Genomic DNA, 54,963 nt, shown 5'->3' with positions numbered 1-54,963 from the left:
TGAAGCTCCTCTTCTGTTGGCACTCCAAAAGGTCCCAATTACATCACAAATGGTCCTTTTGTTTAATAAAGTCCATTATATCCTTAACTCAGTTTAGCTGGCATGCTTCATTCAATAATCGACCGGTTTCCCTCCTTCAAAATGAATCCCAAACGTTACCAATAAACTTATCCAAGCAAATCAAAACAACGTTTATAATGAAACCTCAGGTACCCTAATATGTAAATAAACTATCAAATTTAAGACGGAGAATAGTATGTTCATTACTGGAGATAAATAAAAAAGAACACGCATGGAAACACAACAGCCAAAATGGGAGCCACTTAGAAAACTACAACTTCCAGCTCATTCTTCCAAAAACCAGCCTGAAACTCTTTCTGAAGACTGACATCTAGTGGAAGCCCTAGGAACTGCAATCTGGGAGGACTTCACCTCATAAAAAACATGAAAGACAGTGGAAGGCTGAATTATTTTTTATTTTTTTTAGAAGGTTTGTCCTCAGGGTTTCGCCTGCCATATCAGTTCTGTTATACTCAGACCTCATTTTAACAGTTTTAGAAACCTTTGAGTTTTCTATCCAAATCTACCAATTATATGCATATCCTAGCTTTTTTATCCGGATGTGAAAATACTGCCCCCTACCCAAGAGAGGTTAAATCAGACCATTGTAAGATCTCTGAGCCTGACCACATAGGCGAGTACCAAACCATTAGAAATTAGACCCTGTGGCACCACTTTTGCAAAGTTTCCTACAATACATGTACTGTGGATATATAAATAATTCAGATGAGGATGGGACTTCACTATCTGTATGGTTATCACATCCATTTGAGCAATCAACATTTGAAAATCATACAATGTTCAAATTAATAATGGTCAATTGATAGGGTCACATATAGACAGTACTGTGACACTATCACACTACGTCTACAATCACAACTGGTTAATCTGGTGAATAATTAAGTGATAATGCCAGAAAAGCCAATGTTTGGAGGATATATTGGGTCGGGTTTTATATCTTCCAAACACTGACTTCTCAAGCATTATCAAATGTATTTATAAAGCCCTCCTTACATCAGCTGATATCTCAAAGTGCTGTACAGAAACCCAGCCTAAAACCTCAAACAGCAAGCAATGCAGGTGTAGGAGCACAGTGGCTTGGAAAAACTGCCTAGAAAGGCCAGAACCTAGGAAGAAACCTAGAGAGGAACCAGGCTATGAGGGGTGACCAGTCCTCTTCTGGCTGTGCCGGGTGGAGATTATAACAGAACATGGCCAAGATGTTCAAATGTTCATAGATGACCAGCAGGGTCAAATAATAATAATCACAGTGGTTGTCGGGTGCAACAGGTCAGCACCTCAGTTGGCTTTTCATAGCTGATCATTCAGAGTATCTCTACCGCTCCTGCTGTCTCTCTAGAGTTGAAAACAGCAGGCCTGGGACAAGGTAGCACATACGGTGAACAGGTCAGGGTTCCATAGCCGCAGGCAGAACAGTTGAACCTGGAGCAGCAGCACGGTCAGTTGGACTGGGGACAGTAAGGAGTTATCAGGCCAGGTAGTCCTGAGGCATGGTCCTAGGGCTCAGGTCCTCCGAGAGAGAGAAAGAAAGAGAGAATTAGAGAGAGCATACTTAAATTCACACAGGACACCGGATAAGACAGGAGAAATACTCCAGATATAACCTTAGCCCCCCCGACACAAACTACTGCAGCATAAATACTGGAGGCTGAGACAGGAGGGGTCGGGAGACACTGTGGCCCCATTCGACGACAGGGCCAAACAAGCAGGATTTAACCCCACCCATTTTGCCAAATCACAGCCCCATACCACTAGAGGGATATCTTCAACCACCAACTTACCATCCTGAGACAAGGCCGAGTATAGCCCACAAAGATCTCCGCCACGGCACAACCCAAGGGGGGCGCCAACCCAGACAGGAAGATCACGTCAGTGACTCAACCCACTCAAGTGACGCACTCCTCATGGGACGGCATGGAAGAGCACCAGTAAGCCAGTGACTCTGGCCCCTGTAATAGGGTTAGAGGCAGAGAATCCCAGAGGAGATAGGGGAACCGGCCAGGCAGAGACGGCAAGGGCGGTTCGTTGCTGCAGTGCCTTTCCATTCACCATCACACTCCTGGGCCAGACTCCTGGGCCAGAAGTTTATTTAGTGCTTTTTCCGGGTAGCCGGAAAGTAGAGCATTGCAGTAATCTAACCTAGAAGTGACAAAAGCATGGATACATTTTTCGGCATCATTTTTGGACAAAGTTTCTGATTTCTGCAATGTTACGTAGATGGAAAAACCTGCCCTTGAAACAGTCTTGATATGTTCGTCAACAGAGAGATCAGGGTCCAGAGTAATGCGCAGGTCCTTCACAGTTTTATTTGAGACGACTGTATAACCATCAAGATTAATTGTGAGATTCAATAGAAGATCTCTTTGTTTCTTGGGACCTAGAACAAGCATCTTTGTTTTGTCTGAGTTTAACAGAAGAACATTTGCAGCCATCCACTTCCTTATGTCTGAAACACAGGCTTCCAGCGAGGGCAATTTTGGGGCTTCACCATGTTTCATCGAAATGTACAGCTGTGTGTCATCCCCATAGCAGTGAAAGTTAACATTATGTTTCCAAATGACATCACCAGGTGAAATATATAGTGAAAACAATATTGGTCCTGAAGCGGAACCTTGAGGAACACTAAAATGTACATTTGCTTTGTCAGAGGACAAACCATTCACAGAGACAAACTGATATCTTTCCGACAGATAACATCTAAACCAGGCCAGAACTTGTCCGTGTTGACCAATTTGGGTTTCCAATCTTTCCAAAAGAATATGGTAATTGATGGTATCAAAAGCAGCACTAAGGTCTAGGATCACGAGGACAAATGCAGAGCCTCGGTCTGACGCCATTAAAAGGTCCTTTACCACCTTTACAAGTGCAGTGTCAGTGCTGTGATTGGGTCTAAAACCAGACTGAAGCGTTTCGTATACATTGTTTGTCTTTAGGAAGGCAGTGAGTTGCTGCGCAACAGCTTTTTCTAAAAATTTTGAGAGGAATGGGAGATTTGATATAGGCCGATAGTTTTTAAAATATTTTCTGGGTCAAGGTTTGTCTTTTTCATGAGAGGCTTTATTACTGCCACTTTTAGTGAGTTTGGTACACATCCGGTGGATAGAGAGCCGTTTCTTATGTTCAACATAGGAGGGCCAAGAACAGGAAGCAGCTCTTTCAGTAGTTTAGTTGGAATAGGGTCCAGTATGCAGCTTGAAGGTTTAGAGGCCATGATTATTTTCATCATTGTGTCAAGAGATATAGTACTATAACACTTGTGTCTCCCTTGATCCTAGGTCCTGGCAGAGTTGTGCAGACTCAGGACAACTGAGCATTGGAGGAATATGCAGATTTAAAGAGGAGTCCGTGATTTGCTTTCTAAATGATCATGATCTTTTCCTCAAAGAAGTTAATGAATTTATCAATGCTGAAGTGAAAGCCATCCTCTCTTGGGGAATGCTGCTTTTTAGTTAGCTTTGCAACAGTATCAAAATTACATTTTTGATTGTTCTTATTTTCCTCACTTAAGTTGGAAAAATAGGATGATTGATTATCACTTTTATACGGTTTACTAACATGTTAAAATTATGATTGACATATTTTCATAAATGTTGTTTCTCATTAGTCATTCTTATTAATGTATTATTATTACCTTGTTAGTCTCATTTCAAACGTCGTAAAATTATTGGTTATCTGCATGAACCCTGGCATAAATTATGAATCAGCAATATACAAATTGGCTTAATTATTTATTTACTAACTAAATAATCACAGAAATACATAACAAACAAACAGTAGATATTGGCTACTAACAATGATAGAAAAGTCCCTAGTGGACTAAGCCGATATGACAGCTTGGTAGACAAAAGGAAAGTGGTGGGACTGAGAAAGAGAGCGAAAGACAAAATGGAGTCATTACACACAGTCTATAATTATATTAATTGAAATGCTAATCCTCTACACATGAACAGCTGCTCATTCGAGAATGATTGCAATGTATATATATTTACGCCCGTATGTCATTCATTTGTTAACTTTCATTGAAGTCACAAAGTCTTTTGTGATTGTAAATGGTTAGATGGATACTTTAGAGTACCATTTAGAAATGTTCCTATAGAATAGATGCTTTGGCGGTTGTCTATTCTCATTCTAGATTTATGTAATTTCTATCTGCAGACTAGTATTTATACGTCTAAGATTTGCTCTTATTCTGTAGGGATCGATAGTCTCAGAGTTGAATCATTTCCAGCCGTGTAGTCAATGCTACATGTGATATTGTCTTGTCTTTTGGTAGAGATTTCCTCCTCTTTGTCTGAAGATGAGTAAGGATCGGACCAAGATGCGGCGTGGTAAGTGTTCATGACGATTTTAATAAGAAAAGCACTGAACACTATGAAATACAAAAACCTAATACGTGAAATAACCAAACTGAAACAGTACCGTGTGGCGACAAACACCCACAAACCAACAGTGAAACCCAGGCTACCTAAATATGGTTCTCATTCAGGGACAACGATAAACAGCTGCCTCTGATTGAGAACCATATCAGGCCAAACACAGAAATAGAAAAAACATAGAAACACAAACATAGACTGCCCATCCCAACTCACGCCCTGACCATACTAAATAAAGACAAAACAAAGGAAATAAAGGTCAGAACGTGACAACCAGATAACTGCACTTTACCACCTGCACCACTTTGAAGGAATGGACTTCTAACATTAGGTCAGTAGCAAAAGCATTTAAAACATGTATACGCTTTTTCCATCAAGTCTAGTGTGACTTGAAGGTAACATGCTATCAATTTATTTGACAGTCTTTTAAAGTGAAATCTTGCAGGTAACTACTTCTGATTGTTTCTTCCAATGTCTAATAAAGGCACTTGCAATATGAAGCCTTGTAGGACTAAATTATATTCAATAACCTACAATTAATCTGGCTCAATTTAATGTTAACGTTCATAGACACTATTTTACCAACAACGACGAGACGGCCTACAGGGAGGAGGTGAGGGCCCTCGGAGTGTGGTGTCAGGAAAATAACCTCACACTCAACGTCAACAAAACTAAGGAGATGATTGTGGACTTCAGGAAACAGCAGAGGGAACACCCCCCGATCCACATCGATGGAACAGTAGTGGAGAGGGTAGTAAGTGAAGTTCCTCGGGGGAACACATCACAGACAAACTGAATTGGTCCACCCACACAGACAGCATCGTGAAGAAGGCGCAGCAGCGCCTCTTCAACCTCAGGAGGCTGAAGAAATGTGGCTTGTCACCAAAAGCACTCAAAAACTTCTACAGATGCACAATTGAGAGCATCCTGTCGGGCTGTATCACCGCCTGGTACGGCAACTGCTCCGCCCACAACCGTAAGGCTCTCCAGAGGGTAGTGAGGTCTGCACAACGCATCACCGGGGGCAAACTACCTACCCTCCAGGACACCTACACCACCCGATGTCACAGGAAGGCCATAAAGATCATCAAGGACAACAACCACCCGAGCCACTGCCTGTTCACCCCGCTATCATCCAGAAGGCGAGGTCAGTACAGGTGCATCAAAGCTGGGACCGAGAGACTGAAAAACAGCTTCTATCTCAAGGCCATCAGACTGTTAAACAGCCACCACTAACATTGAGTGGCTGCTGCCAACACACTGACTCAACTCCAGCCACTTTAATAATGGGAATTGATGTAAAATATATCACTAGCCACTTTAAACAATGCTATTCAATATAATGTTTACATACCCTACATTATTTATCTCATATGTATACGTATATACTGTACTCTATATCATCTACTGCATCTTTATGTAATACATGTATCACTAGCCACTTTAAACTATGCCACTTTGTTTACATACTCATCTCAAATGTATATACTGTACTCGATACCATCTACTGCATCTTGCCTATGCCGCTCTGTACCATCACTCATTCATATATCTTTATGTACATATTCTTTATCCCTTTACACTTGTGTGTATAAGGTAGTAGTTTTGGAATTGTTAGCTAGATTACTCGTTGGTTATTACTGCATTGTCGGAGCTAGAAGCACAAGCATTTCGCTACACTCGCATTAACATCTGCTAACCATGTGTATGTGACAAATAAAATTTGATGATTTGATTTGATTTTTAGCAAGAGGCTCAGTCGAGACTAACAGATTTAGGCTGAGAGCTAATCTGTCAGTCACACAATCAGTCCCCCCAAATGTAACTTGTATTAAGATGTACACTAAGTGTACAAAACATTAGGAACACCTTCCTATTATTGAGTTGCACACCCTTTTGCCCTCAGAACAGCATCAGTTCATCAGGGCATGGACTCTACAAGGTGTCAAAAGCATTTCACAGTGATGCTGGCCCATGTTGACTCCAATTGGTTGGAGTGGTGCACCATTCTTGAGACACATGGGAAACTGTTGAACGTGTGAAACCCAGCAGCGTTGCATTTCTTGACACACTGAAACCGGTGCGCATGGCACCTACTACCATACCCCATTCAATGGCACTTAAAATATTTTATCTTGCCTATTGCCCCTCTGAATTACACAAATACACAATCCATGTCTCAATTGTCACAAGGCTTAAAAATCCTTATTTAACCCGTCTCCTCCCCTTCATCTAAACTGATAGGAAGTGGATTTAACAGATGATATCAATAAGGGATTCACCTGGCCAGTCTGTCATGGAAAGAGCAGAAGTTCCTAATATTTTGTACACTCAGTGTAGTTTACAACTACCAACTAATATATTTATTAGGCACAAATGAATTAATACAAACAATAACCAAACACATGCAAGATATGGTACAGAATAAAGCAAAGTAAATTACTATCATGAAATTATCACGACTCAGGATATGACACAGGAGGCGGATAGTTTAATTCTCAGAATATTTAATATAACAATGGGGCAGGCAGAGGTTCGTAAACCAGGTCAGAGTCAGGCAGGTACAGGACGGCAGGCAGGCTCAGGGTCAGGACAGGCAGAAAGGTCAGAACTGGGAAGACTAGAAAATAAAAAATAAGAACAGGAGAAACGAGAAACACGCTGGTAAGACCTGACAAAACAAGACGAATTGGCAACAGACAAACAGAAAACGCAGATATAAATACACAGGGGATAATGGGGAAAAATGAGACACCTGGTGGGGGAAGGAGACAAGCACAAGGCAGCTGAAACAGATCAGGGTGTGACATAACATGGTTACACCTAAGGTGGTGGTGTCTCCATATGAAACATACTGTATGGTTTATAATGGTAAAATATAAAAAATACAGTCTAGATAAACAACACACAGCGTCCATATCGTACGGAACATAGACTAGGAGCTTGGAAACAAGAACCCGAAGTCACAACAAAATGCATTCTCCTTTTAAACCATCAGAAGCAGGGCTTAAAACTTCTTAGGGCTGCAATCCCGTTAACGGTATCAATATGACAACAGCCAGTGAAAGTGCAGGGCGCCAAATTCAAAACAACAGAAATCTCATAATTAAAATTCCTCAAACATACATGTATCTTATACCGTTTTAAAGGTAATCTTGTTGTTAATCCCATCAAAGTGTCCGATTTCAAATAGACTTTACAGCGAAAGCACCACAAACGATTTTGTTAGGTCAGAGCCAAGTCACAGAAAAATTCAGCCATTTTTCCAGCCAAAGAGAGGAGTCACAAAAAGCACAAATAGAGATAAAATGAATCACTAACCTTTTGATGATCTACATCAGATAACACTCATAGGACTTCATGTTACACAATACATATATGTTTTGTTCGATAAAGTGCATATTTATATTTAAAAAATCTCTGAATACATTGGCGCGTTACGCTCATTAGTTTCGAAAACATCCGGTGATATTGCAGAGAGCCACATCATTTTACAAAAATACTCATTATAAATGTCTATGAAAATACAATTGTTAGACATGGAAAATATAGATACACTTCTCCTTAATGCAACCGCTGTGTCAGATTTCAAAAAAACTTTACGGAAAAAGCAAACCATGCAATAATCTGAGTACAGCTTTCAGACAACAAAGCAGCCAAAAAGATATCCTCCATATTGGGTAGTCAAGAGAAGTCAGAAATAGCATTATAAATATTCACTTACATTTGATGATCTTCATCAGAATGCACTCCCAGGAATCCCAGTTCCACATTAAATGTTTGATTTAGTTTGATAATGTCCATAATTTATGTCCAAATAGCTACTTTTGTTAGCACATTTGGTAAACAAATCCAAAGTCATGAAGCGTGTTCCCTAGTTTCAGACGAAACGTCAAAGTGTTTCGTTACTGTCCATGGAAACATGTCAAACGATGTATGGAATCAATCTTTAGGATGTTTTTAACATAAAACGTCAATAATGTTCCAACCGGAGAATTCCTATGTCTGTAGAAAAGCAATGGAACGAGAGCTAACTCTCTCGTGACCGCGCCTCAGAGCCTGTGGCACTCTGCCAGACGCCTGGTTCAAAGAGCCCTTATGAACCCTCACTTCACAGCAGAATCCTCAAACAAGTTTCTAAAGACGGTTGACATCTAGTGGAAGCCTTAGGAAGTGCAACATTGAAAATCGACCAACCTTCAGATTTCCCACTTCCTGTTTGGATTTCTTCTCAGGTTTTTGCCTGCCATATGAGTTCTGTTATACTCAAAGACATCATTCAAACAGTTTTAGAAACTTTGGAGTGTTTCCTATCCAATACTATATATTAGCAACTGGGACTGAGGAGCAGGCCGTTTACCCAGGGCACCTGTGGGCATCTTTCATCCAAGCTACTCAATACTGCCCCTGCAGCCATAATAAGTTAAGACCCCCCCCCCCCCATTAATTAGCATCACTTTGCTGGCGAAAAAATCTAATGAAATATTATAGACTATTCCAATCAGATCACACAACTTAATTTAAATATTATGAACGAACACCAGGAATGCGCTCATCTGTGTCATAACTCTCCTGTGACGATCTGAAGGATCAGGTTAGTGGTTCCGCTCTACAGCGTGCTCTCTCTCATAGAGGGGGAGAGCGGGAAGTCGGCTGTTTAATGGTCGGTTATAAAATACGCTGCCCATATGCTCTGTAGTGTTCGAGATTGGAATGTAAACTGTGGAACACAGAGAGGCCCTTGGACAAAAATAATGAAACAATATTTCTATTGTTGAGAATGTCGGAGTGGTTCGTAGACACTTAAGGGAGAGTCATGACGAGTTTGTTTCATTTGATGATCTCATGAAGGACAGGAAACCCACATAACTGTATCTTAGTTTGTGTACACTTTTCAGTTATCAGATTTACATCTAGATGTTGGATAAAATATGATAGTTTCATAAGTTATTTGTGAAAAGATAAAATGTGATGTTAACCTCCTAAATTAGAGTAGGGATTTTCATATGAAGTTTAACTAGTCAGTGGCCACACCCTCGTGAGCCCAGACATCACATTAGGCATCATAGAACTGCCTGCCTTCATTCACAGAGTATAAAACCTACTTCCTACAAAATGCACATTAAGCCAGAGAACGCTGGGAAGGAGTCCCCGCGTTGGAATGGCTACAATTCTATAGGACATCAGAACAGATAATATGAAGCTGATGCTACATGTTGAAATGGTTCAGAACTTGTACTCCATAGGCCACGGAGACCATACAGGGTGCAGCGTTGGCTACACGGCTGGAAATGGTTCAACTCTAAGACTATCGATCACTACAGAATAAGAGCAAATCCTAGACGTAGAATTACTAGTCTGCAGATGGAAATTACGTAAGTCTAGTATGAGAATACCGACAACCGCGGAAGCATCTATGCAACGACCATCTGTACGCCTCACGTATACATTACAATAGACACTATCCAGAGCCGCTGAGAAAGCGACAACTACGAAAGACATTGTGACTTCTGGGGAAGTTAACCAGAGACTCTGATGAACTGACTTTCCAGCAGACGGACCGGCGATTCCAACAGAGAAGATAATGACATACAAGCGTAAATATATACATTGCAATTATTCTCGAATGAGCGGCCGTTCAAGTGCAAAGGATTAGCATTTCAAAGAATATAATTATCAACTGTGTGTAGTGAATCCATTTAGTCTTTCCCGCTCTTTTCCTGTCCCCAACCGTTTCCATTGTCAACCAAGATGTCATACCGGTTTAGCCCACTAGGGACTTATCAATGCATTGTGTTAGTAACCAATAACTACTGTTTGTTTGTTATGTATTTCTGTGATTATTTAGTTAGTTAGCAAATAATTAATTAAGCCAATTTGTATATCGCTGATTCATCATTTAGGCTCATGCAGATATCCAAGGGTTTGCGACGTTCAGTAATGAGAAGTGATGAGGTAATAATTATACATTAATAGAAGACTAATCGATAAGATATGAAAATATCTGAAGAGTTGATTCGGGAAATAGACTCTATAAACATTTTCCCGTGATGCCCCGACTTCCTCGTTAATTAAAGTGTACATGCTTTGTTTAAACACGTAATAACAAATACACCATGAGAATTGATTTGATAAAATAACAGTCTTCACATTTAATGATAGTTCAGACACGACATCTAATAATAAGCAAGCAAATGAATGAGACCTGGTCTCTCTGAAAATACATCAATCATAAAACGTAGAAGGCAAAAACTCATATCAAAATACTCTGCTCTTTATGATCTAAAAAATGAAACCAAGCCCCCTGAATTGAAGATACAATTCATGAAAATATATTCACAATATCAAGTCAGCAAGCTGCTGCTGATGTCTTCACACTGTCTTCCTCTCTCTCTTACTGTCTCAAATGGACAGTGTAACCAGACTGGACGTCCCACCAAGAAATTGCAGTTAGAATTGCTCCTCTCAATGTAAAGACTGATCTGATTGCATGTTGTTCTCGCTCTCCCTCCATGGAGGGGCTCATGTCAATGGCATGCGTGCTGCTCATGGTGGTCCTATTCCTCCACAGGCACCTTCCTCTCGAGGACCTTCCCGAGAGCCTGGAGGATCTTCTCCTTGTTGTTCTGGATGTTGTATGAGGTAAGGTCTGTCAGTGCCCGGAAGTCCTTTGCTGCGTAGGTCAGGTGTTTGGTGAGGTAGGGGGAGCTGCTTGTGCTAACGTCAACATCCCCTGCCATCATCTCCTCCTTACCCTTACGTGCCACACCTAAAGAATGAGAACATAACAATACCATCAGCTTTAAACATCAAACAACCTTAAAATCAAACTATAGTTTGATCAATAATATCAACAAAGTGCAATCCAATACAAAGTTTGAAGGCAATGATCTTTGGCCCTGATCCCTAAAACACATATGAACCATTTTCTATTGACAGAATATTGATTTGATTGACAGGCACAGAGCCAATGGCTTATTGACAGCTTGAACTATAAGCTAGCTACAGTAGCTCATTGACTACCCCTACACTCTGCTTCTTTTAAAATGACCATCATCTTGACAGTGCTTACCAGGGGCCTTGAACTCTTTGAATGAGATGTTGACGAAAGGGAAGTGAAGCACTGTGGGAGCCTTGGGGTTCTTTTCATCCTCAAAGATGTATAACTCTTTCAGGGGCTGTCCCTTCAGGCTGCTGAAGTCAATGCGGGGGAAGGGGATGCTGTGGTCTTTGCAGTAAACCTCAGTCCTCTTTAGGACCTGGTAGATCGATTAAAGAGATGTCAGTCAGAACAATCAAACTCAGTGTATGGCCATTAGGCAAGTCATATGCACCTTCTGGCCTTGTGTGTGTGTGCAGACCTCTGTGCAAAATGTGGATCTAGCAAATGATCAAGTACACTGCTCTGTTCATCTTTCAACACAAATTCACTCTTGTATTATTCATAAATTCAACCCATTTACTTCGAATTGGTCCTCGCACCACGAATAGTTGAGGGACATGATGACATCAACAGCCCTCTCTGGTCTCAAGACAGGGGGGCAGCCTGTGTTGATGGAGAACCCAGAGTCTGCCAGGTGGAGTGTGGAGTCAGCTGGAGTCAGTCTGTTGGGGAAGGCATCTGGATGCATATCTGCAGCAACATTGGGAGAAAAACTTCAGCAAACATAATCTTAATCTACATACAGTAATAATACAATACATAAATAGACTGTTGGTGCCACACACACACACACTGTACAACAGTATTTGAATAAATCCATGTTGAATTTGTTTTACCAGTAATAGTTAGGGGAAGTTCATGCATGGTACCTTTCCAGGCAGTAAAGTTGCTGTTGTCATTGTAGTTCCAGTGCAGGAAGAACCCCCGCATAAAGTTGTAAATCTGAGTGATGACTGGCCGGGTGGTAAAGAAGCTGGTCAGCGCTGAGGCAGTGTTAGTGACAGGCTTGAAGAGATAGGTGTCCAGGGTGGTTGGTTCATTGTCGGTTTCTTTGGAGGAAGAATTTGAGGGGTGTCAAATAACTGAAATATTGCCACAGAGTTTGGCTGTAGAACAGTATAGTATAGAGACCCTAGTCGCATCCTCCGAGCATGTGCAGACCAGCTGGCTGGTGTGTTTAAGGGCATATTCAATATCTCCCTAACCTCGTCTGCTGTCCCCACATGCTTCAAGAGGGCCACCTTTGTTCCTGTACCCAAGAAGGCAAAGGTAACTGAACTTAATGACTATCGCCCCATAGCACTCACCTCTGTCATCATGAAGTGCTTTGAGAGACTAGTCAAGGATCATAATCACCTCTACCTTACCTGACACCCTAGACCAACCGATCCACAGACGATGCAATCGCCATCACTCTGCCCTATCCTATCTGGACAAGAGGAATAACTATGTAAGAATGCTGATTATTGACTATCAACACCATAGTACCCTCCAAGCTCATCCTTAAGGTCGAGGCCCAGCGTCTGAACCCTGCCCTGTGCAACTGAGTCCTGGACTTCCTGACAGGCCACCCCCAGGTGAAGGTAGGAAACATCCCTAGACCAACCGATCCTCTCCGCTGATCCTCAACACTGGGGACCCACAAGGGTGTGTGCTCAGCCCCCTCCTGTACTCCCTGTTTACCCATGACTGCATAGCCAAGCACGCCTCCAACTCAATCATCAAGTTTGCAGATGACACAACAGTAGTAGGCTTGATTACCAACGATGACGAGTCAGCCTACTGAGGGGAGGTGAGGACTCTGGGAGTGTTATGCCTGGAAAACAACCTCTCACTCAACGTCAACAAAACAAAGGAGATGATCGTGGACTTCAGGAAACAGCATAGGGTGCACCTCCCCATCTACATCGACGGTACCGCAGTGGAGAAGGTAGAAAGCTTCAAGTTCTTTGCCGTACACATCACTGACAAACTGAAATGGACCACCCACACAGACAGTGTGGTGAAGAAGGCAAAACAGAGCCTCTTCAACCTCAGGAGGCTAAAGAAATGTGGCTTGTCACCTAAAACCCTCACATACTTTTACAGATGCACAATTGAAAGCATCTTGACGGGCTGTATCACCGCCTGGTACGGCAACTGCACCACCCGCAACCGCAGGGCTCTCCAGAGGGTGGTGCAGTCTGCCCAACGCATTACCAGGGGCAAACTACCTGTCCTCCAGGACACCTATAGCACCCGATGTCACCAGAAGGCCAAAAATATCATCATGGACATCAACCACCTGAGCCACTGCCTGTTCACCCCACTATCATCCAGAATGCGAGGTCAGTACAAGTGCATAAAAGCTGGGACCGAGAGACTGAAAACAGCTTCTATCTTAAGGCCATCAGACTGTTAAACAGCCATCCCTAGCACATTAGAGGCTGCTGCCTATAGACATAGACTAGAAATCACTGGCCACTTCAAGGAATGGAACACTAGTCACTCTAAGGTTTACACATCTGGCATTACTCATCTCATATGTATATACTGTATTCTATACTTTTCTACGGTATCTTAGTCACTTAATAATGTTTACGTATCTTGCATTACTCATCTCATATGTATATACTGTACTCTATACTATTCTACGGTATTTTAGTCCGTTCTGCTCTGACATTGCTCGTCCATATGTATATAGTTTTAATTCATTCCTACTTAGATTTGTGTGTATTGGGTATATGTTGTGTAATTTGTTACATGTTGCTTGTTAGATATTACTGCACTGTCAGAGCTAGAAGCACAAGCATTTCGCTACACCCGTGATAACATCTGCTAATCACGTGTATGTGACCAATAGAAGTTCATTTGATTTTACCTATTTTGTTGACATCTTCACCCAGCCATGGGCTCCAGGATGGCTGACCTCCAGTTGCAAATCTCCAAAGCTGGGTCAGGTTAAGAGAGAAGACACTGCTCCAAAGACCTGTCAACACAGAGGCAGAGGTGCCCACAACCGTTGTAAAAAGTATTGCATTTACATTGAAATTCATAGATACATTTTGCACACGCATGCACACACAAATAAGTGAAATCTCACCAAGCAGATAGGAGGTACGTATCGCTGGATGTTTTTTGACTAGGTGACCAAGGTAGAATTCACTCCCGAAGTCCTCCGCATGGATGTAGGCGCCATACTTTGGAATGCCCACCTCATATGGTGTGAACTCACACCACTCTAAAATGATAGGAACAGCCATTTCAACTCCAACTGCAATTTTTCAAATCGGTCGTATAGCATTTTTGATTTGACACGCGCAACATACGTTTGGTGTATTACCTGGATACATAAAGTTAACACCAACATTCTGTTATTCAACACGTGGACCACTGTTTGGGTTTCATTAAAATACATATTATCAAACATAAAATGCTAGAACAGCTTTACCAAGTTCTCTTGTGGTGTCTTTCACTCCATCTTTCAGGTTGACAGCAGTGCAGATGGGTAAAGGGTTCTGTCCCTCTGATACAGCCTTCTGCTGGTCAAACAGAGTACTGGTGTTCTTCTACAAATCACACATTGGAGAAATCATTCTGTCACAGGCTGTTCCAAACAACTTCGCAAAATGTTAAATATGTAAAGCATCATAACTCCGTGTGAAAGACATAAGACACTAATTGTGCCTGTGGGAAAAACATTCCATGGTTTCAATTAAATAAAAAGCACTATAATTACAGGCAACAACCATTTCCGTGAAACTCCTTCCCATTGCAGTGTGATTAGTACAGTGTGTATTGTAAAGTAGGAGTGTACAGTAGGCTGTTGTACCTTCCCATACAGGCAGTGCTCGATGACCAGACCCCACATGTCTATGAGTGACACCATATGACCCTCCTTCTCTTTCTCTGCCATCTGGTGTCTGTAGTACTGCAGCTTCTCAGGGGTGAAGGCACTGAGGAAACTCTTGGTGATCTCCCCCTCCATAGCTGAGATGGACTCATCCATATCACACTGTGACCAATCTGCTTCCTGATACAGCGTCGCTAAGGCCCTGTTGAACAGGAATCTGTTATGATGTCACATAAGTATGGGTCTCAGTAGTATAAACTGGCATGTGTTAGTTTGTTCATTCACTCCTTCATTAATTTTGCTTATTGGATATGGCATATTTAATTGCAATGGAGATAAATTCCATGCTCACCATGTGGAGCCTGACACACCAGTGATATAGCTCATAGCATCCAGTAGGCCCAGTCTCTGCAGCCCCTTCAGACTGCCATACAAGCCAGTCATTGCTCTGGTCCCTCCCCCTGAGCCAACCACAGCTATAACAGGCACCTGGGTGAAAAAGACAAACACCATCTCTGGTTGGATCTTCCATCTGTCAGTCAACCTGTTTGAGACTTGTTCCATAATTACAGTGAATGTCACCACAGTAGAAATAAACCAATTCCCCACAACAATGTCTTTCATGAGACTGGAAAAACACAAACATATTTGGTCAGCATCAATATTCAGTCTTCATTAGTCTTCATCAGTTTCTTGGCAATAGCTTTCATTTCTCAGAACAAGTATAGACTGATGAGTTTCAGAAGAAAGTTCTTTGTTTCTGGCCATTTTGAGCCTGTAATCGAACCCACAAATGCTGATGCTCCAGATACTCAACTAGTCTAGTCTAAAGGACAGTTTTATTGCTTCCTTAATCAGCACAACAGTTTTCAGCTGTGCTAACATAATTGCAAAATGGTTTTCTAGTGATCAATTAGCCTTTAAAAATAATCAACTTGGATTAGCTAACACAACGTGCCATTGGAACACAGGAGTGATGGTTGCTGATAATGGGCCTCTGTATGCCTATGTAGAAATTCCATTAAAAAAAAATCCAGCTACAATAGTCATTTACAACATTAACAATGTCTACACTGTATTTCCGATCAATTTTATGTTATTTTAAAATTGACCATTTTTGGGGATTTTCTTTCAAAAACGAGGACATTTCTAAGTGACCCCAAACTTTTGAACGGTTGTGCAAGTAAACTTAAAACCAAATACTTTCAGACTTTTACTCAAATAGTATTTTACTGGGTGACTTTCACTTTTACTTGAGACATTTTCTATTAAGTTATCTTTACTTTTATTCAAGTATGACAATTGGATACTTTTTCCACCACTGGAGTACAGTATTTGTTTCCTTATGTTTCCTGACAAAGTTATCAATGTTTAAGTCCTATTTTGTCATTGTGCAACCCTTTATGCACACATTTTTCTGCTAGCTAAGAAACTACTGTTATTTGGCTAAGTTGTATCCATTTGCATCTTGTTTTTGAGTAACTATTGTTATAGCAGATGAGAAATATTTCTTATTGCTAAATATAAGTATGTGCCTTATATTTTTAACCTTTATTTAACTAGGCGAGTCAGCCTTATTATAGGCAAGGCAAACACGTTTTCATTATTTCAGGTAGATCAAAATAAATAACTCAATTACATCACGTTATTTGTACTCATTCAGCAGTTTTGATCAAATTAAGAAGAATACTATTGGAAATGAATGTTGAATGTTCCATTTATATTCCTAAAACATAAGTTGAAAATGATGCTGTCGCTGCTTCCCCTTGACAATCATTTTTGATAAATAGCCTTATGTCATAACACTGTTTTGAAGTGTTCAAATCAATAAACATCAAATACAAAGTAATTTTACAGAACAAAAGTTATCAGCAGACTTTCAGCATGACTATAGGGAAGGGCCTCAACAGTATACACGTTGGCTGCAACAGTTAAATAAATAACTGATAACTTAACATAGAGCTCCAGTCAGTTCTAAAAAACGAAAAGCATATTTTTTTTGGACAAATCTCTCGCTCAATGCTAAACCTCATTCAGATCTATTATTGAATGATGTGGCTATTGAGCAAGTTGAGGAGACTAAACTGCTGGGTGTAAATGGCAAGCTGTCATGGTCTAAACATATAGACTCAAAGGTGGCTAAAATGTGATGATAGGGTGTTGCGCTGCCTTCTTGACAGCTCAGTCGACCAGACAGGTCCTACTGGCCCTAGTTTGGTCACACCTGGACTACTGTTTAGATGTGTGGTCATCTGCGACAACGAAGGACATAAGTAAATTGCAGTTGGTCCAGAACAAAGCAGTGCGTATCACACTCAAAGTTGAGGAGAGATTGACTGCATATTGGTCTTTGTGCAAGGTATTGATGTGTTGAAGGTACCGAACTGTCTGTTCAAGCAGTTTGCACACAGTTCAGACACACATAGGTACAACACAATACATGCAACCAGAGGTCTCTTTACAGTCCCCAGGTCCAGAACAGAGGATGGGAAACTCACAGTATTAAATAGAGTCATGGCTACATGGAACTCTGCCACCCCAGGTAACTCAAGCTAGCAATAAAAACAGATAAAAAAACACTTTAATGAACAAAGGACTGTGAAGAGACACAGCCATTTTATACATGTTGTAATTTGCACTATACCATGTATTAGACTTAGATATTGTGTGTAAGTACTGATATGTTGGCTATATGTGACGTTTTAAATTGAGGTATTTCCGTCCTTGACTAATAATGTTCTGTACTATGTATTATGTTATGTTTTATGTAGACCCCAGGAAGAGTAGCTGATGCTTTTGCAGCAGCTATTGGGGATAAACCAAAAACCCTGTTGTTTTGACAAGTAGCAATTAATCACTCATATTGACTAGGGGGAAATCAGGCTGTATGCGCTGTTGAAACTAACACAAATCAAAAACCAAATGGAAACTGGAAATATTGTTTGCGTCACTTGTTAGAGGACAACTTGTAGAAGACAGCCAGCCACATTTTGGATTGTTGCATTTTGTTTTGAGTGGGTCGCCAACGCAGAAAGCTAAACGCAACACTATTTTGTTAATCACATATCGATATCAATTTGACATCAATAGAGCGGGGTCAAACGTTTGATTTCAAAATAGCACTATTCAAAGGCCACACTGAATCTCAGAATCGTTCACACAGTATATCACTGGTTAGAAGAGAAGTTGCTGTGGAAACGGGGACGGAAACAAATCAGTTGCTTTATTATTTATCTTCAACGAATCACGACCCACCATAGTATATCAACAGTGACAAGAGTTGACTGTTATTGGAGTGAAAGTTTGACTCTCAAATCCATGTATTTGTGTGAAGCCAGCGACTTTAATACAGAGAGCGCCCCGAATTTCCTCTGCCATTTGAGTTTGAAAATTGATAGCAAATCTGATCTGTGGTAAAAAGGACGTGTAATTACCCTCAATTCGATTTGGTCAAAGCGTGAGGTTGTGCAATGTAGTAACACATACTCTCCACGTACAGGAAATTAGCGGAAATAATATCAAATAATCTACTGTAATATGTAGCTTTATTGGGCAATCTCACAGCTAAATATGGAACAGAAACTTGAACATTTATGTTCAACTGCAAACAGAGACAGTCTCTGTCCCGTATCGCTCCGGAGCACAATCTCCATCTCTTTGCCTACTCACACCAGTGATAATTGAAGAGGTTCTCAACCTCTTCAACACACCACCACAATACGGGAGTGATTAAAATTCAGAATTTGGAACCAGTCCTATTGGACTGCTATGGGATTCGATACTTTAGGATTGTATGTTATAGGATCCTATAGGATTCCAATACAAGAATCCAATAGAAAAATCCTATCAGATTTTAGAACCAGTCCTGTGCAGATCGATCCACCATAATAATTCCATTATACTTTATTTTGCTGATAAATTGTACTGGACCGTGTAGCCTACTGGCTTAGGCTACTTTTACCCCTAATTTAGATACGTTTTTGCTTACAATTTACGACATTTTGGTAGGGCATAGTATAATTTCCGACATGTGTTTGTCAACTATAGTTAGATACATGCAGCTTCGCTTCTGTCATAACTTGTTGCCCAGAAGACTAAATAAAGTAGTGCTCACCAGAATAACATCAATAGAATGAATTTATTAGTAATTTAGTTAACACCTGTAAAGCTGTCTGTTTTGTTTAGGGACCGGAGAGAAAACACAATACCTCCAAAACAGTGGAAAGATTGTTCCTGTGCAAAATGTCCAAATGTAATCAGCTTGACCTGTTAAGGAAATTAAAAGCTGAGAAAAAGTTTAAACATGTCTCTGATAAGACTTCAGTTCTTCTTGGGTGCATATTTTATGTGGTTGAAATGCTGTCTGCTTGCATAACAGTGTTAAAGATAACAAGTGACACGTGTATTTTCATTTTCTAAAGAGATAAAATAAATCATTTCTGTTTCCGAGACAAAATGACATTTGTTGTATCATTTTACTGAAAGAAGTGCATAATTCTGCAGAAGTTAATATTATGCTACATGTGAGAGGTTATAGACCTACAGTCAGTGTCCAGATTTCAGTTACTATTCCATTTAACCCATATGAACTTATCCAGAATAAAACCTTAAGCGGGATATGAGCTACTATCCAGAATACTGTGCGCATGTAAACGTGGTCACTCCTCTTGTCAGGACTATAGAGGGAAGCAACTGGGTTAGGAAGAATGCAAATACTAATAACAAAGTGAACACCCCTTAGGCCTGTCCTGACACTGAACAGGCAAAACTAACTCAAACCAGGAACTGATAATGACAATAATGCAACCAACTTTGCCCCAGGGATAGTCTTAAGACTGTAGATATATCCACGTCTTAAATCTTGCAAACAAGTTTAAACCTGTTTTATGGGTCAAGTAAATGGCAAACTATGTTCAACAGGCACCTGGAGAAAAATGCTCTTCAAACTAGCTTTTCAGGGGTTTGTGAAAGAAAAGCTGGGTAGAATGCATTATGTGTTACAATTCAATTTGTGTTCCAATAAAATGTGTGATTGTGTAATTATTGTTATTCCATTTCTGGTAGGGAAGGAACAGGTTTTCTGATTACATGTCTCTGCAGCTCAAAAGGTCACAATCTCACAATCTCAAGTTTCAATATGCAGACGGATTTATGGCGCAGTTGCTGACTGCAGGGCCGGCGCCAGAACGAATCAGTTACAGACATGACACAATAATACTCACTGGCAGTGGTCATCAGCTTTTCCACATTCACATCCACAGTAGAGAATGTGGAGGCCTAGGACAAAATATACTACAATGATCAGCCAATAGCCTTCTGTTTGTGGATGACAAGTTCTTTCCTTCATTTTGTACAGCATGTACATTGCATTCAGAAAGTATTCAGACCCCTTGACTTTTCCCACATTGTTACATTAGTCTTAATTTAAAATGGATTAAAAAAAATGGAAAACACCCCTCATCAATCTGCACACAATAACCCATAATGACAAATCAAAAACAGGTTTTGCAAAAAAAATTACATCAAGTATTCAGACCCTTTACTCAGTACTTTGTTGAAGCACCTTTGGCAGCGATTACAGCCAAGTATTCTTGGGTATGATGCTACACCTGTATTTGGAGAGTTTCTCCCATTCTTCTCTGCAGATCCTCTCAAGCTCTGTCAGGTTCAATGGGGAATGTACTTCTCTCAATTGATCTTTCCCTCGATCCTGACTAGTCTCCCAGTCCCAGTCGCTGAAAAACATCCCCAGAGTATGATGCTGCCACCACCATGCTTCACCGTAGGGATGGTGCCAGGTTTCCTTCAGACGTGACCCTTCATTCAATTTCGGTATTATCAGACCAAAGAATCTTGTTTCTCATTGTCTGAGAGCCTTTAGGTGCCATTTGGCAAACTCCAAGCGGGCTGTCATGTGCCTTTTACTGAGGAGTGGCTTCCGTCTGGCCACTCTACCGTAAAGGCCTGATTGGTGGAGTGCTGCAGAGATGGTTGTCCTTCTGGAAGGTTCTCCCATCTTCACAGATGAACTCTGGAGCTCTGTCACAGTGACCATTGGGTTCTTGGTCACCTCCCTGACCAAGGCCCTTCACCCCCGATTGCGCAGCTTGTCCGGGCGGGCAGCTCTAGGAAGAGTCTTGGTGGTTACAAACTTCTTCCATTTAAGAATGATGAAGGCCACTGTGTTCTTGGGGACCTTCAATGCTGCTGAATTTTTTTGGTACCCTTCCCCCCCCTTCCCCCCCACAAAATCCTGTCTCGGAGCTCTATGGACCATTCATTCGACCTCATGGCTTGGTTTTTGCTCTGACATGCACTGTCAACTGTGGGACCTTGTGGGACCTCAAGTTGTAGAAACACCTCAAGGATGATTAATGGAAAAAGGATGCACCTGAGCGCAATTTTATATATACAGTGCCTTGCGAAAGTATTCGGCCCCCTTGAACTTTGCGACCTTTTGCCACATTTCAGGCTTCAAACATAAAGATATAAAACTGTATTTTTTTGTGAAGAATCAACAACAAGTGGGACACAATCATGAAGTGGAACGACATTTATTGGATATTTCAAACTTTTTTAACAAATCAAAAACTGAAAAATTGGGTGTGCAAAATTATTCAGCCCCCTTAAGTTAATACTTTGTAGCGCCACCTTTTGCTGCGATTACAGCTGTAAGTCGCTTGGGGTATGTCTCTATCAGTTTTGCACATCGAGAGACTGACATTTTTTCCCATTCCTCCTTGCAAAACAGCTCGAGCTCAGTGAGGTTGGTTGGAGAGCATTTGTGAACAGCAGTTTTCAGTTCTTTCCACAGATTCTCGATTGGATTCAGGTCTGGACTTTGACTTGGCCATTCTAACACCTGGATATGTTTATTTTTGAACCATTCCATTGTAGATTTTGCTTTATGTTTTGGATCATTGTCTTGTTGGAAGACAAATCTCCGTCCCAGTCTCAGGTCTTTTGCAGACTCCATCAGGTTTTCTTCCAGAATGGTCCTGTATTTGGCTCCATCCATCTTCCCATCAATTTTAACCATATTCCCTGTCCCTGCTGAAGAAAAGCAGGCCCAAACCATGATGCTGCCACCACCATGTTTGACAGTGGGGATGGTGTGTTCAGCTGTGTTGCTTTTACGCCAAACATAACGTTTTGCATTGTTGCCAAAAAGTTCAATTTTGGTTTCATCTGACCAGAGCACCTTCTTCCACATGTTTGGTGTGTCTCCCAGGTGGCTTGTGGCAAACTTTAAACGACACTTTTTATGGATATCTTTAAGAAATGGCTTTCTTCTTGCCACTCTTCCATAAAGGCCAGATTTGTGCAATATACGACTGATTGTTGTCCTATGGACAGAGTCTCCCACCTCAGCTGTAGATCTATGCAGTTCATCCAGAGTGATCACGGGCCTCTTGGCTGCATCTCTGATCAGTCTTCTCCTTGTATGAGCTGAAAGTTTAGAGGGACGGCCAGGTCTTGGTAGATTTGCAGTGGTCTGATACTCCTTCCATTTCAATATTATCGCTTGCACAGTGCTCCTTGGGATGTTTAAAGCTTGGGAAATCTTTTTGTATCTAAATCCAGCTTTAAACTTCTTCACAGCAGTATCTCGGACCTGCCTGGTGTGTTCCTTGTTCTTCATGATGCTCTCTGAGCTTTTAACGGACCTCTGAGACTATCACAGTGCAGGTGCATTTATACGGAGACTTGATTACACACAGGTGGATTGTATTTATCATCATTAGTCATTTAGGTCAACATTGGATCATTCAGAGATCCTCACTGAACTTCTGGAGAGAGTTTGCTGCACTGAAAGTAAAGGGGCTGAATAATTTTGCACGCCCAATTTTTCAGTTTTTGATTTGTTAAAAAAGTTTGAAATATCCAATAAATGTCGTTCCACTTCATGATTGTGTCCCACTTGTTGTTGATTCTTCACAAAAAAATACAGTTTTATATCTTTATGTTTGAAGCCTGAAATGTGTCAAAAGGTCGCAAAGTTCAAGGGGGCCGAATACTTTCGCAAGGCACTGTATATATAAAATATAATAAAATATATATATATATATATATTATATATATATTTAAAAAAAATGTATGCATGTGTATGTGTGTGTGTGTGTGTGTGTGTGTGTGTGTGTGTATGTATGTATGTATGTATGTATGTATGTATGTATGTATGTATATATATATATACATACATACATACATACATACACACACACACACACACACACATACATACACACACACATACACATGCATACATTTTTATTTTGCTTTGTCATTAAGGGTTAATGTGTGTAGATTGATGAGGAATTTAATACATTTTAGAATAAGGCTGTAAAGTAACAAAATTTGGAAAAAGGGAAGGGGTCTGAATACTTTCCGAATGCACAGTATTAAATACAAATAATTGTCTGTTTCCATGTCCTTTCATTATTGACCTCATCATTATCCCTCTATGATCATCCTTTTTATGCTGACTTTGCCTTAGAATGATAAAACATATGATCATGTCCTTACCACTAGTACACCATTAGAGAGATAGTCACCAGCATGCTCTTTACTGCAAACAGGGAACACAAACTGTTGTCAATCATGGAATACCTTTTTACAACAACAAAAATGTGACTATTTCAGCTCCTTCTTTGAAAGTAGTCTGACAATGGTATGGATGTCAAAGTTGTCACTCACCTCTCCAGCAACTCAAACTCAACCCACAATTCATTTGTGGTCTGAAATAGAGAGATGGCATAGGAGACTAAACATAGGCTACATGGGATTCATTAATGACATATTCTGGCTCTAATCCTTAGTGCTATAATAGTCCTACCGGTTCACTGAGGAAGGTCTTGGTCTCCTTCTTCCCAGGTGTGAGGTTACTGATGTCAAACACTACAATGGAGCACAAGTCATCACTCATGATACTGTCCTCATCGTACATCGTCAACTCCACAATATTCTGAAAAGACAAGGCCATCTCTTACTCCATTTTACCACGTTTGGATGTATTTTGATTTACAATATATTACAACAAGACAATGCATGTCTGTTTTATACTATAAGGGGTAAACTAATGAGATACAATCTCTCATTCGCTCATTCCATGGCATGTGAAACAGCTTGATAACCTTTTTCCAATATATTAAGGAAATAAAAATGCACTCCAAACTAGCTTTTCAGGGGGTTGTGAAAGAAAAGCTGGGTAGAATGCATTTTTTTATGTGTTACAATTCAATTTGTGTTCCAATAAAATGTGTGATTGTGTAATTATTGTTATTCCATTTCTGGTAGGGAAGGAACAGGTTTTCTGATTACATGTCTCTGCAGCTCAAAAGGTCACCATCTCACAATCTCAAGTTTCAATATGCAGACGGATTTATGGCGCAGTTGCTGACTGCAGGCCCGGTGTCAGAACGAATCAGTTAGACAGATATTCGATTTCCATAGACCCAAACTGCAGGAATGTCAAAACGGATGATCAATGGAAACAGGATGCACCTGAGCTCAATTTCGAGTCTCACAGCAAAGGGTCAGAATACATATGTAAATAAGGTATTTCTGTTTTTTATTTGGAACACATTTGTAAAAATGTTTAAAAAACTGTTTTTGTTTTATCATTATGGGGTATTGTGTGTAGATTGCTGAGGAAAATGTTTTATGTAATCAATTTTAGAATAAGGCTGTAACGTAACAAAATGTGGAAAAAGTCAAGGGCTCTGAATACTTTGGATTAAATTGCCCAGCCAATTAAATAACTTTTAATTTACTCATCTGTCTTCTGTTCCATGGCGCAATTCATGCATCTCCACTGGCATCACCACTGGCCTCTCTCTCATCCATCCTCTCTCTATAGTAGCCTAGTTCAATGTGTGTCCCAGTAGTAGCTATATAGTTTGGTCCCTTATTCCGATCAATTAAAAAATGTATATATATATTTGAGGAAGAAAAACACCCTACCTACTTACAGTACCTTTAGAAAGTATTCATACCCCTTGACTTATTCCACATTTTGTTGTGTTGCAACCTGAATTCAAAATGGAATACATTATTCATTTTTTTCTCACCCATCTACACACAATACCCCATAATAACAAAGTGAAAACATGGTTTTAGAATTTCATTTTATTCCAAATGTATTCCGGATTTATTCAAAATGAAATGCAGAATTATTACATAAGTATTCACACATGTAGAAGCACCTTTGGCAGCGAATACAGCTGTGAGTCTTTCTCTAAGAGCATCTCTCAGAGCTTTCCACACCTGGATTGTGCAACATTTGCCCATTATTCTTTTCAAATATCTTCACGCTCTGTCACATTTATTTAGGCTTGCGATAACAAAGGGGTTGAATACTTATTGACTCCAGACATTTCATAATTCCACTTTGGCATTATGGGGTATTGTGTGTAGGCCAGTGACAAAACAAACTCAATTGAATCCATTTAAAAAATCAGGCTGTAACACAACATGTGAAAAAAGTAAAGAGTTACAAGTACTTTCTGAAGGCACTGCATGTGTAAATACATAGGTTTTAGGAACACTATGTCCCTATGGGTAACTCTGCCTAGTGATTGGCCTATTGTGTGAGGGGACGTACCTTGACATGACGGTGGACCCTGAAGTGGAAACTCTCATTCCACTCTGGGGTCTTGCTGTTGGGCACAGTCTTAGTACGGTGAGACCTGGCAGAAGCTGTGGGGAGGCGTACAATAACGTAACAGTCCGACTCAGACCCTGTAAAACAAAACAGGACTGTCACAAAATAGTTTTGCCAATAGCAGGTAGGTCTTTGTATGTATAAACAGATCAGAGACCTTAACTAAAAAGCTTAAAAGTGGTAGTTCAGTTTGTTTGTTTTTTTCACCCAAAAAAGTGTCTGCTCTGAAAATTAATTTAGAAATCTATGAAAAGTATGCACAAGGCGAAAACAATATGACTCACAATAATCATGAGATTGGTTGTTTTTTGCTCGGAGTACGGTAACAGTCAGGCTCTGGTAGGTCTTAACTCTTCTCTAACAGGGGAGGCAAAAACATACAGAGATAGTTACAGAAATACAACACACATACACCCTACATATTCTGGAAAAAAAAGTGCTGAAGGGTGTAGTGAGAAACAATATTTGTTTATATAGTAGATACATTAAGCACCTGCATAATTCTAATGGATACATTTCAAACATGAAAGCACCTGGACGAGATAAACAATGTTTTGTGCATGATCTATAGCATACACTTTAAAATATAGAGAAGTACTGTACCTTCATCATGGTTAGTGAATGTTCCTCCCAAAGAATTGAAGAGCCTGTCAGCTGCTGGGAATCCTTCTCCCTGAAGAGTGGAAGGTAAATACACTATGTAGGTGAGGCATAATAGGAGGACACACTGTTCTCAGGCTCAGGCATGTCCAACACAGGAAACCAGGGGTCTCAATGCCAGATGGGATGGCCTAACTTCTTGTTTTGTTTTGCACAAAAGGATCACTATCTGGCTAATAATGCTTGACAAAAAAAATGGTCCAGAGTGGTAGCCTCAAGGAAACAAATGGGCGGGTGTGCAATGTTCACAAAAAAAAAAAAAAATGTAAGCACTGATCAAATTTCAGGTTTGCTGAGCACAAACTTGAACTTTGTGAAAATTCTGTGCAACTTCTGGCACGCGTTTATTGTGAACACTGAGGCTGTACCCACTAAGTTACAGTTATAACAGTGGCCAAGTAGGCTACTGTGGCTTTCTGATCATAATATAGACCTATCAGAATGATAAAACAATGGAGAAAATGCATCCCATAACATTTTGACATGGAAAAATCTGTTTTATCATTCTGCCTACAGTAGGAGCCGATATGTGTTGTTCAATGTAGGCCTACATTGCAAGAGACTTTAGGAAAAATTATGCATGTCGGTTAAAACCTGCTTATCCACTTGTCCTTAAGATAAGGATGTGACTGAAAAAGTGTTGTTTGATGCAAGAAACCGCTTTTCAAAATAAAGTTCATTATTTCCATACCATTATTACAGAGAATGACAAATTATGCCACCTTCTGCCTATTGGCTACTTAGCTTACTGAAGCCTGTCTCAAAATACAACACTGCCCCTTTAAGACCAAAGAAAATGCTCTTGACCTGACTAGCTTTTCAAAGATGGATAGAAATGCTCACGTGTTGTGCTCTTGTAGGAAGCAACCACTTCCCCATTGCTGACTAGAAATGAGCTACAACTGGGCTAATAACTTACTAGCTAGCAAAGGATATGAAAATGGTGTGCACATGTGACTACATGCAGCTCTCGCTTTGATTACAAAACAAACGCATCTAATCGCAACCACTCATGCTGGTAACAGAGTCCAGTTCAAAAGAATGGCACAGATCCATATATGGACAGGAAAATGTGCAATGCTGGCTCACCATTCAAAATATGTATTTTTATAAACATTAATAAATTAATAAACATTAATAACATTAGATTGATGTTTCGGACTTCAATGGCATGCTTCAGAATAATCACAAAGGCAATGGACAAGTTCATGTAGGGCACGGGGAGCACAATTAGGGAGAGAACTCTTCAGCTGGTGGTGCTAATGAGAGACAGTGTGGTAGACCATACAGGTTAGTACTCAGGGTGTGGTGTGCTGTGGTCAAGGTCTCCACCTAATGTTGAAATACAGAAGTGAAACCAGCAAACAACAATTGGAAAACTAGACAAGCTTTTTTAATTTCCAGTACGGTAGATGTAATTGATATACAACCACTACTATATAATTCATGTTGAATATGTTGTGTGTTGAAAAATAAACAGGGATAAGCAAAACTAGGGATAGCAACAATAAACATCAAAAGCTTAGGCAAAGAGGTCTAACAACTGGTTTGGACTGCAGTTAGTGAGCGAGTGAGCAATAAAATGCTTATCATACATTGTGATTTTCTGGATTTTTGTTATAGATTTCGTCTCTCACAGTTGAAGTGTACCTATGATAAAAATTACAGACCTCTACATGCTTTGTAAGTAGGAAAACCTGCAAAATCGGCAGTGTATCAAATACTTGTTCTCCCCACTGTGTTTGAGCCATTGAATTGCGACTCCACTTTGCCTTGCGGAGGGAATAACTACACTGTTTATATTCGGCCATATTCCTAGTCAACTTTCCATGGTTGAATGCTGTGGTTCGCACTTTCAGTTTTGCGCACCATCTATCCACGGTAGTGATAGGTGAACGTTGGGAGCCGGCTCGAACATCAGAAGAGCCAAATCTTTAAAAAATATATTTAAAAAAATTAAGATATTAATATTCAAAAGATTTAAATAAATAGAATCAACTCATTCATAGAACAAAAAATAAATCAAATAATATGGCCTAAATGTTCAATCGCACACACATTCGTTCAGACTGTCTGCTCAGACTAACTGCCTCCCCTGTGGATCCTGTCAATCAGACACGCAGTGTCAACCAATGAACCAAAGATGCATGAGGGAGGGCAGAACCATCCCTCTCACAGTCACACACTTAGCAGCCGAGGAGCGAGAGGAAGGACAGCTGTGAAAACAGCTGGAAAATGAGTCAGAAGCACAGTAGCATTTGGATGCATTTTAATAATGTAGACAATGTTAGAGCACAGTGTAGAATTTGCCAAAACATTTCATATAACCTACACCCTATAACCTACAACCTACACCGGCATATGCGAACTGTGCACCCAACTGTGAAGCTAGCTGTAGCGAAGCTTCGAGAAACTAGCGGGCCTGCTAATGATAGTGGAGCCAGCACCTCCCCACGTGGAGATGTATCCACTCAGTCAAATAGGCCTAGACCATGACCCACAGCAACGCAGTCTTCTATGGACCAGTTTATGCCAAACGTCTACATCTGTAGCAAAACAAGGCCAAATTGATATTGCAATAATTGCCACCGATTTACAGCCATTTTTGAATGTGGAGGACAGAGGTTTCAGAAATTATAGCAATAGTCTAAATCCAATGTACACAATTCCACACAGGAAAACCATTTTAAAATAACTTATTCCACAACTGTACGAGAGCACACAGGCTTCAGTGCGGGAAAGAGTCCAAAAGGCTACTGCAGTTTGCCTTACCACTGACTGCTGGACATCAAGGGTAACCACTTCTTACATGTCGGTTACATGACACTTCACTGATGATTTTTCGATGTCTAGCTGTCTTCTGGACTGCTTAGAGTTCAGTGACAGACACCTCAGAGAACATGGCAGGAACTGTTGAGAGTGGCCAGAGAAAGGCAAGTAGATGGAAAAGTGGTCTGTTGTGTTAGCGACAATGCAGCTAACATAACCAAAGCCATGAACATTTTTAATCCATGTCTTGCACACACAATCAACCTGAGTGTAAGAGATGCTCTGAGGGTGATGAAGCCCATTGTGGACAAAGTGAAAACAGCTGGGGAATACTTGCACAGGAGCAAAGTAGGTGCTGAAAAACTAAAGTCTACACAACGCCAGATGGGGATGCTTCAGCTGAGGCCTAAACAAGACTGCACTACAAGGTGTAATTCAACATTTTATATGTTGTAGCGGTTTCTTGAGTCAAAGGATGCCATCATCTCTAACTTGGCCATTGTCAATGCACCTGTTGATGCTCTGACCCAAGAGGAATGGGAGGTGGTGGAGGAGATGTGCAGAGTCCTGGAACCCGTTGAGCAGGTCACTGTGGAGATCAGTGGAGAGAGGTACAGTAAGCAGTTATTACTACATCATTATTTAATCAAGTATTACACATGTATATGAGCAGTAGATGAGAATGTAGTATCAGTAGACAAAACATGAACTAATAACTTACTGTTCTCTCTTTTCAGCTATGTGACAGCCTCAAATTATACTCCTGTGTAAGGGTCTGCAGCGAGTCACAGCCAGCCGCCAGAGAGAAACAAATGTAAACACAGGACATGTGAGAGTTGATGGACACCCTATGTTCATGACCCCAGATTTAAGAAGTTAGCCTTCAGTGATGCCAGAGCGATTGATGAGGATCTTCAAAAAATAACCTCAGCAGCAGGGAGGGACAGCCCCAGCAGTCAGCTGGCTCAGGCACCAGGAAGAAGAGGGATCAGATGGAGCAGAAGCACCAGCAGTAGTGCCACAAATGTCTGCTGTTTGGATGCTGTTTGACGAGAGAGCAACTGGTGATGCAGCATGAAGGAATCCCTCAGCAGATGCCATAATGGAGGTCCGATCCTATTTGGAGCCCCTCCTCCAAAATGTGATCAGTATTGCTGTGTGCTGCTGGTTATAACATGGCAATAACAAAGAGAGAGAAAAGAGGGACCAGTTTAATGTTTTAGGTGGGATGCTGCAGTTTTGCACATTTCTATTTATTTTTCTTTGATATGGTGCAATATTCTATTATACTGTTTAGATTGTTTATTTACATTCAAAAGTTATACTTAAATGCAAATGTTTAATAGCATTATTTTTCATAACAAACCAATGCATTTTTAAATACATTGTGGTTAAGGTAGAGTATGATTTCATTTAATAATTTAATTAGAATTGTTTTAACAACAATCATAGTCAAACTATTTGACTTGAATATTTTTTTTTAAAAGACCCTGTCAGGACCCGTTTACGAACTCGGGTCTCCGGTGTGAGAAACAGTCCCTTAGCAAACTGAGCCACTAATAGTCAGCAGAACCCAGAAGATGAGGCAGACACAGCAGTACTTGAGACAGTGTTTTAATAAAGTAAAAAGGAAGGTTCTTCAGGCAAAAATATAAATCCACAACATCAAAAGTAATTCCAAGAGAAAAAGGTAATCCTCTAAGTCAAAAGGTAAATCCACAAGGTGGTAGGTACAATAGGGAAAAAGCCTCAAAAGATCAAAAATAAACAAGAACAAAAACAGAGTACCACAAGAGAGTCCAACTGGAGTAACAAATGTTCACAGCATCGCTGGGGCTGGGTGATAACATTAAAACACAGAGCAAAGAACTGAGGAAAACTAAGGGTTTAAATACATTCAAGGGAAATGAGGCACAGGTGCAAATAATAACTGGAAACAAGGGAAAACAAAATGGTCAAAAAAGCACAATAGTGGCATCTAGTGGCCAAAACCGGAACAATCCTGGCCAAATCCTGACAGACTAATCCACGGTTTCTGGTTGGGTAGGTTTAAAAGTCACAGTGGGTACAACATCTCAATGCACTTCCTTATGCATCTTCGTGTTAAAATTTTCTTATCGATGTCCTGGGTTCGGGCGGCTCGCCATCCTTGGTGGAACAGAATCCATACTCAAAAAACCTGACCTGTTTTACCAACAGGATCACACTATATATATATCTCATGAGTACCTTTCATATAAACATTAATACAGCTATTAGCTTTCATCTCTTACAGGAATAAGAAAATAAAACGTAGTCAAAATGCTTTAACTACAGCATAAGCCTTAACAATAAACTAGCCTGGGCAATGCAAAGGACTTTACACCATTAAAGCACCAGGATCACGTGGACTGAACAATAGACTAGCCTGGGCAAATGGAAAGTACTAGTGCTTACACCATTTCTAATAAAGTAATCTAAAACATATCTGTGTACCAAATGGGTTGTGATAATAGCTAACCACATTTTATAAAAGGTTAAAAACTAAAATATTGCCATGCATGACTAGCATGATCACTAACGATTGCGATTTCAATTGAGCAATAGCTGAGCTAGCCTAAATGTTAATGGCTTGTGCATATGCTTAGTTCAGTATGAACACGCAGAAAATGCTAGCAATAGCTTAGCTAGCCTAATCACTAACAGCTCGTTCTCCTTATGATAACTCCCCAAATCCTGGCGTCAAACTTTCCCTCAACTCCTTTACAGCATGTTCGGATAGATTAGTGAGTGTTAATATAAGGTTCTCTTTTTAGTAAGGGTTTTATACAACTTCTCATGATGATTTGAAACTTATTCTATGGAAGAAAGACTGGCGGTAGCTATTCACGTTCCGTTCTAGCTCCTTTTCAACATGTTAGCACCCACCGGTGTTGAACGTAAGGTTAGGAGAGGGACTAAGATAGAATATTGAGTTTCATCATGTTGCTGGTTACTATTATTTTTCTCCACATATACAGGGTCAACTGAAGTAGGTTCAACAGGGATATCATCCCTTGTGTTCTCTTCATCACTTTCAGACATGTCAGAGAAAACAGCTAACTCTTTGTCTATGATGAGAGAAGCTTATTTGTGAGGATTTGCAGAATGTTCAGGTAAGTTGTTTATCTCTCCGTCAGGGGTTTCAGGTTGTTGAGGTAAGTTGTCAGTCTGATGTACTGTTCCAACTTCTTCTGCAAGGACATCTTGGTCTGCCGTAACTTCATCATGCTTTTCCTCGATAGCAACCCTCCTTGATGTTCTCAACCTGTGAGTATCATAGACCTTGGTAAACCTAAGAGTCTCTTGTCTTTTCGTTTTTTCAACTTAGAAGTCATAAGAATCTGAATGTGTCTCATTCTCTTCGGTCACATCATCAATTTTAGAAAGAGAGGGTCCAGGTTATCTAGCCTAGCTGATGTGTATGGGTCCAGGTTTTGCAGCTCTTTCAGAACATCTGCTATCTGGATTTGGGTGAAGGAGAAACTGGGGAGGCTTGGGCAAGTAGCTGCAGGGGGTGCTGAGCTGTTGGCCGAGGTTGGGGTAGCCAGGAGGAAAGCATGGCCAGCCGTAGAGAAATGCTTGTTAAAATTCTCGATTATCGTGGATTTATCAGTGGTAACAGCATTACCTAACGTTGGTGCAGTGGACAGCTGGGAGGGGGTGCTCTTATTCTCCATGGACTTTACAGTGTCCCAAAACTTTTTGGAGTTAAAGCTACAGGATGCAAATTTCTGTTTGAAAAAGCTAGCCTTTGCTTTCCTGACTGACTGTGTGTATTGGTTCCTGACTTCCCTGAACAGTTGCATATTGCGGGGACTATTCGATGCTAGTGCAGTCCGCCACAGGATGTTTTTGTGCTGGTCGAGGGCAGTCAGGTCTGGAGTGAACCATATCTGTTCTTAGTTCACATTTTTTTGAAAGGGGCATGCTTATTTAAGATGGTGAGGAAATTACTTTTAAAGAGCAACCAGGCATCCTCAACTGACGGGATGAGGTCAATATCCTTCCAGGATACCCAGGCCAGGTCGATTAGAAAGGCCTGCTCGCAGAAGTGTTTTAAGGAGCGTTTGTCAGTGATGAGGGGTGGTCGTTTGACCCATTGCGGACCCATTACAGATGCAGGCAATGAGGCAGAGATTGCTGAGATCCTGATTGAAAACAGCAGAAGTGTATTTGGAGGGCAAGTTGGTCAGGATAATATCTATGAGTGTGCCCATGTTTACAGATTTAGGGTTGTACCTGGTGGGTTCCTTGATAATTTGTGTGAGATTGAGGGCATCTAGCTTAGATTGTAGGACTGCCGGGGTGTTAAGCATATCCCAGTTTAGGTCACCTAACAGAATGAACTCTGAAGATAGATGGGGGGCTATCAATTTACATATGGTGTCCAGGGCACAGTTTGGAGCTGGGGGGGGGGGGGGGGGGGGGGGGGGGGGGTGAAAACAGTGGGTCCTCCCATTTTGCCTCCCCTACATAGTGTTTATACCTTCCACTCTGCAAGAAGAAGGATTCACAACATCTGAATCCTTCAGTCTATGCTCAAACCCCGACCAGAGCACTCCGTTCTGTCACATTTGGACTCTTGCCCCCCCCCCCTCCTATGAGGGGCCAGTTTTCCCTCATCCCAGTCAAAACTCTTCTGTCCTGGCACCCAAATGGTGGAACAAGCATCCCCCTAACAGCTGAGTCCCTGCCCTTCTTGCACTAACACTTGACCCTGTCTTTTCTTACCAGCACTGACTTTGCTAGCTGTTTTATTGAGGAAAAATGTATTATGACTTCGATATGTAGTTGTCTCACCTAGCTACCTTAAGATGAATGCATTAACTGTAAGTCGCCCTGGATAAGAGCGTCTGATCTAAATGTAAAAATGTATTGTGAATGTATAGCTCCAGAATATGGTTGAAACTATGTCTTGGATGTCATGGACTGTCAGTCCTTGTCTCTAGAATGTTGTTTGAGGATATTTTAAGAGAGGTTACATTTCCTTACATGCTCCACCCCTCAGTTGTAAACCAAAATACAAATAAAAATGTTTTTACCAATAATCTGTAAATACTTTGTAAAAAGTCTATTACTCTTATCTTTGTTCACAGTTGTGATATTCTGTTTCAGAGACATCAATTATGAAGGACCCCCCTCATGTAAATTCATAATCATCACCACAGGGAATGGGGGATGGCCACAGGAGGGCGATAGAGCCTCACTAGTCACAGACCTCCAGATGCTACTGCAGCTATTACGCCATGATCATTGGAAACCATGGCCATATTTTATCGTCTGTCCTTGATCCCTTTCTGTCAGGTCTTTGTCATGGTTTGTTTGAGGCTCCTTACCTCTTAAAAAAAAAACATTACATTTGTGATGTATTGTATACCAAGGCAACAAATTCACCATCCAAATGTAAAATGAAATATTCTGATTGACATATAGCAACCATCATAGTTAGTGCTATTTACACATCAGCTCTTTGGGAATACGGGGCAGTGGAGAGCATTTTGGGTATTCTACCCAAAGAGTAGTCCAGCTTAGATGTCATTTTTCTCACTTGCATTCACAGTGGTCTATGTCAGAGCATTTTGATGGAGTTACATTAATCATACATTTTTCTAATGATTTATTGTTCTAAAGTAGACATGCCAGTTAAAAATGTAATCTAAAACTGTGAAATAGCCACATCCAGACTGCTTTAATTCCCAAATCAGTGTCTGAAAAAATTGAGGTAGTTCTTCCCCCTAATTTCCCCCATTAACTAATTTTAGAGCTAAAGTGTAAGTAGCTGCCAGACGAGTTTAAATACCTTGCAAACAAATTGGAGTCTTTAGGATATTCCTATAAGCAGAGCTTTGAGGATGATTTAACCTTATACCTAACGGTATATATTTTTGAACAACTCCAAAAACGCTGTGCAGGTGAGGTTGGAAACTCAAAGGGGCTTATATGAAAACCACACCACAAAACCAATATACAAATCTAAATACAATACAAATGTGTTCAATCAGATAAACAGAGCATATGAAATGTACATGATATACTCGGTATACAAGAAAGAACATTTGAGTATGTGTGTGTGAGTGTGAGAGTTACAGGCCACGTGGAGGAGACTACTGGGTAGTCACGCTGACCCCTAGTCTTCGCTTGAAGTTATTGAGGGTTGATGATGTTTTGGCAATGTGAAGGTTCATAGAGAATTGACTATGTGAGGTGCAGCAATGAGGAGGGTGAAGGGTGTCACTGTGTGTTGTATGCATTAGATTTGGGAATTAACCTGGAAGAATCAGTGGAAGGGTTTAGGTAGGCTGTCTGGGAGGTATGTGTATTTGCATAATTGGAGTATATTCATGTTGTAGATAGACAACATATTGAGTTTCTTAAACAGAGGGGAAGATGAAGCCAAGTAGTTAGAGGAGCTGGATAGTCTTGCACATTTCTTCTGTGTGATGAGTAATTTGTGTAAGTAGGAAGTATATGTACTGGCCCAGACAATATTGCATTCAATTATATATGGGTAAATTAAGCTGTAGTATAGTCTTGGGAAGCAAGCCTGATGAACCAAACCACTAATGTTTCTGATGATACCAACGGACTTCACCACTTTGCTGAAGACAAAGTGAATATCTTTCCAGGACAACCTTTCATCATCTAGAACACCTACCATAAAGGTTATGGTGGCTGAAATTGGATACAGTAGTGAGGCCCAACACCCAAAATCTCATGTAGCTAAGGTAATACATCTCTAGACACTGTTGACTATATTGTCAAACTAAAGATGAATGAAGTTGACAATGCAAGACTATCACATTTCATAATTGCTGCCGTTGAATAGCTACTGTATGTAAACACAAACACTAAATCATTCTTCAAAATACTGAATGTTTTCTCCTGTAAAGACATTTAAATGCCCAAAATGTTACAGTGAAGACCCTAGTTCCATTCATTGTTTAATGCTTCAGTATTTGAATAGGAAATAGATTCATTCAACTAAACATGAACATAAACTAATTTTATAATCTCGGACAGTGTTGTATGTATATGCTACTTTTCTTATTCCCTTAATGAAAGCAATCTGGACTTTATGTACATGTAAATGTGTTTTAGATGGTTTATTGAAAGTGTTTGCTCTTAAATGCTTTACAGGTCAAAGGATTTTAGCATTAAGCATTACCCTTAAACATACATTTTCGTTGATGCCATGTTGGGCAACGGTACCTGCAAAATTGAATTGATGTATTGTCTTACAAATATATGGTACTACAAACGTATACGTTTTATCAAGTTATTGATCACTCAGCACAATAATCCGTTTTCCCTTTCCTCTATCAACCATTGCCAATGTTGGGAAGATTCTGTTTCTCCTGACTGTTCCAAGCAGAATGTGTTTTCCCCCTCGATATTGGCTTCAGGAGCCTCCAATAAAGAGAGCACTTACAATCCTGTCTGACTAGGAAGATCAGGCCATACATACACTTGACAAGATTATCACCCCAATACAGAAAGACTAAACACAGAGTAATGGGAACATATTTTAAAAGAGCTGAATTTATCCAGCTATTCGTTGTTGTGCATACGTGGTTCACTGCACTGATTTGTTCAGTGAAGAAGTACTTATGAAGGTATTGATTTTCTTTGGAGACTGAATGATCACATATGGCTACAGATCCAGATAAAATGCTGTTTGATGATTGAGGAAATGCTTCAGCGTTTACAAATGGTTTGGAGGACGTTTGTAACAATTCTTCACTTAAAACTGCCAGGCATCACTATTATTATAGTTTTTTCCCTCCTAACCTTGAACGGAGTGTGTTCATTTTGTCTGGTGATAGTGATAGACGAGGACAAGGATACACATTAAATGAAAACAATACACGTCATGTACATTAAAGGGGCAATCTGCAGTTGCAAAGTCAATTTTTGGACAGTTAAACTAATGATATATAGCCATTGATTCTTGAAGAAAATATCTTAGAAATGCCTCATGAGCTTAGTTCAACTTTCGTACCCCATCAGAACCTCGAATATATTCTTGTTTTACTCCAATGTTTGTAAACAAAGTCAATGTAAACAAACACTGTATAGCTTCAAAACATGGTTAAATCTGTAGTTAAGGGGCTCTATTCAATCTGTATCACGGAAGTTCAGCATTGACTGAAATTCAAAGGCAATGCTACATTTCTTCAATTCTATCGCTTCAGTGATACAGATTGAATAGAGCCCTTGATCTCATGGATGTTCAGTCCTTGCATCCTTAGCTCTGTCTATGAATTCAAGAGTGGTTATATTTCTCAAGCCCCATCCCTAAGCTGTTTACCAAAACAGGTGGCAGGGTGCCCGCTTTGTTTTTGTTTCAACAGCTGATTGCAGCCTTAAATGCTGTAATGTGTAATTGTTTCTGTTTTCCAGCCTTTTCTATACTCTCTGGCATGTTCAGTTAGCTGGGATGTGAACCGTATCTGATTTGAGTATGTCCTCATAAGTCGAGAATGAAGTTCCTTTTAAAATCATAGCCTTGAGAGTTATAGTACAGTATATCGGCAAGCTCACTCTTCGTACCGCATCCCTGGCAATTTACTAGCGCTACTTACTCCTCATTACAAGACTACAGTGTTTCCTTTAGTCTTAATGAAATCAGATTTCTTATTCATTGTTTTTTTGCTGATGTTCTGGCTTGATGAAGGCATCTCAGGCCTCCATGTGACCACTCATGCTGTTGGCCACAAGATGGTGAGGGAAATTCAAATTGACACCTTGTTTTGACACTGTCTGCCTACCTCCCATTAATATCTTTGTGTTGAACCAATTGCGCTGTTGTCTTCCAAAGCATGGTGTTACATCACTCCACGTTAGTATGATTAGGCCCACAATCGAGTTAATCATAACTGTCCAGTGTTTCCAGATTTCTAGGAAATATGACCTATAGTTAATTACAAAGAAATACTTTTCCTTCCAAAAAAAATTGTAAATAATTATGTTAAAAATAAGATTTTCTGTGTTGGAATGGTGTGGGCGTATACCAGTCGTTAAAAATATTCACGCAGGTAGACCGCTGATTGGCCAACTCAGACAACGAGACAGGGCGACATCATTCTCCATGAGTAAATTGCAATAATTTGTTTAATGGTCTGTTTGAGATACAAGTTTGAGAAGGGGTTTTTAAAGTGAGATTTTCACTGGACAGTTACTTTAAATAAGGGGTGTCAAACTCATTCCATGGTGGGCCCAGTGTCTGCAGGTTTTTGATTTTTCCTTTCAGTTAATAAGACTTAGACAACCAGGTGAGGGAAGTTCCTTACTAATCAGTGACCTTAATTCACCAATCAAATACAAGGGAAGAGCAAAAACCGGCAGACACTCGACCCTCTGTGGAATGAGTTTGACATGTGATTTAAATGAATAAAACCATAATTTTTGGGAAAATATGAATATTTCACATTGACCGCTGTATTTTTCAATATCTGGATTTTCTGAATAGTCATGATGCTGGTATATAAAAAGAAAGAAAACATCAAAGTGTTCATTCACTAATCTACTATTGAAAAGCTGTGATGAAGCCAGTATGGTCCTTAGATTTTTCTACAGTATTCCTGAGTAGTTTTAGATAGCACTCTTTGTCCTATATAATTCATCATTGTAGTAATTGCTACAGGTGTAATTTGAGCAGTTTCTTTGTATCTCTGGAACAGTTATGTGCCAATGTCAGTCACTGTGTACCTTTAGACTAAGGATAACAGTCGTGATGAAAAGACCCATAAAGGCTTTCAAAATAGATCATTTTCCCACCCAACAATGAATGTCATTCAGGCGCGCAGATGGATTTTTGGGGTAAATCTTTGTGATTGTTTGGAAACATGGGAGACCGAGTGGGGATGGCTGTAGTGCTCTACGTTTAACATCATCTTAACTGTATTGCATGATCGAGAATTACAAAGGATAACTCTGCTGTGAGTTGTACCGAATATACAGTGTACAGTTTTAGAGCAGTCACTACATAGAGACAGGTCCGATATGTGATGAGGGCCTACCTATTGAAAAAATCCCCTCACTCTGCCTCTCTCTGGCTTTTGTTCCTCGTCCTCTCCCTCCCCCTCACTGAGCCCACTGAGGGAGAACAGGTCTCACGGTAATGTTTTTGGTGGAATATGATTATGTTGCCTCATTTCTGATTCATGACATGAAGCATCATTTATTTAGGCCTTGTTAATTGAAACATCAGTACAACAAGGCGTTATGAAATATCAAGACATTAAGTCATTTTTTCTCTCCTTATTTTCATTTATAGGCTACATTTCAGCGATGGTGTAATATGTACAGTGCCTTCATAAAGTATTCAGACCCTTTGACTTTTTCCACATTTTGTTTTACGTTACAGCCTTATTCTAAAATTGATTAAATCGTTTTTTTTCCTCTTATCTATCTACACACAATATACCCCATGATGACAAAGCAAAAACAGGTTTTTAGAAATGTTTGCTCATTTAAAGAAAATCACATTTACATAAGCATAACCTTTTACTCAGTAATTTGTTAAAGCACCTTTGCAGTGATTACAGCATCGAGTCTTGTTGGGTATGACGCTACAAGCTTGGCACACCTGTATTTGGGGAGTTTCTCCCATCCTCTCAAGCTCTGTCAGGTTGGATGGGGAGTGTTGCTGCACAGCTATTTTAACTTCTTTGCAGAGATGTTTTATCGGGTTCAAGTCCGGGCTCTGGCTGGGCCACTCAAGGAGATTCAGAGACTTGTCCCAAAGCCACTCCTGCGTTGTCTTGGCTGTGTGCTTATGGTCATTGTCCTGTTGGAAGGTGAACCTTTGCCCCAGTCTGAGGTCCTGAGTGCTCTGGAGTAGGTTTTCATCAAGGATCTCTCTGTACTTTGCTCCCTTCATCTTTGCCTTGATCCTGACTAGTCTCCCAGTCCCTGCCACTGAAAAACATCCCCACAGCATGATGCTGTCACCACCATGCTTCACCGTAGGGATGGTGCCAGGTTTCCACCAGACGTGACGCTTGGTGTTCAGGCCAAAGAGTTGAATCTTGATTTCATCAGACCAGAGAATCTTGTTTCTCATGGTTCGAGAGTCTTTAGGTGCCTTTTGGCAAACTCCAAGAGGGCTGTCATATGCGTTTTACTGAGGTGGGGCTTCCGTCTGGCTACTCTACCATAAAGGCCTGATTGGTGGAGTGCTGCAGAGATGATTGTCCTTCTGGAAAGTTTTTCCATCTCCACAGATGAACTCTGAAGCTCTGTCAGAGTGACCATCGGGTCCTTGGTCACCTCCCTGACCAAGGCCCTTCTCCCCCGATTGCTCAGTTTGGCCGGATGGCCAACTCTAGGAAGAGTCTTGTTGGTTCCAAACTTCTTCTATTTAAGAATGATGAGGCCACTGTGTTCTTGGCTTGGTTTTTGCTCTGACATGCACTGTCAACTGTGGGACCTTATATAGACAGGTGTGTGCCTTTCCAAATCATGTCCAATCAATTGGATTTACCACAGGTGGACTCCAAGTTGTAGAAACATCTCAAGGATGATCAATGGAAACAGGATGCATTTGAACTCAATTTCGAGTCTCATAGCAAAGGGTCTGAATACTCATGTAAATAAGGTATTTCTGTTTTTTAATTTTTATACATTTGCAAACATTTCTGAAAACCTGTTTTCGCTTTGTCGTTAAGGGGTATTGTGTGCACTTTGTCTGTATAACCTGTTGATTGAGAAAAGGCGTAAGATAGCTGACACCCCCTCTCTTTGAAAACAATGGAGCAGCTAGGACCTTTAAGAACATCTGGCGTTTGTGTTGAAGCCAACACAAACCCATAATCCCAATTATTTGCGCAGTTGTCACAATTGGTCATTTTTAAACCCCGTGTCTCAAAATGTTGAATATAATAGGGAGGAAAGTGTGTTTTCACAAGATCACTTGGAACCACATGGCTCAAGGGTTTTGACAAGAAAGAAAAAAGTAAATGTGAAACCAGCTATAAACCACACAAGATTCTCCAGCTCAGCCGCCTGTGCAGGCCCCTATGTACCTAGAAAGAACAAGCTCCTTAATACATAATTCAGTTTGGGTAACAGCTGGGTTTACTACCATAAGGAATATAATCACATTTTGTATAACTTGCCAAGACTTATCCCCTGGTAGCAAGTTAACTTCTATTAGAGGCTTTGTTAGAGGGTGCCAAGTAACATTACCCAAAGAAAACACTGGGAAGCTTGGTAATTAGGCATCAATGACCTATTAACAAGAATATAGTTTTCGGGTTCTCTCTGTTGACTGAACTTGCGCATCACTAATGCCAGGAGTGCCTTTGCTTAGGCAGCATAAAGGAATTCTAATATAAACACAGATGGATGTTATTGTCTGGTCTGCATCAACATTTACCATTTCATCTTCGAGATCGCTACAAATTTCACACCACATCATCATGCCACCCCAATTGAACAGATTTGTATTTTATGTGCAGGCCTATTTGATTTCCGGCGCCTGTTTGTGAAACACATTGATTTCTATCCAGGCATAAATGTGTTTAGTTTAAACCTCCAGTTTTCTGCCTTGATTGACAGAATGATATTGAAATGTCCTCTCTCTGTTTCCCAATCCATTACACTGTACAAACACACACACACACACACACACAATCACACTGAAAGAGCAAGGCTCTGATACTGGACCTTCCCACTAATCACGCTGGCTGTGATCATGATGAATGTGTTAGCGCTTTACTAGAACTGCTAGTGGTAGTGTCCCTGCTTGCACTTGGCCTTTTCTGTAAACAGTCGCTAGCCCACCCATGATGACCAATTTGTATGTTTAAGAGCTTCCAGTTGTGGGCTGCTGCTATTAGGTGTTCTGAGAGAGGCTCTGAATGGAGCTACAGATGCATGTTATATGAAGGGATCATGTGAAGTGGGTTCCTGGTGACACAGGTTGAGGGGGAAAATGAGGGGTAGTTTCCCTACCATCTGCCATACTTGTAGATACATATACAAATAATGTGTACCACAATTTTCTTATTTTAAAAGAACCAAATTCAACCCACACAATTTGGAACATTTTGACAATCTTATAACCAATTGCTTCTTACAAGCATAGTAAGTAATTCTAAGTCTACAAAGGCCTCTGTTCCGTTTTCTTCCACCATAAATGATTATTTTGTCTGTTATTCTTATAAGCAGAAACCACTGTATTTGTGGGAGGATAATGCTATAGTGCTATCTCTGTTGCAAAATGTTACTATTACTAAGACTGTTATGTCTCTCTTGAATAATGCCCATTATTGGGAGGGATGTAACCTTCTTTTTGGATAGAGTGGAAGTGACAAAATCAACGCCAATGCAGCGCCATGGGGTGCAGCCTCTAAATGTATTCATTTAGCTTTTACAATCTTATCCGAGGGCACCCTGCATTGCCAGGACTGTTACTGGGGAAGACCATGCCCCTTTAATAACCACAGCACCACCACTGCCTCTTCATATTGTGCCCAACCATTCCCAATTTGACCAGTAAATAGCGCATTCGCTGGTCCTGGTAACACTTCACATGAACTTGCTCTTCTACCTGTAACTGAACCATGTTGTTGCACTAGTACCAGCATTTAAGTTGTTGCAATCTGATTTTTGATTGTTGCAATCCGTTCCTTATTTCACCCCCCAAAAATTTCTCAACTCCATAACAACGCCATTGTAAAGTGATGACTAAAATCACCACGTAACAGCATGTTAATAGAATGTTGTTACTATAGTAATTACAACATTGCACAGGTATAGAGCGACTGTTACTGATGTACTGTTTTACCATCTTGTTTGATGTATACAAAGCTTTCAAGTGAGCTCATAATTAAAAATGAGAAACACAACTAATACATTGTGATAAGAACAATGGAATAAAATCAAACTAGCTGCGAAGCTTGTGAAAAGACATGCAGAAGCTAAGTGTCAAAAAGAGAATAGAGCATTTCATTTCTCAACAAAGCACACCCATCGATTTTTTTAATACTCAACCTTTTGAATGTACATACTATTTTCCTGCCTATTACATGGATTTTGAATTTTCACATTATATTCACACTAATTTACAGTGTATTTGCAATTTTGCTGTAGAACTAGCAATTGGGGACTGGATATTTCAAGATGAGCCATTGTTGGAACCCGAGAGGCCACAGGGCTGCGTGTACAAGCTGTTTCCCAGGCTGAAGCTCAGCAACACAGCTTGAGAAGCAGAATTCCCCTTCAGTCGCTCCCTTTTATGCCCCCTTTTACATTTCTTGAACAATCGCTCCTTCTCCACTTCAACCAGTCGTCCCCAAACACTCAGTGAATAAAGTTAGTGCAACATGCGGCCCTTAAACCCACCCCAAGACTGCTGCCTGGCAGCCACACTCACAGAATTGTTTGTTAATAGTCCAATTAGATAATTGCCATCTTTCACTGCTTTTCCTCTCTGTTTCCCATAAAGGAATTATTGGTGTTCAGGGAGGGGGACAGCTTGAAGAGGGCTTCTGGCCCCGCAAGGTGACGAGAAGGGCCGGAGAATGTTCCTTGCACAAGGCCATTGGTTTGAATTGAATCATTGTAGCCTAATCAATGGTCTTATTGGATTACTCCCTGAGATATTGTTGCTCTGACAATGGAAATAGCTAAGAGTTGGTGGGTGGGTGGGTGGATAGTGGGATTGAAGGAAGTGCTGGAGAGGGGGGCTGTTCCACTGGTGTGAGTGCAGGGGCACTAATGACAAGTTTTGTCCCCTTTTTGTGTTTTTCAGATTAAGATTAGAAATGCAGCAGACTGCTTCTTATATGAATGGTGGGGACACTACATTAATGACTAGGACCTGTGGGCAGCTCTTCCTGCAGTTGTTCGTCGTGCTGAGTGACGTGGGACGACACAGGAAACTTTAACACAGTTCCTGTTAAGCAGAGCCAGGTGGTTTTTGTGAATCAGCTTTCGTGGAGAGTACAAATTCCTATCGGGGTGGATTCACTTTATTCTGTATCCTCTGTCTCTCCGCCTCTGCTTTATTCTCTCTATCTCGGTCTCCCTCCCTCGCTCTCTCTCTCTCTCTCTCTATCCTTCTCTTACTCCCACTCGCCTGTGAAAGTACTATATCGGCAAGAGCTCTATGTTGCAGAGGGACGATCATTGGCAAAATACACAATAAATGCGATTAAAGTTAGCCATCGTGGCCAGACAACCAACTCCGGAGAAACGGTGAAAATGGCGGGCCATGTTCCGGGGATCAAAGAATGAAGTGCCTGGGAACTTTTCTGGAAGTGTTGTACCCCTGTGATTGTGTCTGTGTGCTCAGGGAGGCTATTTTGAAAAGCGAGACCAATCATTTCTCTTGATTCCCTGACTGAGAGCTGGCTGACAGATGAGGACAGAGTGAGTGAACCCCTCTATTAGGACCTGATATATTTCCCAAACAATTTAGTGTATTCATGAGGCAATGCAAATGTGGAAGCAGCAAAATGACCGTAATCAATTGAAACAGCGAACGTGTGTCGATCCATCGCTCTGATTATTTGGAGATCATCTATCAGCCTGATGTGTATGTAACAAGGCGAGGTGGCATTACATCGCTTTTAAGTTTCAGTGATAAGTCCATGATCATTGGGCAAGTGAGTTGGACAATGAAAATCGGGCACCTTGGCAGGTGAGGCAAGCGCTCCCCGAACATTAGGTAGGTGACTCTCTGGTCTAAAAGGTGCTGTTTTAAAACAAAGCCACACTGTTGAGACAACACAACGCGTAATACTCTCTGCAATCCCTTTTTTCATCTGACAAAGGAAAGAAAGTGGGGGAGGAAAGAAATATCGGAGAGGATAAGTGATTATGGAGGTCAGATACAACCAGGAGACAGAACCGGGGATGGGGCTGAAGAACGGACTAAAGGATGGGAAAGACAGCAAGGATTCCCAGGGAAACCTTTCCAAAACCTTCCTAAAGAATCAGCAGGAGTCCTTCTCACCATCTGGGATGGTGGAAAACTGTGAGAAGAACCGAGCGAGCACGGGGGACCCAGACTACTGCCGGAGAATACTCGTCAGAGGTGAGAGGATTTCTACTCATATGTTCTAATGCTGAAGCGTATGGGGTCTATTGCTTTACTTTATATGTACCCACAGGAAGAAATAAGATCATTTGCTATGTGAGATATGCTGAATTTTTCCCCCAAAAAAACATTCTGAATTAGGAGTAAATACAAATATAAAAGTGTAAATAAAAACATACAAAAATGCTCAAAATGTCCATATTTTCATGACTTATGTAACACTTGTGACATACTCCTTGTGACATGCTCCTTGTGACATACTCCTTGTGTCAAAAATGATTCACAACAATTGTGTTTCTTCTGAAATTGAATTGTAGGGCACACTTAAAGAATCATAGCAAACCTTTATTTAAGGTTTCTAAATACATTTGGTTTCTAAATTAAGAACGCATTTTCCCGCTGCTATATACTATACCATTTCTCCTTTTGAAAAACACTTTGTATTTGAAAACAATATTCAGAGAAGCTTAAAAGAATATGATACATAGGTGTTCGCTGTCTTATTCAGATACAGATGTTGAATGATGTACTAATGGACGTAAAATGTATTTGCTTATATCATCTTTGATTCAAGCTATTTCATATGTAGTTAATACAAATAAATGTGCTAATTGTTATGAGCGTCGTCTGGCCTCAGGGGTAAATTGCCACAGAATAAGCACACATAATTTATCTACTCTGTTTAACACAGTTGGTTAAACAGAGACTGTTTAAAAAATAGGAATAATCCTTGCTAATTGGTATAGAAATCATTTAACAACTAAATGAAAACTACATTCAAAGATAACCTAAAAGTATGAACATTTATCTTTTGCTGCTTTTAGATGATGAGAAATAATAATACTATATAAAAACTATAAAAAGTAATAATACATTTAAGTTCATTGAGAAATAACCTTTCCCTACTATATTTTCTCTCTTTTATATTAAGTCAATAAAAGCTAATACAGCTATGGAATTAATATCAAATCAAATGATTTAAATGTATATCCTTGAATTAATTTTCCATTCACATGACAAAAAGTACAACTTTTTAACTACTGTACACATTCGATTTGGATTGTAGAAACCTAGAGGAAAAAACACGTTTGAGGTTAGTTGACTCATTTTAGGAGAGAGTTCTGATTGACATGATAAAATATGATCATTTAAAGTATTACTGCAATAAATTAGTTGGTAAAAGCAAATTATCACAATGAAATAAATGGATAATATCGCTGTATTTTGTAGATGTTTTATTCTTTTTTTTCAATCAACTTTCTTCTGTAAACGGCACTTTTCAAATGAATTAAAGACGGTTATTTTTTTAAACTGGTTTTAGTGCACTTGAGGTTACCCGTAGTGAGTCTGCAAAGTACAGTAGTTGGTTGGGAAAATGTCAGTGTATCAACTGAAGTAATGCGTAGAACTGTGATTGATATTGTGCATTGTATGCATTCATATAAATATTGCACCATATTCATGTGCGTACCTGGATGGTTAATTTTTCCATTTTGCAGACATTCTTAGTTATCAAAACATATTGGATTGTGTAATGTAATTCAATGGAGATGTACAGAGATCCTCAAGACCTAAGTCTTTCATTGAAGACAATCATCAATTTCATGGACAACAGTAGGCATACAGATATTACAAAAAGGATGAATGGTCATTCTGATGTGATTAAATTCAGACTAAGAGATCACTTTATTGGTCAAAAATCTGACTTCCACTTTTAACCCAACCCCTCCAAAAGACACACATACACAGGTATTTGGAGAGGTGCAGGGGGGCTGTTAAGTGCTTTGCTCAAAGGCAGGTAATGGCTTCATGGATTTCATATCTGGTTGCCAGCTCACTTCCCGACAGACCGAGGATTCGAACTCTCTAACCACTAGGCTACCCGATGACCCACAAGTGTTTCTAAAATTGAAAATAGCTATCATTGATAAAGCTTCAATGGTCACTTGTTCCTTGTTGTAGATGCCAAAGGGTCTATACGAGAAATCATTCTGCCAAAGGGACTGGATTTGGACCGTCCCAAACGAACCCGGACCTCTTTCACCGCAGAGCAACTCTATCGTCTGGAGATGGAGTTCCAGAGGTGCCAGTATGTGGTTGGGAGGGAACGAACAGAGCTGGCCCGCCAGCTAAATCTATCTGAAACTCAGGTAATTCAAGCAATACACAATACATGTGCCTTTTTAAATAAATAAAAATGGCAAGTGCAATACTACATCTATGTTCTGTGCTATCACAGATAGTATGTTATCGGATTGTTCAATGAAGGGCCTTTTTGGTAGTGTAATTTTGTCAATAATAATGATTTATTTCACCTAATTTGAACATTCTGTCATAAAAAACACATGCTCAACTTCATGTAACACACGGTTTCCCATCTCAAGATGTTAAATTAAGAAAAATGAAAGTAAAAGTGTTGACCATAACAGGGTTAACAGTTTAATCTTAAATCAGCCGTAACTCCCATTGTGACAGGGAGCATGGAAGCTTGTTGTTTGCAACAGGGAGGGGCAATTTAATGCATGTGTAACAAAAAAATTTAACTTAAAAAAAAAACTTCTAGCCTATCTATCTATGGGTAGCATAGTTGACGTGTCATGCTTGACAGGCTCAGTTTTCCGCAACAAAACACCAGAATATTGCCTAAAAGAGTAGAACCAGCTCACCTGCTTTAACACTATGATTTGACAATTAGATGTTCAATGTTTTTTTTTAAATAAAATCACTATTATTGGAATATGGTTACATTTAGTTAGAGTGTAGATGTACTCTCCGTGACCAAAAGTATGTGGACACCTGCTTGTCGAACATCTCATTCCAAAATCATGGGCATTAATAATATGGAGTTCCCCCCTTTACTGCTATAACAGCCTCCACTCTTCTGAGAAGGCTATCCACTAGATGTTGGAACATCAGAATTCTGCGGGGACTTGCTTACATTCAGCCATAACAACATTAGTGAGGTTGGGCGCTGATGTTGGGCGATTAGGCTTGGCTCGCAGTCAGTGTTCCAATTCAATCCAAAATTCAACCCAAAATGTATTCGATGGGTTTGAGGTCAAGTCTCTGTGCAGGCCAGTCAAGTTCTTCCACAACGATCTCGACAAACCATTTCTGTATGGACCTCGCTTTAGGCACAGGGGCATTGTCATGCTGAAACAGGAAAGGGCCTTCCCCAAACTATTGCCACAAAGTTGGAAGCACGGAATCGTTTAGAAAGTCATTGTATGTTGCAGCATTATAATTTACATTCAGTGGAACTAAGGGGCTTAGCCCAAACCATGAAAAACAGCCCCAGACTAGTATTCCTCCTCCACCAAACTTTACTGTTGGCACTATGTATTCGGGTAGGTAGCATCTCCTGGCATCAGCCAAACCCAGATTAGTTTGTCGGACTGGTGAAGCGTGATTCATCACTCCAGAGAATGCATTGGCTTTACAGCACTCCTACCGATGCTTGGCATTGTGCACTGTGAACTTAGGTTTCCATGACTGAGCAGCCGAACACAAGCCTATTTCATGAAGCTCCCGACGAACAGTTCTTGTGCTGATGTTGCTTCCAGAGGCAGTTTGGAACTCGGTAGTGAGTGTTGAAACCGAGGACAGATGATTTTTATGTGCTACACGCTTTAGCACTCGGAGGTCCCGTTCTGTGACTTGTGTGACCTACCACTACGCGACTGAACCGTTGTTGCTCCTAGACGTTTCCACTTCACATTAACAGTACTTACAGTTGACGAGTGAAGCTCTAGCAGGGCAGAAATGTGATGATCTGACTTGTTGGAAATGTGGCATACAATGATAGTTCCACGTTGAAAGTCACTGAGCTCTTCAGTAAGGCCAGTCTACTGCCAATGTTTGTCTATGGAGACAAATGGCTGTATGCTTGATTTTATACACCTGTCAGCGACGGGTGTGGCTGAAATAGCCGAATCCTCTAGTTTGTAGGGGTGTCCACATACTTTTGTATATATAGTGTATGTGATACAACTGTTAAACGTTGTGTTTTATCAAAATCTACACACAATGACCCAAGGACATAAAAGGGACTCATGGAACGACCCTTAGGTATTTTCAAATCTTATCTCAAATGTGAAAAATGTTGCTTTCCATATTGTCATCATACTTGTTGTCATATCCCATCCCATTCCAATACAATCTATTTAATTGTTACTATAACCCAGCTGACATTTTATTTAGCATACTGGTTAGCTAATTGTTTCTAACTAAAATCATTTAGAAGATAATAAAAAAATGTGGAAAACTGTTTCACTGATCACATAGCTCCAGCAATACTATTGTCAGGTAATGATCATATACAAAACGCAAATAAAATATATGTTGTTGTATTTCGCTTAATGAACTATGCAATCTCAGTCAATTCTATTGCCATGTTAGCCATATTTTCAGTTTTCTAGTCCAAAAACCTTGGCTGTGAGGTCAGAGAAAGGTCACGCTGCATATACTGTCGTGAACTGTATTTGCGCTTCTCTGCTCGCTCTCGACAAGAGATACCAAACCTAGTTACCCTTCAATGTATAATTTTCACTTCTGCTGCAGAGCTCAGGCCGACATATTTGCAGCACAATTCTATTTATTTATTTATCTTGCAAGCTGGCTAATGGCATGGTCAGCCACATTTGCATATGTTTATTACGTATGTCATGAATGCTGAAAATCGGGCCTAAACTAGCTTGACTTTGGACAGATGTTGGACTGGAGCATTATGCTCAGGTATTTTCTGTGAGTCACAACATAGTCACATGTTTCTCTCACACATTTCTGATCATCACAATAAATATTCATAATGATCTAGCATATACATACATTAAAAAAAGGTAAATACATTTTTTATGACCCATACATTTGATGCTTTTATTTTGTATGTAGCTACAGTATACAGTACATGTGGTTAACCATGTCAGCACACATTGAATTCAGATTTTTTTGGTGGTTTTCAATAGAGAATAATGGTACTTTAGACTTCACGCAGCTGTTAGGTCCCCATTCATGGGGAGGACAATAGGCTTGAATTTCTTAACGTCTTTTCACATGCAACAGTAAATGTTCCACGCAGCCATGCTACTTGATTACTTTAAATCTTCAAATGTCTCGTTCATGCATTGATGAAGTGGGCTCTAATGACGGCATCATGAAATACAATTTTTGTTCCGAGGCACTCTTGGGGTGTTACATTAAGAAAGGGCAGCCATTTGCTGAAGTGTGCACACCTAATCACCTTTGTTTGGGTTGTTGGCTTTAGAGCCCCTCGTTGGACGTTGTTGAAAATGTATCCTCTCAGATAAAAGATGTTCACCAATTGTTATGGTTATCATAATGTAATTCCTTACTTACAGTGTGTAAAATAGATTTGCGATTAACCCGCTAACCTTGTGAATTTACTGAGTTGTTTATCTACAACAACAACAACAACATGAGGGAAAACATACCATTCAGATGTGATTGAAGTAGCTGCCGTTTGAGGTACTGTAGCTGGAGGCTCATTGATTGAGACACATTCCCTCTAATTATGGGACATATGAAAGCAATCAGATTTGATTGCCACGGACTTGACAGAGGTGGGGAAAAACATGAAGAAATGCAAAAAAATACTAACTCCTGTTATCATTTTTTTAAAGGAATTTATTATATAAAATGTATATTTATAAAACCCAAATGGGAAAAGATAGGTCTATTTTTATTGTTGAATGACTATCAAACGTGGAATATAAACGCGTTTACTTTACTTTGTATTTACTTGACTAATTTATCTACTTGATCAGGAATACAATATCCATGTTAATCTGTCATACACACTTTACTTTGTAATACCTCAGTCCTTGTTATACTTCAGACACATACATACATATAAACTCATCAGGGCCAGCCCCGGGCATAAGCGGCATAGGCGTTCAGGGTCTCAACTCAATCCGTTTCTCAATATACTGTTGAGAGTTAGAATAGTGGAATACACAAGGTGGAATTTTGAAATTTGGTTGTGCAGTTTTCAATTGTTATGTCAGTCACTGCCAGTCACTCAATTAGCCAACTTATAATTTTTAAAATCTAAACTTGAAGTAATTATGGTAAAAATACCGACCAGGCATGCAGGCCATGCAAGGCATGTGCTCCGGGGCCCTGACCTCCAAGGGGCCCCCATTGATTTTGTAAGTCTTCCTCACTCAGATATCATTAACATGGCATAAATCATTGCAAAATGTGTAGAATTGCAGGAAAGTAGCTTTAAAATAGGAAACATGTATCTCCACTCCATGGCAAAATTAGTAAAATTGCATGAAATTTGTTATAAAATTGCTAAATGTTTTCGCCACTCCATGGCAACTGCAACACTTTCTCTACGCCCCATGGCAAAATATGTAGAATTGCAGGAAATTAACAAAAATATATTAATACGTTTTTCTTTCACCGACGTATTATTACTATTATTATTATTATAGCGGGTCCACTAACAAGTTTTTCCAGCAAGGGCCCCCAAACCAAATCTTGCCTAGGGCCCCCAAAAGGCTAGGGCCGGCGCTTATACTCATTACTATCTGACCCTGCTTTTGTTGCTTTCATGTCCTTTAGTTCATGAATTATTTAATATACTAAAGATTTTAAAGGTCATGGAAATACATTTGATTAATTTCTTACTACTTTATCTTACATTCTGCATTTTACCAGGAGAAAAATATGTTATTGAGTTATTCATGCCTCCTGTGACATATTTTTATTTACGGAAAGTTTAGTTCAAGTTTAGACCCCAAACAAAGTACTGTATAGTGTATGCTCATACCTACTATGAAAAAATACAAATTATGTGTGACTCTGATAACATCCCTTAATGTGACATTGATACATACATATTTATATGGCATTAGGTTGTGATTTAATCCATATTTCTGTAAATTAGCTACTAAATCTGTCAAGGGGTGGTAGCTGGGCCCCCTGGTCTCATTCCCTGATCATGCTACCAATTGTATTACTATCACAATTCAAATCATGTGGCCATCAAAGTGTGACCTATACTGAGACCACAGGGGAATTCGGAATTATTCACAACAATCCAAATCATTGTCATTTTCTGAAAACATTGGTGTTGCAATAAATGCCTACAGAGATGATAAAATATACATATTATCCAAAGTATGTTCATTTGGAAAATAAGCCCTATTTTGCTTAAGGTCTCTAATGCTTATTTTCTGTCTGAATTTGGTTTTGTGTCCTCCCTCAAGGTTAAAGTTTGGTTCCAGAACCGACGCACAAAGCAGAAGAAGGACCAGGGCAAAGATTCAGAGCTGCGCTCGGTGGTGTCGGAGACGGCAGCCACCTGCAGTGTATTAAGACTCCTAGAGCAGGGCCGGCTCCTCACGCCGCCAGGTCTGCCGGGGCTCCTGCAGCACTGTGGCAACGGCACCTTGAGTGTCGCCCTGCGAGGGCCCTCCATGGGCATGGCCAGCAATGGAAGCAGCAGCAGCAGCGGTGCCAGCTCAGGGACGGCTGGGGGCAGTCCCCCTCTGCCCATAGTGACCAGTTCAGGGACGGTAGCGGGCCTCCAGAGCTCCCCGTCAGCTCATGGCCTGTTCAGCTTCCCCATGCCCTCTCTGCTGGGAAGCGTGGCCACCCGCATGTCCTCCAACCCGCTTTCTATGGCCGGGAACCTACAGGAACTGTCTGCCCGCTACCTGAGCTCTTCTGCTTTTGAACCTTACTCACGGACCAATGGCAAGGAGAGTATGGACAAAAACGTTTTCGAATGATGTTTTTGATTCGTTTCATTGCTCTCCTTGCTTTTTATTACCTTGGTTTTGTTTGTTTCGCCCTCTTCTGTCCTGTTTGTGTTGTGGTTGTCGTTCATGTGAATCCAATTGAGCATCTGATGCCTCTCGGAGGGAGGAAAACAAAGACATACATTTCATTCTTATAAGAACAGGGTGATTGTTTTTAAGCTTTTGCACTAAATTAAAGTTTCATCTCCATGTTGTGAATTTCAATACAAGTACTCAGAGAAACAAATATCCATGAGATTGCATAGGGGCAGCATTGCATTTTTTTTGCAACATTTTCTCACATTTATTTTGCCGCAATAGCAATCACAAAAAGAGCCACAAAAATGAGTCTGTTTATGTTTTGGTAACACATCACACATGTTTAGCTGCTGGAGGTAATTGGCACATTACACACAAAGCTTTTCAGTTATTGGCCATGGGTGTAACATGATGGCACCTTTTTGATTGTGTGTTTTATTATTTGATTGTTTTGGTTAGACAGTGTTTCGAAGTAGAGAGTTATCAAGCATTACAGCTTGCGGAGTTCAGGTGACAGACTGAGTTTCAGAGTTCAGTTTACGGAAATATCACAGGTCTCTTTTTCCATTTGCAGATACTCATGAGGAACACAGGCATTTAACATACAAATGCATTTACATATGCAGATGTTTTGCAATATGAAACTACAATAACAGTATTTTATACCAGTTTGTATTTGTTTTTATGTTTGGGCCAAAACAAACTAAAGAAAAATGTTGTCATACAGTATGATAGTTCAATTGTTCTGTGTTAGTTGTTTTATAAATGGGTTTGTGAGGGTTTTCCCAATATGATTTTAAACACAGTCTACATTTGTGACTTTTATGTCTTAAAGCTGCAGTATTCCACTTTTTCGTCTGTGATTTTAAGAATACTGGAGTGGTAGTCCAGATTTCCATATAAGAGTTGGAGAAAAGCTTGGAAGTGTGGGATTGGGCAAAGGGAGGACGGAGGAAAGGGTTCTGGAAAAGCTTTTGAACTACAGTAAGCAGCTTGCATAGTTGGATATAGAGAATTGAACTTGATGCTACATGATTGAAAACAGTGCAGAAGGTTTTGCAATCTTTTAAGACCTTTTCCCGTGTGAAATGTTTTAAGATCAGTCACCATGGCGGGAGGTTTAGTAGGAAAGGAGCATGAGGTGAGTGAAATTACTGTAGTACAAAAGAAAGACAAATGAGAATTGTACCTAAAATTGTTATTTTATTGTAAATTATTAATGTCCGTAATTAATAGATGATTAGTATGTATATCTGAAAAATAATGACTGAATGAATGAATGAATGAATGTAAGGGAGGAGGTGATAAATCAATCAAAGCTCTTTGGTGCTGTTGTTGTGAAATAACTTGAACTTTGTGACATGTGTGGTAAGAGTGTGGATACATATTATATACAGTATATATGCCTACCAAAAAAGCCACGTGTGTTTTTTTGTTTGTTCATACATTCATCATGATGATAATCCAGTTATGATTAAAAAAAAAGGCCATGTTGTACCTTCATTGACAATGGGTTCGAATAGCAGTTTACTTTAAAAAAAAATGTATTCAAATGAAGTGTTATGCCCTATGGAGAGGACCTTTGCCTGTATTATTCTAGGTAGCAACTGAAAGGTTGCAAGATCGAATCCCCGAGCTGACAAGGTCAAAAATCTGTCGTTCTGCCCCTGAACAAGGCAGTTAACCCACTGTTCCTAGGCCGTCATTGAAAATAAGAATTTGTTCTTAACTGACTTGCCTAGTTAAATAAAAGTAAAAAAAATAC

The 54,963-nt window shown here is 40.2% G+C and overlaps 2 protein-coding genes across 2 annotated transcripts; one reads left to right on the top strand and one right to left on the bottom strand.

Moving 5' to 3' along the window:
- Positions 1-10,604: 10,604 nt before the first annotated feature.
- On the bottom strand, positions 10,605-26,535 carry LOC139381998 (cytosolic phospholipase A2 zeta-like). Its single transcript, XM_071125909.1, has 16 exons — positions 26,496-26,535; positions 26,177-26,228; positions 25,833-25,969; positions 24,066-24,194; positions 23,927-23,967; positions 23,756-23,798; positions 20,351-20,506; positions 15,582-15,718; positions 15,209-15,431; positions 14,828-14,945; positions 14,480-14,617; positions 14,258-14,365; positions 12,267-12,446; positions 11,918-12,087; positions 11,527-11,713; positions 10,605-11,223 (listed from the first exon to the last, which is right to left on the bottom strand). Exons 1-16 carry the CDS (start codon positions 26,502-26,504, stop codon positions 11,012-11,014), a joined length of 2,040 nt encoding a protein of 679 aa, XP_070982010.1. The 5' UTR covers positions 26,505-26,535; the 3' UTR covers positions 10,605-11,011.
- Positions 26,536-45,131: 18,596 nt separating this feature from the next.
- LOC139381798 (ventral anterior homeobox 1-like) lies at positions 45,132-53,287 on the top strand. The gene is made up of 3 exons (XM_071125567.1): positions 45,132-45,387; positions 47,353-47,540; positions 52,626-53,287. Exons 1-3 carry the CDS (start codon positions 45,171-45,173, stop codon positions 53,148-53,150), a joined length of 930 nt encoding a protein of 309 aa, XP_070981668.1. The 5' UTR covers positions 45,132-45,170; the 3' UTR covers positions 53,151-53,287.
- Positions 53,288-54,963: the final 1,676 nt, after the last annotated feature.

The sequence above is a fragment of the Oncorhynchus clarkii genome, chromosome 23 (assembly GCF_045791955.1).
Source record: "Oncorhynchus clarkii lewisi isolate Uvic-CL-2024 chromosome 23, UVic_Ocla_1.0, whole genome shotgun sequence".
Classification (NCBI taxonomy): domain Eukaryota; kingdom Metazoa; phylum Chordata; class Actinopteri; order Salmoniformes; family Salmonidae; genus Oncorhynchus; species Oncorhynchus clarkii.
Note: the sequence above shows the minus strand (reverse complement) of the source record. Positions and strands in the feature narration are given on the sequence as shown.

Coding starts and splice junctions, on each gene's coding strand:
- LOC139381798 (XM_071125567.1), top strand. CDS start 45,171: ATGGAGGTCAGATACAACCAGGAGACAGAACCGGGGATGGGGCTGAAG. Junction 45,388..47,352: donor CCGGAGAATACTCGTCAGAG/GTGAGAGGATTT, acceptor TCCTTGTTGTAG/ATGCCAAAGGGTCTATACGA. Junction 47,541..52,625: donor TAAATCTATCTGAAACTCAG/GTAATTCAAGCA, acceptor TCCTCCCTCAAG/GTTAAAGTTTGGTTCCAGAA.
- LOC139381998 (XM_071125909.1), bottom strand. Junction 25,970..26,176: donor CAACCAATCTCATGATTATT/GTGAGTCATATT, acceptor TTTGTTTTACAG/GGTCTGAGTCGGACTGTTAC. Junction 20,507..23,755: donor TCTCTAATGGTGTACTAGTG/GTAAGGACATGA, acceptor ATTTTGTCCTAG/GCCTCCACATTCTCTACTGT.